Source organism: Scardinius erythrophthalmus (assembly GCF_964197995.2).
Source record: "Scardinius erythrophthalmus genome assembly, chromosome: 3".
NCBI lineage: Eukaryota > Metazoa > Chordata > Actinopteri > Cypriniformes > Leuciscidae > Scardinius > Scardinius erythrophthalmus.
Window position 1 is genome coordinate 43236065 of NC_138223.1, and position 72089 is coordinate 43308153.

Here is a 72089-nt window from a genome sequence, read left to right on the forward strand (position 1 = left end):
TTGAACTTGAACTTGAAATTATATGTAGATTTTGAAAAGCGCTATACAAATAAATGTGAATTGAATTGAAATATGACGATGATATCATGGCAAAGTGCCTCAAGAGAGTACTCTGAAAGAGTACAGGGTATTATATATTCCCTACATGAAGATGTCATTCATTCATTTTTAACCTGAATGTAAGCTTGACAGTAGGATAGCAAATAGAACGTTTGCATCAAATATAGCCTCAAATTTGCGTACTAATTTGGGTTTAAATACAAGGTAATATCTCAAATAACCTGCCTAATTTTTTGAATGAATTGTGAGGATGTGCCACCAGGATCATGTGATCAAAAATTACTTCCGGCTGCATCCGAAATCACATACTCTTTTGAGTAGGTAGTACTTATTTTGAGTAATTACTTCACAACCAATAAAGAAGTACGTTTTATATAAGGTGTGTACTGTGAATGAATCTGGCCGTACTACCTTCGGCATGTTGTCATTATCATGTGACCTACCGGCGCTTACAAATCCTCTCCCGTGGCCTCGTTAGTGTTCATCGTAGGCACACTTAAGAATCTCACCGGAAGTAGGAGGTTATCCGGGTACTTTTTGCTTACTCTTATGAGTAGCCTACTTAATTCGGACATACTTCTTTTGTCACATATCGTTTTTCGCCTATTATATAATATTTCACATGCAGCCATTGCTTTTTGTTTTTGTCCATGGATGGTCCACAATTGCCCACATCTGCATCTGTTTAATTATTTTCATTTAGATAGCCTCAGATGACAATGACAAACATGAACACAGCAGAACTTTATTAGGATAAACACAAAACATGAGTGCTTAAAGGGATAGTTCACCCAAAAATGAAAATTCTGCCATCATTTACTCTCCCTCAAGTTGTTCCAAACCTGTATGATTTCCTTTCTTCTGCTAAACACAAAAGAAGATATTTTAAAGAAGGTTGTTAATTAAAGAGTTGCTGGTCCCCATTGACATCCATAGTATCTTTTTTTTTCCTACCATGGAAGTCAATGGGGACCATCAGTCGTTTGGTTACCGACTTTATTAAAAATATCTTCTTTTGTGTTCAGCAGAAGAAAGAAAGTCATACAGGTTTGGAACAACTTGAGGGAGAGTAAATGATGACAGGATTTTCACTTTTGGGGGAACTATCCCTTTAACTGTAAAATGATACAGACAAGTTTCACATATAAGGGGTCGAGCCTGTTTCTTCAGGTTTCATTTTATCCATGATTAAAAATGTGTGAACATGATTACAACTCATATTGAACATACTGAACTTCTCACTAAATATGACATGGAAATCCCATCCTTAGAGCTCCCAATGGAGTTAACAGAGAATTATACAGTGATGAGATTTGGCTAGACTTTGAACTTCCGAGTCTCATTTAGCTCGTTGTGTGTGTTGTAAGTTGCCCTACAACAATGGCGCAAAGGTCACAACTCACTTGAACAAGCAGCATTCAAATTAAGTAGGCCAATAAAAACATCTAATATTGTGTGTTGTTACACTCCTGCAAGTGTAATTGGTGATCGAACAAACATCAGCTTCCTGAGAGTATGGAGGTTTAATGCGATTGAAGTCAAACAGCTAAGTTCTGCTTTTCCCAAACACAAATACAGGCATAAATAAAAGCAACAACATAAAATTACACAAAATAAACCCATCACTCTCTTTAGCTCATTCTTGATATGAAAATACACCCTGATTTCTCACAATGCATCATATTTTAATCATTGCGAGTAAATTAAGGCAGAAACTGTGTAAATGCAGCACAATCCCTCTTGAGACGTTTAATGTACATGACGTCTTTTTTTAAATACACTTCCTGGTCTCATTGTGAACGATTCACCAGTTCACATTATTCCAATGAAAATTGGACTTTCTTAACAGTCTCCCCGTAGTCAATAATTTTATCCCATAAAACTAATCTTAGATCGCCAAAATTACATACTTAGTTTTTCCTTGAAAAAAAAAATTCTTCATGCATTAAAATAGCTTGAATGTAACTCTACACCCTTGCCTCATTTGGTATACGCGGTATTATGAAAATGTAAATTAGCCCCGCCTCCACTCACTCACTCCAGCTCAGAGATCCACTCGTTGACGATCACACGTTGATCTGATTGGTTACAAGGTAGTTTGTGACATCAGAAACACCAGCGTTTTCACACCGTGTTTTTGAGACTGTCTTTGGTTCACTGCAGTTTTAAGGAGAAAATACTCAGCAATGGTGTCGACTTATGAATGTACACATGGTTTGTCTTAAAGCACATTAAAAACACCACATAGACATATAAACATTAAAAGCTTGATTTTCACCACAGGGGGACTTTTAAATATAACTTGCTCCACCCCTGAAACAACGTCCCTTTCAGGTGGCATCACTGAGCCTTTTCACTTTTAAACCCCATCCTCTTTTTTTTTTTTACTCTGAATACATGGCGTTCTGAAAGTTAGATTTCATGCATTACCGCTGTTGTGTCGCACCTTAACAGTTTGACAGCATCTACACTGAATGTGTCAAAGTGAAAGAATTAGCGTGCGTGGAGTACGTCAGCAATAGAACATTAAGTTTACTGTGGTTGTCTCTTCGGTATAGACAGCATTACTGATTGTAATCAGCTCTTTTTTCTTTTGCCGCGTCGTTTAGTGCCTTTCATGGTCCGAGTAGACTCAGCGGTACAGTTCACTTTAGGGTCATTTATCCAAGACCAGATCTTTATCATGTCCTGTGGGCTCCTGGGATGGACCAGAATTAAACTTTGGTAAGCACATGGATTCTCTCTGTTCTTCTCCTCAATGTCAAAGGTCTTAAATCCCACGTGTTTCTCCGGTACCAGTCCCAGTCTCTGCAGACACATCCCAGTGTACACATCATCAATCGGGTACAACATGACCAGACGAGAGATCTTTCTTAGCCGCAGTCCCAAATTTCCCGAATACAGGTAGCCTCCTCCACCCGCGTACGGAGGGTAGCCCCCCAGAAACACACTCTCTGGGATATAATACTTGAGGTTTCTGCTCCGGTGTGGGCCGGCATTGGTAATTACGTCACCAATAAAAAGATCCTTAGTGCTGGACATCGAAAAGTTGCCTAGGTAGGTCAGAATATGGTGCGTGTTGACGAAAACGTCATCATCGCCTTTGAAGACGAATTGAGCAGAAGCGCAATGTGTCCCAAACCACTCCAAAAAAAGGATTTCTTTCAAGGTGAGATTGAAGAACGTGTCCCGGTAATCCCATTGCACAACGTCGCCGTACAACGCCGCTTCGTGCTTGACCATATCCGACAAGTTCGGGAAGTGGTCCGATGCAGTCGTGTTCCCAAGTAGGAAGACAGTGGCGATGCGCCGGCCGTCGAGGAAACCCGCGCGACCCCATGATTCCCGGATGGCTTGCCGTCGGTCGAAATGTGGCGCAATGGACTTTATCACAAACAAAAGGTACGGCGGTTCAGAACACACTTTGGGTGCGTCTGTTATCAACGGGTACGACCTACATTCCATGTACAATAGGAAATCCTGGAATCGCTGTGGTAGGGAACTGAAGTCCTCAATCTGTGTCAGCACTCTGCCGTTTGCCCGGCACGGACTTGTGCGATTTAGCCAAAGTGGGATTCCCCGAAAGTCACGAGGAGGCTCGCTGCCATTCACAAGGGGCAAGTAGTAGATGTCGTCCAAACGCTCCTGCTCCCGATTCCAGAACGCCTCACTGACTTTCGGCTTCTTCCAGAACACTTTGGGCATCATTTTATGCCGCTTGGAGATGCCCTGCTCCTTCCCGTAGCTTCGGGACACTTCCACCATGATGTAGATGAGGAAATTGGCTAACATCAGCACTCCGAGCATCTTGGTCCTATTCCAGTTGCTATTCATTTTGAAGATGCCCTCGACACCTATAGACACAGAAGGAGATTCATTACCTATTGGGATACAGTCTGGAAACAGAGGTGTGGATGGTCTACAGAAAATGCTGGAGAAAGTGGGATGGGCAAACCTCAATGACATGGAAAGTGGAGGAATATGTTACTTATGTTGGATAAAAAGTCAGTTAGTATGGACTTCATCCCAAACAGAATGTGTTAAAACCTCAACCATGAGAGTACTTTGCAAAACCTTTACTGATACGGTGTATTAAGACTCTGTTTACTGTATGACAGTGTGTTAAAATCATGAATATCAATCAATTTTGATCTGTGACACTTACATACTTGGTAATAAATCTAATTTATTTCCACAAATGTAAGTGACCCAGATCAGAATTGAAATTCATGCATTTATACACCAAGGACGATAATGATAAAGTTTTAATAATCATTATAATTCTCAGAATAGGGAAGTCCTCAACAATTTTTGTCCAGCTGATGAACTATAAAAACATTGAGAGTCAATCAGAATCACATGACTTTAACGAGATTAAGCATTTAAAGCAGCAGTATGCGCTAATAATTAAGAAGACAAAGTTAGAATCTCAAAGGGTTCATATCAGGTGCTTCATATATATAGAACCTAAAGGGGTTCCATCATGGAATCGTTTTATGGGTTAAGTTTTAATTAACATTTTTAGTTTTAATTACATTTTATGAATTAAAATTTGTAAACATACTTTGAAATAACCCGTTAAACATCTCATTATTCCCCAATTCTAAGTCGCTTTGGATAAATGCGTCTTCTAAATAAATAAATGTAAGTGTAAACATGAAATTGACATTTCTCCTTGTATAGAACCTTTTTGGCATAAAGGGTTCTTTGAAATTGAGCCAAGAATCCTAGGGTTCTATATAGAACAGCACTGAACCTTTATTCTAAGAGTCACTTGTCTTTGTAATTATCGTTCTTGGTGTGAACAGACCTTTATTGTCCTAATGCAGGTTCCTGTTTTTATTATGCACAATTCATTACATTGTTGCATGTTATTTCAAATGAAAAACAATGTCACCCTAATAAAACGACTTTCTCCATGCCACAAATTGCTCTTATTTTAATTTATTTTCTTTCTTTTTTTCATTAAAATTACTTTTTTTTAGCTTATTAACAACATATTTAGATAAAAACAGCATCAAAAATGTCTGAAAAATGAATGTCCAATCATGTTGTGGACCACATTTTAAACGTCATCTGAACAAATGTACAAACAAATGGATTCGAGTTGGTAACCAGAATTGAGCACTATAGGTTTATGGTGTTAGTGCAGCACATTATCATACCTCAACTCAAAAAAGAAGCATGCTCATGCAAAAACACACACTAACCACAACCTATTATTAATTTGTCAAAAGGAAGGTGCAAAGAGCAACCTTTCATTGTTAATTTTAGTAGACAAGTAAAAAGAACTTCCTGGAATGGTTCATCCAGAAATTAAACTTGTCATTGTTCACTCACCCATATCATTACAGCTCTTTTCTACATATACGCAAAAGTGCAATAGAACCATTTTGGGTTCCTGCAATTGGAAGGTTCCATGGATGTTAAAGATTCTTAATGGATCCATCAATGCTAATAAAGAACTTTTTTTAAGAGCATATACAAACGGCTAAATTTACAATAAAACTAAATAATTAGGGATGCAACGATATGAACATTTTGGCCGATATCGATAACCGATAATTCGTTATATTTGAAAGCCGATAACCGATATATTGGTCGATAAATCTAAATCCAAATTTTTATATCATTTTTGAGAGCCTGATTACAAAAACTAAAGTCTCACCATTAACAGCCATGTCCCAAGCACACAATTATAATGCTCTCATTATGATTTCATGCAGCCTATATGACAGCACATGTTGCACTGAACTCTATTTTCCTTTTTTGAAGTGATTCTAATCATATTTCAAGCAATTCAAAACCATTATGGCAAACAGGGCGAATCTGAAGTGTCTCAGCTGAAGGAAATAATACATTATTTATCTGCTTTAATATATCGGCCCAATTTTATTATCAGGCAAATTATGATAACATTAAAAATGAACATTGAAATAACATTATGATAACAAATTATGATAACATTAAAAGTGGCCGATATATCGTGCATCCCTAAAAAAAAAAAAAAAAAGACTTTTGAAGTCAAAATCATAGCATTGTGCATGTAAAACCTCAATTTAAGTCTTTCGACACACAAAGCTGAAGGCTTTCAGAAGGCTCAGTATAAAAACTATTCTTCTGTGTACCGTAAAAACAGCAGCAGGTTTGAATGACATAAAGATGAGTAAAACAGGACAGAATTTTAATTTCAGGATGAACTTCTCCTTTAAGAAAGCGTCAGCTAACACATAGATGTCAGTAAAACGTTAAAGTAACGGTTGGTCCGTGACTCACAGCGAGGGCATCTGCAGGGTAAGTCTAGGGTGAGATCCATGAGTGAATCCGGTGGGAAGCGTCCAGGGTTTCTCCTCCTGCGACTGTACCTGAACAGTAAGGGATGAACCTGCTGCATATCAGCCAATGATTCATACCAAAACCAAGGTCTCTCTCTCTATCACACTCTCCACACCATCCAAACATTCCCCTTTCAACCTGTTTTCTTCCTAATATCTGTCTTTCTTTCCTGCTCAAGCTTAGTGTTTAGCATCACCCTGAATTTCATGTAATGTCACATGCTTCCTTCTCTCATTCCTCGAACACATCATGTGTTCCTCATGACACCAATTACAGATGTGCAACGTCAGACTCTCGTGTAGCCAGGCCTTTGACTAAATAGCTCTGGTATTCAGTTTATTTTGTCTCACTAACCCTGGAAGAGACCGTCTGACTGGCATGTTAAGCAATCGATCGATAGTTTAGGGATGGTTTATGTAGCTGCTAAGCAAAATAGAGGCCAAAAGACGAGGCCTCATGATATTCAGCCTCTGAACATTGATGTCAGCTTGTCATATTTTGCATGCAATACAAAACATAACGTGGCGTGCCGAAGACTGAACGAAGACTGAATGGCAACAGGTCCATTTTATGACTGCAATTTAGACCTTTTCCCAGCATGACATTACCTACACTCCCACAGGGAAAACTTTCCACACTGTGACTCAATGCTATCACTTCTCTCGGCTTTTAACAGTTTTTTGGTGCAAAAGTCCATTAGTAGAGTCCAATCCAGACACAATCACAATCCCTCTCTGTCGGTTCAGCCCTCTTCTTTATAGGCCACATGCATGTTTTGTGCAGCATTTAAGAGTGACTAACACAACAGCAACTTCTAGATTGGCAATGGAAATAAGAATGCAACAGAGAAAAAGAAAAAGAATTAAGAAAATCGGTAAATTTTACATCAGAACTAAAATGTTTTTAGGATGCAATCACTTTAAATTTAATGTCATACTAAAGTGTCACGCACCATTACAGTACACACATATTAATCTCCTAAAATACTGTTTTTTTAAACAAACTATTTAAAAGGGTGGTTGATTATGATTTCACTTTTCTAACTTTAGTTAGTGTGTAATGTTGCTGTTTGAGCATAAACGACATCTGCAAAGTTACAACGCTCAAAGTTTAAAGCAAAGGAAGATATTTGCTTTTAAAGAAATTGTTTTTTAAGGACTACAACAAACGGCTGGTAGGGACTACACGACATTCCTCCCGGGTTAGTGACATCAATAACCCTAAAATGTACATAAACCCCGCCCATGGGAAAGCGATTTATAGATTATCATGACAGAATATGCTAATCAATGACTAGAAAATTACTACACACAAGCTACATAAATTCATCAACAAACCATTCAGAAATGTCCTGTTACATTCAACATGTTGTCAATTCTTCTGAGTCTCTCCATCATTGTCTGACTCCGGTTTGAACATAAAATGCTAAAAGTTGTTGACATTTTCAGTGCATGTCTGTGTGAGGTAAAAGGACACTAGCTCTTGAAGCTCCGCCCCCTGTGCCGGGAGCAGCAGCTCATTTGCATTTAAAGGGACAGACACAAAAACAATGCATTTTTGCTCACCCTCAAAAAGTGACAATTTTAATATGCTGTATACAAATATCTGTGGGGTATTTTGAGCTAAAACTTCACATACACACTCTGGGGACATCAAAGACTTATTTTACATCTTGTGAAAAGGGCATTATACACCCCTTTAAGTATTTTGTGACATAGGCTACTTGTGATATCTGTAATAGAATGCGTAATAATTGCAATGTACCAACATTTAATGCTCTTAAAGTTGGCATGCACCTGAAGCTGAGATAGTCTTGTCTTCTTTATTGTGAGTGAAACAACAAACAAATGTAAACAAAGAACAAATGTAGGGCGGGACTTGACCTTGTCCATCGGGAATTGATTGGATCATTGTGATTTGCTATTGGTCAATCACATCTGAGTGACAAGTTGCACCAACAGGTTGTTTGTTCGGACCGTTTATTTGGACTACATTTTTTTTATTTAGAGTGCTTCACGGAATCGTTTAGACCGAATTCGAAGTTAACAACTTGGAACATGACAAAGAAAACCAAAACATTGCTACGTAAAGGCTAAAAAGGAGAAAATGTTGTTTTCCTTTAGACATATTTGTCTCTTTCTGAAAACGGTGATTTTAAAGGTGTAGTCAACATCCTGAAGGCATAGGCTAATGTTTCACTGTACTGTAAACAGCAATGAGTGGTGTGTGTGTGTGTGTGTGTGTGTGTGTGTGTGTGTTCATTAGATCTCGGAGTACACACATGTTGATTCTCCTGTCATTACGAGGACTTTCCACAGGCGTCATCATGGTTTATTCGCTAAAGCTCAGGTAGCCTATTTTTTTAAACAGTGTTGAAACTGTGAACGATCCTTAAAGCAATAGTTCACCTAAAAATGAAAGTTCTGTATTTTTTTCACCCTCGTGACATTTTAGATACATATGGATTTTTTCCCCAACATTTTTATTTTATTTTTAAGATTCAACAGATAGGCCTATAATTTCTTTACCGTGGGAGAAACCAGGAAAAGCCAAAAGCAAAATGAACGTGGTCCATATCTTAACTTTATTCAGCCATATAATAGCTTTATGTGAGAAACAGACTGAAATTTTTACCCAAAATTTCAAATATGGTGAAGGTTGGACATCAATAAAAAATATTATTGGTTCTCAAGTGTGTCATAGCCAAATTTCCTGATGTCCAACGTGCAGCATTTTTTTCCACATATTGGTCATGCAGATTATGTTGTCATAGGCGTAATTTGCGGGTGAGGCGGGAGGGACACGTCCCCCTTTTTGCCAGGGTTGATGTTGTCCCCAACAATTTTTTTAAACATCTTCACAGATTTACCTAATGCAAAACAACATATCCAGATGACGTTCATTTATAGATATAGTAGATGTAAGAATGAAACTATCACATTAAACATGAGTTCTCAATGCACTATTGAAATTGACATTGTAATTTTTTTTTTTTTTTTTTACATATCTGATATAGCATTGTATTAGCAACATTCAGTGGTCACTGTATAGATGTCAAAGGATCTATGTAAAAAAAGTCTTTAATTTTTGTACTTTTGTTTCCCACAAAATAAACAAACAAACTCATACAGCTTCGGAAAGACAAGATGTGAGAAAATAATGATAAAAGTTTCATTTTTGGGGCGAACTAACTATCCCTTTAAGGATTTGGCAGATAGATAGATAGATAGATAGATAGATAGATAGATAGATAGATAGATAGATAGATAGATAGATAGATAGATAGATAGATAGATAGATAGATAGATAGATAGATAGATAGATAGATAATTTGTTGAAATTAATAATAATAAAACGCCTTATAAATATCAGGGTGGTGAAAGTGACTAACAGACCTACCAAAATTAAAACATTCATATCTAGTAGGCTATATACGATCACCATCGTTATTTTTTAATTCAGTAGACACATTCTATCTATTTAGGCATTTCTTTTTTGTCCTAACTCGTTACTCTTATCTAGTCTGATTTACCTGTAGCCTACGTGTAGGTGCGTGGCAGCTGCGACTCTCACCTTTATAACAGCGACTCACAACTGATGTTTCTTTAAAGAAGGGACATTTTCCTCTGTCAGAGATTTTCCTTTGCCCGAAGTCCACCGAACGGAACTTCCCTCTGTTATTTATTTCTTTAATAAACTTGAAAGTCCCGTTTACAGTGAGTCTTCTTCCATGCTAGCGTGCCAGAGAGCGGTAACGCATGTACTCGAGCAGGTCAGAGTCTCTTCACGCGCGAACCCCTCTGACCACGGCCGCGCGCACGGGCACGGGCACGCACGTGCACAGGTTTAGCTCTGCCAATGGCAATTTTGTATAATCATCACAGAGTTAAGCACGGCGAAAACGCCCGTTACTATTTGCAATGTGTACACATTATGTTTTGCTTTACATGTACTGATATCAACAGGTTTAGGGGTGGGGTTAGGGTTGAGCCTATATCATCACCTACTTATAAATACCACTGTGTCTACAAGATGTCCTCTAAATGTTTGTGTGTGTGTGTGTGTGTGTGTGTGTGTGTGTGTGTGTGTGTGTGTGTGTGTGTGTGTGTGAATTCCTGATCACTGCCTAAAACTTGCCTCAGGGTACCAAACCCATTCTTCACATTGAAAGCACATTATGCATATAATATATTCACTTTATATGTATGTTTTATAACCCCATTCAGTTATTTGAACTTATTTCATACCTTTAACTCCAATTGTCGTGACCAGTTTGGGATTTTGAACTCAAGTTTTAAAAAATTAAACAATCTATTTGTGAGTTGAAAAAAATGTTATTTTCAAGTTGAGTTTACTCATGTTTTTAAGGCAGCTTTTGTTTCTAAGTTAAACCAATTGGAAATGTTTTACATGCAAAAAATAGCCAACAATGAAGGAATGACATTTAATTAAACATTACAACACTTTTTCTTTGCCACACTATACGCCCTATAGCAGTCCTTTTAAAATATGTTCTGCATTACGTGGAAGGCTGCAGTCTGAAAAATGTTTTATAGTCTATTGATTTTTCATGATTCACTTAAATGGCTTTGTTACGTAAAAGCAGTGGAAAATGAATGCAGCCACCATAAACAGTTATCATGTCATTTTATTTATTTATATCTTTCCCATTATTAAAGTATCTGTCCTTTTAGTATTTATACCTTTACTTAGTAAAAGTAAAATCAAATTAAGCATAATGTATTCAAATGGTCCTCTGCTGTTTTTAATATTAGTATTCTGACAGCAAATTTGATAGGCACTCAATTTCACTATAAATAAAACTAAGATTCTTTGCTATTTTCATTTTAGTAATGAGAATCATTTAATGTAAGAGAGATCAAATGTTTTTTTTGTTCAAATCAAATATTCTCCTGATATTTGTTAATCCTATCTCAACCTAACAGTATTCTATTCTATTCTATTCTATTCTATTCTATTCTATTCTATTCTATTCTATTCTATTCTATTCTATTCTATTCTATTCTGTTCAGCACAATAAACCCGGAGTGGCAGCATTAACAGTTGGTTCTGTCAGTATCAGGCTTGTAAAACGAACAAATGACTCATTATTCGAATGAAATCATTAGTTAGCAGCACATTCACAGCTTCTGCCTCATTGTTTAAATTTGCGCGCCGTCATGGCTTTCTTCTGAGATGTTTACATTGCTTCATTGCGATCAATCATCACTAGTAAACTCATATGATACTTTTCAAAGGCCACAATTACACCCATTGTCTTCTCATCTGAATAATTAATTGGTTGTCCACCAGCTCTTAGGCTGTTCAAACCCCACATTTGTTGTAAATGAGAGAACGAGGACCATCTGTCTGAGGTCGAGCAGGAACAAAAGCACACTGACGTGTTTGGTCTATGATAAACAACACACAACAGTCTTTGTCTGGTTCACATCCAGATATTCACACCTGCGCGACCTGACACGTCACACGTCTCAACCCGTTCACCTGATGGGTGTTAACTCTTCTTAAATATTTAAACAGAATGGGTGCCATCACAGTTCATTAGTAAAAGCTGAGTCTCGAAACAGACAAAGTAAAAGATAAAGGGGTACAAAGTAGCATCCAAATTTTAACAAAATCAAATTGTCTTTATACCTTTATAAAATAGGACATTTTTATATATTAAAAAAAAAATGTATAAGTTGTTTCATTTCCTATTCATTTCATTTGAAGTTGACAATTTTATTTTCTAACAATATACACTGAATAAAAGCAAAATAATATATATATTTTATACAAACATTCGTGCATTTAAAACGAGCTTTTTTTGTGTGTTAAATTATGTTTTATCTAAAATATATATTTTTTACAACAAACAAATGGCATTTGTTTCATAATAGACACTTATTTTTATCCTAATCATGAACAACATACCATTTATCTTTGTTAAAATATGGGAACAGTGGTCTTATCTATAAATAAGTATAGATTGATGACCTTCGCTCAAAAGCACAGCGGTAATAAAGACGGATCATATTAGTCTACATCTGCTGTTCCTAGAACACTAAATCATTTCACACACATAATAAATATAAACTCGCATACATCAAGAAGATTTACAGGTCCATGTCAGATCATTCAGTCACCTGCCCTGCCACTAGAGGTTATTACTTCATTTAATTATTAAATGACTACGTAAAAGCACCATTATCCCTGTGAAGTGAGTAAGGGAGTGTTCACACTTGGCATGTTTGGTTCAATTTAAGGGTTTGGTTCAATTTAAGGTCACACTTGTAGTTCAGGTTGCTTGGTTCGTTTGGTCCTCCAAAAGTTTTGCGAAGGAACGCCCATCCCAAATTTTTTCCCCCAGCACGTCCCTTCAGGGGCTCCATAGTCAAGTCCATCAAAGTATATTAGTGGAAAACTAACACTGAAATAATACAGAACCTAAAATCCTGTGAGATGAAAACTTTTTTTTTAATAAACTCACAGATATCAAAGTTTGAGGTTTGACAATGATTATTTATGATGAAAATAACAATACAGCACTTAAACACATTCTCTCTCTCTCACACACACACACACACCTATAAACACGCAGATACGCTCTAGCTGCGGTGCACGACGCTGTCGATGCTCTCCTGAAGCTCTGCCATCTTCTTCAGCACCAGATTCACCTTCTGCTCATCAAACTCCAAACACACAAACTCAGAGCTCTGAAGTAGAGAGAGAGAGAGAGAGAGAGAGAGAGAGAGAGAGAGAGAGAGAGAGAGAGAGAGAGAGAGAGAGAGACCGTTTACATTCAGTACGATGAAGAGACCCAAAATCATTTAACAACACATAACGTGTAATATCAGAACTGCTGCTGACTCGGCTGTTAGAGTCCACCCGCATCAACACAGCGGTGTAAGATTCACCGCACGGAAAACACTCTAAAAGTAGTTTCCACATCAATCCTCAGAATTCTGAACTTGTTATTTAGAATCAATAAATAGAATGTTTTTAAGCAATCAGATTAGATTGGCATCTCCAAATGGTTTTCCTGGAATTCTTGATTCTGATTGGTCAGTCAGCATTCTGTGAACAAGTTTGTTTGCACAGTGATGCTAAACTGTTCATAATAATAATAATAATAATAAACTTTATTTTATAAAGCGCCTTTAAAAGCAACTTCTCAAAGCGCTGTTCACAAACTAAGCAATACAAAGCTCTAATAATAAAAGTAACATCAACAATCAAATGCTAATTTAAAAAAATAACTCTTAAGTCTACCTTTAAAAATGTCGTAGCTCTGAGCTTCCCTAAGATCAAGAGGCAGAGAGTTCCAAAGACAGTGTCATCATTGTCTGAACTGGTTTCCTACAGAGTTTCTTATCTCTCATTTCAGTGTGAACCAATTTTTATGTTAATCGCAACGTCCAAAATCGTGTATTGAGTAGGTACTACTATTTGAAACAAAAAAAGTTTGTTCTATATAGTGTGAATATGGGTAGTATGAACGAAATTCTGACGTACTACATACGCCATGTTGTTACGGTCACGTGACCCACCAGTTATGGCTTCACCTCCATTCATAAACCCTCTACTATGTATTCAGATACTATTGGTGTTTTTCACATGCTATATAGCATAGAAGTATTTGTTTCGGACAAATACCATTTATCTTTTTTTTAAATGGGAACAGTGGGCTTATCTATTCTCAACATAATTTTGATCTTTGATTCTGGGAAGTATTTGTTTCGGTTGGAGTGCACTTCCTGGGAAAACCGTGAACTTAAAAGTACATTTAGCCTACAAATCTGGCATGGGTTCTGATCACCCTCATGACTTATTCTGTAACTTATACCTCATTATGCATTAGTTACAGGGCAGCAAAAGAATAGTGTTAAAGCTTTTTTATGGTAAAAATTATCCAGAAGGGCAGAAGAATGGGACTGACAAGAATGGGAGTGTCCGTGTCCGTGTCCGTGTCCAGTGTCCATGCCGATGTCCGTGTCGGTGTCCGCGCCGGTGTCCGGTGTCCATGTCCAGTGTCCGTGCCGGTGTCCAGTGTCCGTGCCGGTGTACGTGTCTGTGCCAGTGTCCAGTGTCCGTGTCTGTGCCGGTGTCCATGTCCAGTGTCTGTACCAGTTTCCATGTCCAGTGTCCGTGCTGCTGTCCGTGTCCATGTCCGTGCCGGTGTCTGCACCGGTGTCTGCGCCGGTGTCCAGTGTCCGTACCAGTGTCCATGTCCGTGCCGGTATCTGTGTCCAGTGTCCGTGCCGGTGTCCATGTCCGGTGTCCGTGTCCATGTCCGTGTCAGTGTCTATGTCCGTGCTGGTGTCCGTGTCCGGTGTCTATGTCCGTGTCCATGTCTGTGCCGGTGTCCAATGTCTGTGTCCAGTGTCCAAGTCCGGTGTCCGTGCCAGTGTCTGTGTCCATGTCCATGTCCGTGCCGGTGTCCAATGTCCGTGCCGGTGTCCATACCGGTGTCTGTGTTCATGTCCGTGCCAGTGTCAATGTCCGGTGTCCGTGTCCAGTGTCCGTGTCCATGTCAGTGTCCAATGTCCGTGTCCAATGTCCATGCCGGTGTCCATGCCGGTGTCCGTGTCCATGTCCATGTCGGTGTCAATGTCCATGTCGGTGTCAATGTCCATGTCCGGTGTTCTGTGTCCATGTCCAGTGTCCATGCCGGTGTCCGTGTCCTTGTCGGTGTCTAGTGTCCATGTCCGCGCCGGTGTCCATGTCCAGGGTCTGTGCCTGTGTCCATGTCCATGCCGGTGTCCGTGTCCTTGTCCAGTGTCCATGTACGTGTCAATGCCGGTGTCCGTGTCCGTGTCCAGTGTCCATGTCCGCGCCGGTGTCCATGTCCAGGGTCTGTGCCTGTATCCATGTCCATGTCGGTGTCCGTTTCCATGTCCGCGCCGGTGTCCGTGTCCAGTGTCCATGTCCATGTCAGTGGCCAATATTGTAGTATCATGCAACAGTGTATTCTATCAGTTCAGTTCTGGCGCCTCCATCTCAACATACTGTACAATGCGACGTACATTCACATCACATGTTAAGGAAGAGGTAGAGATACACTCACGGGACACTGCATTTCACAAAAGTTCATTATTTGAATGTGATTTAAAGCCTTGCCGGTTAAACATTTCATTAGTGTGCTGGTAAGCTGTTCTAACATATGCTTTTCTGAGCACGTACACCTGAAGCACATACATTAGAATCAGTGTATAATTGATACAGTTAAGTCTATGTAGTGTTTTATATTTATATTGCTTCTGTTAAATACACCTCCTGTGTATAAAAAAGCACTGTTTATTTCATTTGTATATTATATGTTGTGTATACGTTATGTCTATCTTTGTTCTTCTCTTTTAATAACAAAGAAAATAATGACAAAGATTTTTATCTTCGCCACTTTGGCCTAAATGTCTGCCATTTTATTTTATTTTATATTTTGTTGCCTTGTAAGGCTTTGTTTTTAAATAGGGACATTAGTTTGGCTGTGATACTCAAGTTACTTGCAAAATAGTAAAACCAACATGAAAAAGAATCATGATATATATATATAGGCTAATCTTTTTTTTTTTTTTTGCCATATCGCCCAACCCCTAATGTCAAGCCCCTTTTGTATAGTCACAATAACCATATCACATAACCTGTAACCAGAGCGACTAAAGTAAATAAAATAACATCGGAAAGCATAATTGACAACGATTTTTAATAAACAAGCTCAATTAAGGTGCAAATTCATCTGTGCAAACTAGTTGCTGGAAAACAGAAACATGATCTGATATCTCACTCTACGGATGTGACAGACAACTAGGCAACAGGTCAGCCCTGAAAAATGAATCAAGTCGTTTAGGTTAGAAAATGCAATTTTCACTCTTTTTAATAACTGAACTATACAGTATATAACCATATTGGACTGTGGATGTGTGAAAATCTCGTTTCCTCCTTGCCACCCTAACAAAAACACGGCACTGAGAATGATTTGAGGTTTTATCATGCAGTAATTGATCTCGTGACCCAGAATGAAGAATCAATCTCCGCTTTTAGCATCTTTGTGGCCGTGATGAGGGACCCTTATGCTCTCCCGCTGCTCGGAAGAGAATTGAATATCCAACAGTCCCCTATTCTCTGAGCATGAATAATACGGCGTGTAATGCAGCTCTCTGCACACGGCACCAATTATACCAAACAATTAGAGCACTCAGACAAACAAACGGTCTGAGAGCCACTTACAGCTGAAAGGAGGCTCCTCTTACAGTGCAGAATGTGCATTTACACAAAAATACTAATCAATTAGGGCTGGGCGGTATGACGTTATCGTGGTGATGGTATAAAATGTCTATCGTTAGAGATTTTGCTATATCATGTTGCCTATATCACAGCATGCAAATATACACGTATCACAAAACTACTGATACTTTAGTGAGATGAAACGCATGAAAGCAACAAAGAGCTGGACTTGCTTGAAAGGAGATATTAAGTGCAATAAGTCGTGAAAAACAACTCGAGTGCTCGCGCTGACTGGCACACTGCCAAGTAGATGTTCAATGGTTCACAAAACTCACGGTTCGGATCATATTATAGTGTTTGGGTCACGGATCAGACAATTTTTTAGATCAGCTAGAAAAAATATATTTTGGGGTTGGGGGGGTTGGGGGGGGGTGGGGTGACTTTGCTTTCCATTTATTACTTAAAGCACACTTTAAGTACTCCTATACCACAGCAAAAACTACTAGCCTAACTAATAAAGCTCAAACACTCTTAAAGGCAAGTGAACAGTCACAAAATAAGAACAAATACACAAGTCACAAGCACAGATAAATACAACACCCACAAAACACCCACCCACCCCTAAAATAAACAAAATAATTAAATAAAAAGTTTTTCCATATTTTCATAATTTATGCTTTCCATGGATTTTCAATGTAGTAGTTTCAGGAAAACCGTCATCATGGAAAGCAGAACTACTTTCCAGCAGTTTATTCAAATTTTCTGAACATCTGTCAGTCAACAAGAATTTAACTGTGCCATGGTATAATTTGAACAAAAATAACTTGCAGGTGAAACTTATCATTTCACCTGCAATTTGGACTATTATACATAAATAAAATAGGCCAGTTTGCATTACACTGACTGAATAAATAGTGCTTGTTCAACACTTGTCTGGCAGGTAGTTAATGCACATGCAACAACATGCCGTGCTGTCGGTTAAACTAATTATTGGTGCAAAAAACAAAAACAATGTAAGCTGTGCAGTTCCCAGAAGATGATTCAAAACCTCTGAACGTCATCTGTCAATCAAGAATGAAAAAATGTACCTGTACCAAGTAATAATTTTTTTTTTTTTTTTTTTATAAAAAAAAATGCCACAACTGGTAAGAAATCTTTTTTGGGGCATAAGATAGACATGATACTTAATATTTTCTATATTAGCTTCTACCTGTACAATAAATCTTGCTCATTCACTAATGCAAATCTTTGAAATCTTTGCTCATTCACTAATGCAAAATAATTTCACTACAGTATAATGCTATTTGTTAATATCTCTTAAATTTTAATATCAATGTAAACTCTTAAATACCCTCAGATTTCAACTTTGAGGCTTTCAGAGATTTTCCACATACTTTTCTCCACACACATCTCTGAACACCCACCCAACATGTCACAACTACTTACCAATGTGCAATCAAACACAGACAGGTGTGACTTAATTTTTTCGGGACATGTCTACACATATTTATGTGTGTGTGTGCGGTTACACCAGACTGAGCACCCACATTTCCCAAGCGATTGGCAGAAATTATCATCATCAATACTCTCAGGCCTTGTCCACACTAATACATTTTCATTTGAAAACATGCTTTTTCTCTCCGTTTTAGCCTTTCGTTTAGTTATGTGACGCATATTGTACTCATAGATGTCTATAGTTAGTTACACCGGCATTGTTGTGCCTGCTATTTACTTTGTGTTGCTAAAGAGAAATGTTCTTTTGTAGACTCTTCATATTAAATTCCTCGCAATTGCTGTCCTGCCGCAAAACATGATGAAAATTCACCCTTCGCAGGGAGTTTGATTGACAGGCGATCTGACCAATCATAATCCGCCATACGCTGAATCCACCATTTTGTCTGACAAAGCAGTCAGGAGAGTTAGTAGATTAACGTTGAAGGACTTGAACTTGAACGGTTATGTTTTTATTACCTTAGAATGAGCCATTTCTGTCTACATACACCGCGGGTCCCCTTACATTGAAATGGCCATTTTGTGCCTCCATGTTTCTACAGTAGCCCTAAACGGACAAACTGCTCTACAAAGCGTGTTTCGTCACTACATTGTTCTTCATGCAAAGATGCTAGCTTAAGTCAGCGAATTAAACACTGACACAATGATGAACAAGTAACAATAATATTCGCAATAACATATCGTTTTACTGAATAATTAAGTAAACCTAATTCCTTAATTTATCTTTGTAAAGAAACCTCATTGCTGAACTGGCTACTCTCTGCTGTCTCATGCTGCGTTCACACCAAACGCGAATATGCATCTAAATTTGCGCCTGCCGCGTCTAGTTATACGCGTGACCACTTTGTTCATTCGCGCGTCAAGAGCGAAATCGACGCGCGTAAAAACAAAAGTTTGAAGCGACACACCTGTCCTGTGATTTTTTTTGTTTTGTTTGTTTTTATACACTAAATTGTGATTGTTGTCTTTACATTATATTAATAATGTTTCATATAATCTAGAATAGATATGGAATAAATAGCATTCAATACAAAATGAGTATCTCTCACATATTGAAATCGACTTTTATGTTTTTATTTGCTTTGTTGTGCATTTTTGTCATATTACAAAATAATTTATTGAGGCCAAACATAAAATAACATTATAAACTGTCACTTCACCACGTTACAGCAGCAAGCAGGCTCCTGATTGGTTAACGTGGTGCGAATTGACGCAGAAGTTCAGATTTTTCAACTCGGGCGGCAGACACGAATTCGCGTCAAACTAGCACAAATAAAATCATTTGCGCGTAACGCACTTAACGCGCCAGATGCTCAATTCGCGCCTCTAGGCAAATTTGCGTCTACCACGCCGCGCTAAACGCCTCATTCGCGCCACAAAACCTCCAGACGCGCGTAAACACGTCTTACCATTGACTTAACATTGAAATCACTCGCGCCAGACGCATATTCGCGTTTGGTGTGAAAACAGCATTAGACAACAATCTTTTCCTGTTGGCCACCGTAACTTCTGTTGGTTGCAATTCGCAACCTCACCACTAGATGCCACTAAAAATTACACACTGTACCTTTAAACTTGCATAAACTGAACCCTCATTTCTCACCTCCCCGGTGCGGCCGAGCTCTAACTCCACCAGTGCCACGGGGCTGTTGGACACCTGCCCCCTGCTGGCGGACGTGTGCAGGTCCACCCTCCACTTCAGGCCCCTGAGGCCGGGCTCCCAGCGGCTCTGAGCCAACAGACTCTCTCGCACCCGCGTCCGGTGGGTCTTCCAGAAGCGTCCCAGAGCGACCGCCTGCTCCGGGCTCACGCCTCCACCACCCTGCCTACGCGTCTGCGCCGTGAGGAACGCCTCCAGCTGCGTCTGATCCATGTCCGCTGATGCCATGGACTGAAGGAGGGAAAGACAGATCAGGTTAAGGGTGTAGTATGGGATAAATTATGATATTTGGCATTTTTAATTATTAGTATCGGCCGACAAGTTTTACTGTTTGGTTGATAGGAGTCAGACGCAGACTTTTATTTTTAACGTTATATGTGATAATGTAAACTGGTTCTTATGTTATTTGTTGCTGCCTTCTTTGACAAGTCACTGTTTAAAAGTGACTTTGTATGGATGCATGGAAAATTAGACTGAATATTAGACAGAACTACTAAATAAAATGAACAGTGTATGAAATGTATAAGAGTTTGCCTTACTGTTAGTAAAAATAACAGTATTGCAACTTTTTTTTAAACTATTTCTTTATTTGAATAAAATATATTAGGATTACAGAATCAAAACGTTTCTAAAGTATAAATCTGTTTATTTGACATATTTTACATTTTATAAGTATTTTAGAATATTTTGTAATTTAGTAATTATGTAAAACAAATAGCCTATAAAACTTATTGCAGCCAGCAACTGTTATGCATGAGTTATTTACTATCTTTAGATTAAATAATGTGATACATCACATTATATAAGCTTTGTAATATCGACCATCAACCACCTGCTCTCTAAGATATCAGCCATCGAAAAATCCATATCGTCGATTACTAAACTGTAGTTTACACTGAATACTACATGCTAAGTAAGGAATGAACGCATTATGAAATGATACACGTCCAGAGAGTGACATCTAACGACCTGGCAAACTAGCATTGGTGCTGCAAGAAATCTGCTGCTCTCTAGCGGTGGACAGACAAGGCAATCCACACCCGCATTTAGTTTTAAACAATGAAAGTTCTCTATGAAATGTTCCCGTTTGTATTTTGATGCAGAAATATCAACAAACGTCCCCGCTATAATGTAAAACTCGTATAGAGAGAGTGTATAGATACCTTGAGAAGCGACCTCATCTTGTCATGCAGCGCGCGGAACTCGTCCTGCGTCGTCTCGGCGTAGAGCTCATTCTTCAGAAACTCCTCTGTGATTTCTGTATTGCCGTAATAAAGTCTCTGTGTGATTCCGTTCAGTAAAGCGCTCACACATCTCTGGCTGTCCGCGTCAGCCATGTTGGATGTTGACAGGGGGTCATGTGATCCACGTCACGCGCAGCGCGCGCTCACTTCCGGTATTTTTCTGTTTAATATGAACCATGCCGTTAAATATTATATAAACATAAACATAATCCTCCTGGGGCCCAGAAATAGACTTTTGTCCACTGTAGTACGACATTATATTTTAGTGAATTTATCTGACACCATACACGTCACAGTTTTAGTTTGGATCTGCTGTAAAGAGTTTCACCATGACAACAACAACAACAGAACTCCTTGGTCTTTAAAAAAAAGACTGACATTAATTTAGTGATCAATGTAGCACTCTTATGGAAATATGATAATATTTCGTAATTATCATTTAAATATGACTTTTTTTATTGTTTGTCATAAATCAACAGCTCAAGAAAATGTTATGGGGTTTCTTATCCAAATATGACTTTCTATTACAAAACAAGGCATTGATTTCATACATGTCACTGTAGAGACCCCTGGGGCCTGTTGCATAAACCGCTTAGACTAGCCTAGTCTTACAAGTTAGTCATTGAATTTATTTCTTTAAGACCGTTCATAAATGTTCTCAAGTCAGTTCCATAAAAACGTACATTGGCCTAATTTTCAAAAATGTTTTTTTTTTTTTTCTACATTTGTTTCTTATGCACTAAACAATGTAATGATAGATGTATGCTTCGCTGCCTTTGATATCCCACAATATCCCGCAGCCATAGTTTTTAACAGTAGGAATTTGATTAAGTAGCCTAATTCTCAGTTCAACCCTTCCAAAAGATCGACCTTAGGAAAATACTTTTAAAAAATGAGTTATATAAATGTAATGGCCCTACTGCAGCATTTTTCTATTTAAAATGGAAATGTTACTGTGAATGTGTGTGTTTCTGTTCATAACTTTCAAAAGCCGAAAAGAGGCGCATACAATCAGACTGTCATCAGTATGGATATAGTGGGATGAATCAACAGCACAAGTGCAGAAAGAAAGGTAATTTTGAGTATTCATTTTTTTTTTACAATTTTAATTGATAAAGTGACTATATAAAATGCAATGAACAGAGATATTTTTATGGAATGCAAGATAAAAAATTTAACTGCCATGTGTAAATAATATTACGGAAATACAATAAAGTGCTTTAATACACAAACATTGTTTTAAGATATGTTTAAAAGTCTTTAGATATATAAACTCACACAGGACACACCACTATTGTCAACCCTTATTTGACCCGATTACCATTCAATCAAAGTTAGCAGATATTCCTCTAAAAACACTCAGCAAAATACAATGAGGGAACAACAAAGCGGCACTCATTCACCAACAACATCTCCAAGCTGTAACACATAGAACATAGTCACATTCAGGCATGATTTGATTTCATAAGCCTATTATGTCTAACATATAATAAATAATTACTCTGCTTTTGTCATATGAAACAAAAACACTAGTAATTACATACATAATTATACATAAAGCTACTAAATAAGCAAAACAAACCCTAAATATAATTTGTTCCATAAAATATTACTAAAATATATTACTATATACTTATGTTTTATATATATTTGTGTATTATTATAATTAGCATGTGTTTCTCAAAAGCATTGTGAGCTAAGTTAAATAGGATTAGGACGGAGAGACCATTAGTGGCAATGGTTTGATCTACTACGGCTTACACGGACACGCAGCATAACTACTACAATCATAAACTCTTACAAAAAATACTTACATCATCTTCAAATCAGAGGGGTTGACTTTGGGTTTAGGTGGCCTGTAACAAAAGAAGGCACAGACTCATGAATGTTATATTTAGTGAAGATACTTCTTACAGTTTCAGTTTCTTTAATTTTCTAACCATTTATTTAGGAGTAAACACATTTGTTAATATACAGAAATAATTTTATCCTATTTTGAATTAAAATTTTAAAACACTTTCTAGCTAAAATAAGAATGTATGCATGTTTTTGTGTTTTGTTAATGTGTTTGTTTGAGCTTGTGTTTTCTTACAAGTAAGTACTTTTGTTCATCAGGGTTTTCAGGCAGGCAATGTCATCTGTGATGTCATCATTCAAAAAAGCTTTGGTAGAAAAAAAGTTAAAAGTTCATATCTAATCATATCTGTATTTAGTTAATTTCCTAAAAAAAAAACATTTAATATGGCTTTTTCCCTCTAACTTACAAGTGCATTTCATGTTGCAAATATTGAGTGATGGCACCAGGCCGGAATCACAGGCCCACTGATCGCTGAGCTGAAACACTCCATACAGGCGCCAGACAGGCCTCTTTGGCTCCTTCTCGAAAATGGGACTGTAGGGTTTGGGTAAAAAGGGAATGTGACGGCGGCGTCTCTCAGGTCTTGAAGAATTTCTTGGAGGGGAGATTGTGACGGGCTTTGATCTTGTACTTGATATGCCTGTGGTGGATCTTGTGGTTGAGCCTGTGCTGAAGCCAGTGGTGGGGCTTGTTTTTAAGCCTGTGGTGAGGCTTGTTGTTGAGCCTTTGGTTGATCCTGTGGTGGGGTTTGTGGTGGGGCTTGTGGTGGGGCTTGAGGTGAAGCCTGTGGCGGGGCTTAAGGTTGATCCTGTGGTGGGGCTTGAAGTGGAGCCAGTGATGGGACTTGCGGTGGGGCCTGTGATGGGGCTTGAGGTGGAGCCTGTGGTGGGACTTGTGGTGGGGGTTAATGTTGATCCTGTGATGGAGTTTGTGGTGGGGCTTGTGATGGGGCTTGAGGTGAGGCCTGAGATGGGGCTTGAGGTGGAGCCTGTGTTGGGACTTGTGGTGGGGCTTGAGGTGGAGTCTGTTGGGGGGCTTGAGGTTGATCCTGTGGTGGGACTTGAGGTGGAGCCTGTGGTGGGGCTTGAGGTGGAGCCTGTGGTGGGGCTTGAGGTGGAGCCTGTGGTGGGGCTTGAGGTGGAGCCTGTGGTGGGACTTGTGATGGGGCTTGAGGTGGAGTCTGTGGTGGGGCTTGTGTTGGGACTTGTGGTGGAGCTTGAGGTTGATCCTGTGGTGGGGCTTGAGGTGGAGCCTGTGGTGGGACTTGTGGCGGGGCTTGAGGTGGAGCCTGTGGTGGGGCTTGAGGTTGATCCTGTGGTGGGACTTGTGGTGGGGCGTGTGTTAGGACTTGTGGTGGAGCCTGTGGTGAGGGTTGAGGTGGAGCCTGTGTTGGGACTTGTGGTGGGGCCTGTGGTGGGGTTTGAGGTGGAGCCTGTGGTGGGACTTGGGGTGGAGCCTGTGGTGGGGCTTGAGGTTGATCCTGTGGTGGGACTTGTGGTGGGGCTTGTGTTGGGACTTGTGGTGGAGCTTGAGGTTGATCCTGTGGTGGGTCTTGAGGTGGAGCCTGTGGTGGGACTTGTGGTGGGGCTTGAGGTGGAGCCTGTGGTGGGGCTTGAGGTTGATCCTGTGGTGGGACTTGTGGTGGGGCTTGTGTTGGGACTTGTGGTGGAGCTTGAGGTGGAGCCTGTGGTGGGACTTGTGGTGGGGCCTGTGGTGGGGCTTGAGGGGGAGCCTGTAGTGGGACTTGTGGTGAGGCTTGAGGTTGATCCTGTGGTGGGACTTGTGGTGGGGCTTGAGGTGGAGCTTGTGGTGGGGCTTGTGTTGGGACTTGTGGTGGGGCTTGAGTTTGAGCCTGTGGTGGGGCTTGAGGTCGAGCCTGTGGTGGGACTTGTGGTTGGGCTTGAGGTTGATCCTGTTGTGGGGCTTGAGGTAGAGCCTGTGGTGGGGCTTGAGGTGGATCCTGTGGTGGGGCTTGAGTTGGAGCCTGTGGTGGGGCTTGTGGTGGGGCCTGTGGTGGGACTTGAGGTTGATCCTGTGGTGGGGCTTGAGGTGGAGCCTGTCCTGGGGCTTGAGGTGGAGCCTGTGGTGGGACTTGTGGTGGGGCCTGTGGTGGGGCTTGAGGTGGAGCCTGTGGTGGGACTTGACGTTGATCCTGTGGTGGGACTTGACGTTGATCCTGTGGTGGGGCTTGAGGTGGAGCCTGTGGTGGGGCTTGAGGTGGAGCCTGTTGTGGGACTTGTGGTGGCGCCTGTGTTGGGGCTTGAGGTGGAGCCTGTGGTGGGACTTGTGGTGGGACTTGACGTTGATCCTGTGGTGGGGCTTGAGGTGGAGCCTGTGGTGGGGCTTGTGGTGGGGCTTGAGGTGGAGCCTGTGGTGAGGCTTGAGGTTGATCCTGTGGTGGGACTTGTGGTGGGGCTTGTGGTGGGGCTTGAGGTGGAGCCTGTGGTGGGGCTTGAGGTTAATCCTGTGGTGGGACTTGAGGTGAAGCCTGTGGTGGGGCTTGAGGTGGAGGCTGTGGTGGGGCTTGAGGTGGGGCCTGTGGTGGGGCTTGAGGTGGAGCCTGTGGTGGGACTTGACGTTGACCCTGTGGTGGGACTTGACGTTGATCCTGTGGTGGGGCTTGAGGTGGAGCCTGTGGTGGGGCTTGAGATGGAGCCTGTTGTGGGACTTGTGGTGGCGCCTGTGTTGGGGCTTGAGGTGGAGCCTGTGGTGGGACTTGTGGTGGGACTTGACGTTGATCCTGTGGTGGGGCTTGAGGTGAAGCCTGTGGTGGGGCTTGAGTTGGAGCCTGTGGTGGGACTTGAGGTGGAGCCTGTGGTGGGACTTGACGTTGATCCTGTGGTGGGACTTGACGTGGATCCTGTGGTGGGGCTTGAGGTGGAGCCTGTGGTGGGGCTTGAGATGGAGCCTGTTGTGGGACTTGTGGTGGCGCCTGTGTTGGGGCTTGAGGTGGAGCCTGTGGTGGGACTTGTGGTGGGGCTTGAGGTTGATCCTGTGGTGGGGCTTGTGGTGGGGCTTGAGGTGGAGCCTGTGGTGAGGCTTGAGGTTGATCCTGTGGTGGGACTTGTGGTGGGGCTTGTGGTGGGGCTTGAGGTGGAGCCTGTGGTTGGGCTTGAGGTTAATCCTGTGGTGGGACTTGAGGTGAAGCCTGTGGTGGGGCTTGAGGTGGAGGCTGTGGTGGGACTTGTGGTGGGGCTTGAGGTGGAGCCTGTGGTGGGGCTTGAGGTTGATCCTGTGGTGGGACTTGAGGTGAAGCTTGTGGTGGGGCTTGAGGTGGAGCCTGTGGTGGGACTTGTGGTGGGGCTTGAGGTTGATCCTGTGGTGGGGCTTGAGGTGGAGCCTGTGGGGGGGCTTGAGTTTGATCCTGTGGTGGGACTTGTGGTGGGGCTTGTGTAGGGACTTGTGGTGGAGCTTGAGGTTGATCCTGTGGTGGGACTTGTGGTGGGGCCTGTGGTGGGGCTTGAGGTTGATCCAGTTGTGGGTCTTGCGGTGGAGCCTGTGGTGGGGCTTGAGGTGGAGCCTGTGGTGGGTCTTGTGGTGAAGCCTGTGGTAGGGCTTGAGGTTGATCTTGCAGTGGGGCTTGCGGTGGGGCCTGTGGTGGGGCTTGAGGTTGATCCAGTGGTGGGTCTTGCGGTGGAGCCTGTGGTGGGGCTTGAGGTGGAGCCTGTGGTGGGTCTTGTGGTTGATCCTGTGGTGGGACTTGAAGTGGAACCTGTGGTGGGTCTTGTGGTGAGACTTGTGGTGGGGTTTGTGGTAGCTCTTGTGGTGGGTCTTGAGGTGGAGCCAGTGGTGGGACTTGTGGTGGGTCTTGTAGTTGATCCTGTGGTGGGGTTTGTGGTGGTGCCAGTGGTGGGACTTAATGTAGGCTTTAAGGTGGAGGTAGATGGCTGAAGAGAGGTGTCATCAGGCTTGTCCTCAGTGATGGTTTTAATAAAGTTGGTGTTGAAGGCTGAGTCTTTGGCCTTGCAGACAACTGCCTCAGATAGAAAGAAACATATGGAAGAAGGTAATGAAGCTTTTAATAATAATAATAATTCATTACATTTATATAGCGCTTTTCTCGACACTCAAAGCGCTTTACATAGAAGGGGGGAATCTCCTCAACCACCACCAATGTGCAGCATCCACCTGGATGATGCGACGGCAGCCATATTGCGCCAGAACGCCCACCACACACCAGCTTACTGGTGGAGAGGAGACAGTGATGAAGCCAATCAGTATATATGGGGAGGATTAGGAGGCCATGATGGACAGAGGCCACTGGGCAAATTTGGCCAGGATGCCGGGGTTACACCCCTACTTTTAGGAGCCATCATGTGACATGGCAATATGGCATCTGAAGACTGAGCAAGAAAAAAAGGGAATTTGAAAGAAAAGTAACTCTATTACTCACGTCTAGCTACAAGATCTTTCGTGTCCAAGTTTTCTCCCTTGACCTTAATCTCCTGAAGCCGAGCTGCCTCCAGCTTGGCCTTCAGCTCACATTTCTTGAAAATCCGTCCATCAATCACACTGGATACCAACAGAACCAGCGCCAACACGGCCAACATCTTCACTGGGTTTATGCTCTTCATCTCTCTCCTCTCTAATATCCGGAGATTTAACAAGGAAAGTGAAAGCAGAGATAAATTTAAACATTTTGTTAGGCCTCACATACCTTTTTGCTGAAGTACATCAATAAGTCGGTTTGTATTTTGCAATATTCACTTATAGTTACTGAGAATTCACCTTAATGTGATTGTATATCAAGCTTCTTTTGATGCTTTTTCTTGTAAATGAAATTAAAAATAGCAGATTTTACATATATATGGTCAAATAGATTAAAAAGTATACATTTTTCAACAATAAATATTGTTTGCTAGTAGACAAAGTACATCTGTAAACAATTTCAGCAAAAAACCTGCAATAATAGAAGGGCAAGAATCATATTTAAATGAGTCTTACCAGACGTTTGTTGGAGATACAGATGAATGAGAGTCTTTAAATGTTCCTCAGTCTTCACTGTCAGTGACCAATCAGACTTATATATGTAAGAGTTGTCCCCAACTACAGCTGCACCTGTGCTTTTGGTTCATCCCACCATTATTAATTTTTTTTACAAATTTATTTCAACATGTTCCAAAAGGATGGGCTCTCCCGTTTTGGTTCCTCCCAAGGTTTCTTCTTCATCCACCCAAACCAACCGTTTGGGTACACTATATTCTGTAGAACCGTTTTGGAACAAAGAAAACAGCGCAGGCAGGTTGTGTTACTTCAGCCTTTGAACTCTGCTTGACTAGATCATGATGTTTGGTTGTGCAAAACACACACACACACTCACACAACCAAAATAATTCCAATTAAAACAAGAAGGTAATTGATCTTTTACAACTGGATATCCAAACTGCACTGCTCATAATGTACTGTGAAAAGCTCTATACAAATAAATGTGAATTGAATTGAATATAATAGAGCACAAGAATAATCAAGAGGAGAAGATACATTTTTTGAGTTTTTAAATCTTTACTGTTTTCTTCTTTGGGTGGATCTGTCTTCAGGGGATCTGTCATCAGGGTGGACCTGACAATTTCATGTCAAGACTGATTAAAAAGTGCAGTAGTGGTTTTGCTCAAGGCACCGTCATTTGAATTAGCCTGGTAATACCAGACTCTGCTACTTCACTTCGCTTCGTAGACAGAGTCTGGAATGGCATAATAGAGAAGTGTTTTCTCTCTTGCTAGGGGGCGCTTGTCTGAAGTTTAAAATCATTGGTTACCCGTAAGCCAATCACATAACGTTTGGTTATGGCGTGTGTTATGCGCATGCTCGACCGCATTTAACTTTCACTGTAAACACATGTATGATGCGAAAACAAAACCATCGAGCGAAATACCGGAGTGAACATGGCTGTGAACGACTTTTGCAGGTTAAGTTAAGTAAATCTACGCATCCACGGTACAATCAGCGTGTACGTCACGGCTCTCAGCCCGCCCTCTGTTCGTTGATTGGCCCGGCTGTTTCCAGACCGGTGGCAAACAGAAAGCTCTGAAGCTGTCTCAGACTGAGAACAGAAGCGAAATGAAATTGAGCGGAAGTACGAAGTCTGACGTAGTCAGGCTACATTTGAATAGCTCTTTCTAGGAATAAACAATGGTTTTGAAAGATTTTAAAATCATAGTAAACATTGATGATGTAAGACTGGAGAAACTGGAACAGAGCTACTCTCTGAGAAAACGAAGGAAATTAATATTTGAACTAAAAATATAAATGCTGGTAGCCTCTTTTACTTCATTTGGTAGGCAATTCCACATTTTTTTTTTCATTGTGGCTGAAAGAAGTACCACCAGATCATTTATTATTTACTATAATGTGTCAAAACAAAAGACCAGCATTAAAGGATCTTAAACTACGATTTGGGATGTATCTCGACAGACAGTCTGAAATGTATAGAGGTGCCAGATTATGCAGTGTTTTATAAACCAATAAAAGATCCTTTTTAAAGGATCTAAATTCTTTGATGAACTGCCAATGCAATTCCATTAAAACTGGTTTAATGTGCACTCTCCTTTTTTAATTTCATTAGTACTCTGCTGCTGCATTTTGTATCAATTGTAACTTCACTATAGGACCCTTTGGCAACATAACATTACAATAATCAAGATGAGTGAAGAGTAAAGCATGAATGAGTTTCTTAGCATCCGAAGATGTGTTCCAAAGATGAACGAAAGTCTTATGGTGTTGGAACAACATGAGGGTGAGTAATTACTGACATAATTTTCATTTTTGGGTGAACTAACGCTTTAAGTGAGCAAAGTGTGATTTTCCTTGATGAAAGAACCATTAAAAAAGATACTTCTTAACACTATTGTCACCTTTATGTTTAGTTATGTTCATGGACTTTCAGTTTGTTCATTGTCACATGTTTCCTTTTTCAGATTCCCGCCACTCATCTGTCTCCTTGGTCATCGTCATTATTAGTTTGTGTCAGCTGTGTGTAATTAATCGTCCTCGTATTTGTTCACTACTTAAGTAGTTCCTTCTCCTGCACTGCTTGTTCGGTCTACGTTGCATTTAGTGTGTGTTGTTCTTCTTTTCCTAGTATTATTTGTATTACTCTCATTGAACTTCGTATTGGAACTTTATGTTTCATCTTCGTCTGCCTTCCTGCAACCACCCGTGAGTGACAGCTATAGTGACTAAACAAACAGTAGCCTATAATTATTAGTGCTGAATAGAAATAAAGGTGTGGTAGTTGGGTAAAAATCATAAAATATGTTTGGAGTTGATCAGGGCTGAACTAGGTTTTGCAACCTCAAGACATCATGCTCATAAAAAAACATTGTTCAACTCATGCAGATTGTAACGAGGTATGTTGTTACGGGAAGAAGGAGGCGGGAACCGGCGAACATTCAACATATTTTAATAAATAAATCCACAAATACAAAAATGAAAATAAAAGCAAGCAGCCCCTCACGGACGACTGCTGGCAACACAAACCAAAAACAAAACATCAACTAAAACACAGGCCTGTCCTCTCTCGCTCTTCACTGTCGTCGCTCCTCCTTTATGCCTCCGCTCCTCCGTGAGAGATGCGAGACCGGTGCGTCTCACAGGTGTAGCTCATCATAATTACGCCACCGGCCTCGCGCCGTCCTCCCACGGCCCTCGGCCTCGTCCTGCTCGCCACATACCCCCATCGCCCCTCGCAGGCCGGGGGGTACCACCGAGGCTGCGCCTACTCCCCCCCCCCCCTCCCCGGGGGGACCGATCACGGCGGCTGCGGTACCCGGGGGTATGGACAGACGAGGCGAGAGTACAGGAGACGGAAGCATGAGGAGCGACAGAGACGAGAGAGGGGAGAGAGAAAAAAAAAAACAACAACAACAACAAAAAAAAAAAAAAAAAAAAAAAAAAAACTTGATCCGGTTCCCACAACGCGCTGCCATCCGGCCCGCCACCCGCTGGGCGATCTTCTCCGCGGTGCCTGGCGGTGACGCTGGATAGACCTCGGTGGACGGCACGACACTCCTCCGCCGCCTGGTTGACGGCGACGGCTCCTCCAGGTTCGGGCAGTCGGCAGGAGTCCCCCGTTCCCTGCTCCTCCCCGTCATGGCGGATGGCAGCAGGCTCCGGCCCACGGCGAACGGCGACGACTCCTCCGCTCCCTACCGGACGGCAGCCGCCCCTCCAGCACCCAGGCGGCCAGCAGCGAGCTCGTCCGTCCCCCCGGCAACTCACTCCAGCGCACCGCCTCGAGCGTCCATGGCGACGGAAACTGCCCGCCATGCTCGATGGCACCGCGGATTCCCAACAGCGGCAAGGGCTCTTTGACAGCGCGTTCCTCCTCCTTCCCGGGTTTCGGCACCAGTGTAACGAGGTATGTTGTTACGGGAAGAAGGAGGCGGGAACCGGCGAACATTCAACATATTTTAATAAATAAATCCACAAATACAAAAATGAAAATAAAAGCCAGCAGCCCCTCACGGACGACTGCTGGCAACACAAACCAAAAACAAAACATCAACTAAAACACAGGCCTGTCCTCTCTCGCTCTTCACTGTCGTCGCTCCTCCTTTATGCCTCCGCTCCTCCGTGAGAGATGCGAGACCGGTGCGTCTCACAGGTGTAGCTCATCATAATTACGCCACCGGCCTCGCGCCGTCCTCCCACGGCCCTCGGCCTCGTCCTGCTCGCCACACAGATATTAAGCCAATCCTGATGAGTAAGAACAACAATAGGTTACTATCTCAACCCCGGTTCTCTGAAACATCCGAGTGGAGAGATCCACCTATGGGAAGGGCATCCGTATCTATGGGAGAGACATGGACAGCTCTCCGATTGCCCAATACACTCAAAGGGCCCTATTTTAACGATCTGAAATGCAAGTATCAAGCGCGAAACGCAAGTAACTTTGTAGGCGGATCTTAGGCACTGTTGCTATTATACCGGCGGGATAAATGACTCTTGCGCCCGACGCAAATCTAAAATGGGTTGGCCTGAAATAGCTTCATTATTCATAGGTGTGGTTTGGGCGTAATGTGAAATAAACCAATCAGAGCGACATCTCACATTCCCTTTAAGAGCAGGCGCGCTTGTTCTATGGCGGATTGCTATTATAACGGCGGATTTGCCAGACGCGGTTCACAGCCGAGGAGACCGACGTTCTCGTCAGGGCCGTAAAACACAGAGAAGTGACATTGAATGGGGATGGGAGAAACCCACCCAAATTAGCTTCGGTTAAACAGGCGTATAAAAATTTGGATAAATGTGTAAGCTAGATTTATGCCTATTTTTTCACAACTTCATGGTTGTGTCCATGAAGATAGGCATAAATCTAGCTTACACATTTACCCAAATTTTGGGCCTGTTTAATGATTTCCCTCATGTGGTAATATTTTTCCTTGTAATAATGTATGGTTTTCTAAAAATGAGAACTGCTGCGTCTCTGTGTAGATGAGATAAGCAAAGTGTATGTGCGTTGTGCACACGCTACATTGATTATGGCCAAGCATGCGCCCTTGAAATAGCATATGAATAACATGCGCAATGCGCCACTGACTTTAGACTAGGTTTTTCCTGGTCAGTGGCGTAATTGTTTTCTAAACCTGCAAAATAGCATCAGGGAACGTTTGCGCCGGAACACGCCTCCTCTTTTCGCTGAACCGCCCCTGGGGGCGCAAGTTCGTTTCGTAATTTACCGACGTGCATCTGTGGAGGGAAAAGTTCGCTGTGCGCGGGTGCAAAATAGGAATGATACATGCGTCGGTGTACAAAGTCAATTGCGCTGGGTGCAAGATAGGGCCCAAAGTGAGGTTCTATAAGCCATAGAAGGACGGTCACCCAAAGGGGCCTGACACGTCCCATAATCATGAACCCGCCATACTGACGCACACACATAACCGCTGTTTACAGGCAGGACATGAAACGTGTGTCACACAGAGGAGAAGGAAGGGTTGAGACAACCCCACCTCCAAAACAGAATGTGTTACTGACGTTCTGGTGACATCCAGCCGGTAGTAACGCACAAACGTATGGGGAGAAGCCCAGCCGGCAGCAGAGCAAATGTCCTGTAGCGATACTCCCCTGAACAGAGCCCAAGAGACTGTTAAGCCCGTCGTGGAATGAGCAAGGACATCCCTTGAGGGCTGCATTCCCTTCGATTATATGCCAAAATTATAGTGTCCACAAGCCAATGTGAGAGGCATTAATTACTTAGATATGGGATTCCCCTTGCGACTGGCAAAGAGTGACGGGCACCCTTCATTAATCTGCAGATTAGAGGATGCTGCCCAACTGTTGAGCCCTCAAAACCCACATGACAAGCAGAAATCTCTGCCAGGTAGACCTTAATCGTGGAAAAGCACCTGCCCTAATCCATAAGGTCTTGAAGGAAACACAAACTATCAGGAACTGCACACTGATATGATGTGAGACCCCGCCCATCACACTACCCTTCGAACACTTGCCACTTACAGCCATATAAGGACCGCATAGAAACGGCCCTGGCATTCTGTATAGTAGCAACCACATGTGGGGGAAGCCCTAGTGTGCATAGGTTCAACCTCTCATGGGCCAGGCCCAAAGAGCCACCCTGCCACACCTGGGTGTGGGTGATAAATATCCCTGTTCGCTTGGGACAATAGGTCTGTACGGAAGGGGAGGCACCATGGCTGGGCATATAACAGAGGGATTATCTCCGCCAGCCATGGTGCTTAGGGCCACCTGGGTGCTATCAGAATGAGAGACAGGCCCTGCTCTCTCACCCTGGCCAGTGTGGGAATTATCAGGCACAGAGGAGGAAAAGCATGCATGAGCACTTTAGGCCATGGGTGGGCCAGTGCATCTACCCCCAGGGGCGCAACCACGTCCTTTAGCTAGAAAAACATAGGATAATTTTCGCGCGAGGCGAATAGATCTACAGTTGCCTGTCCGAATCTTATCCATATCATACCCACTATCTGAGGGTGGAGGCGCTAATCTTCATAAATTGGGTTCCCCCTCGATAGAAGGTCCACGACTCTGTTCAGAATGCCTGGAACATGAGTTGCACGTAACGACAGGAAAAAACGTCTGCTCCACTCCAAAAGTCTAGCTTGTGAGCAAGAGTGTGAAGTTTCGACGAGCGCACACCACCCTGACGGTTGATGTAAGCCACTGCCGTGGTATTGTCGCAGCGTACGAGCACATGATGTCCCTGCAGGCGAGGCAGAAAATGATTCAGAGCTTTCCATATGATCATAAGCTCTAAATAATTTATGTGCGCTGAACGTAGTCTGCTCGGCCACAAACCGTTCACCGTTCTGCACTCCTGGGTGGCACCCCAGCCTGTTAAGGACGCATCTAGAGTATAGGAGCGCGTCTAAAGTATAGGAGTAGGAGCGCGTCATTGTTACAGAGCTGCGAAGATCGTGTATCAGGCATTCTCAGGAGTCCCAGCAGTAAAACCTGAATTGATTAAGCCATAAGACCCTGCAGCCTGAGGCATGTACGATATTGTACTTTCGCCCCCTCTCTGAACTGCGATAGACAGTTCATTAGAGAGAGAACACGCTCGTACTGAAACTGAGTTAAACTCCAAGTAAGGCCGGATTTACCACCGGGGGCCTCTGACCTCTAGGGGGTCTCCAAGACCCCACTAACTGTGTGGCCCCATCCTTTTTTTTATTTATTTCAAATTAAATTAAAATAAAATTAATTTATGAGTATGTGTTTGTGTGTATGTGTGTTAAAAATAATTTATTTGCACACAAAAAAGTATCATGATCAGTTTTTTGGCTGTGTCGGCTATGTCTGATGATGACAATGAGTCAGCTTACCGCGGAAACTATTGATAGCGGCAAGACAGGTGTCCTGCAATACTTTCTCCTTCGATTCGGCTATAATGAGCCAATCGTCTATGTATGTCAAAATCCTCAGACCTGCCATTCTCATGGGTGCTAAGCCCGCCTCCGCACACAGACAAAAACTCCGAGGGCTTAATGAGAGCCCGAAAACACACATTCACGTAAAGCCCAAAATAACTAGCTGAATCAGACTGTAGCCTGTCTAAAGCAAAAGAATGGAGATAATGCATTTGTTAAACAGCACTGTTTTAAATTACATAGCACAATCAGTTTGAGCACAAACCAAAAAGCAGATATTCATCTGCCAAATTATTTAATGAAAAAAACTAAGGAATATTATTTTCTATATATACTCTTTTTATATATTTTTTATTTTCTGCCTGTTGAACATGCTATACATGCAATAAAAGAAAAATATAGCACACTTCTCAACAAGCTGCATGTCATGTGCCTCCACAGTCGTGTGGTAAATCAGAAGAAACCAACACCAAAGTCTATTTGTGTGGAGTGCTGAAGTAGACCGTATTGGTGAAACATTAATGTTTCACTTGCACAAATTGTTTGTTGTATAAAACCATCAAGATAAGATATAATCCCTGTTTATCATCCAGTGGAACCTTTGATTTGTTCGATGATGTTGGTGTTATACATTTATAGTTGGTTCTGATCATTTTCAAGCAGTGATAAGTTAATATTTGACATTTTGATTGTGTTGGCAATAGGAACACGGGACGATAGTTTTTTTTTTTTCTTACAAACCTTTTTTAACCTTTTCTGAGTTATCCAGCAGTGCAGAGTGTGAAATATTCATTGTTGTCATGTATCTTTACAGAAGCCATATTTGAGTTTAGGGCTAGTCTTTGAGAGAATAGTTTTTTTTTTTTTAAATATACATTGAAAATACAAGTCTAAAATGCAATATATATATTTAAAACTGTAGTTAATTGTTTTGAAATACAGTAATTGTTGGTTACACTCTGATTTGAGCTTTTACTGTTGTATTGGTCTATGTAAACTATTGCATGAGAAGGTGTGCAAACTCAAAACAAGGTCAGTAACCAAATCTGGGTTCAAGACATCTCAAATATCTCTGAATAAACTTGTAACATAAACTTCTTTCCAGAAAATCCCTCCCACATTACTCCTGTATTATTGGCATCAATGAAGCACCTTTGATACTTGCACCAGAGAACAACTGTTTATGGCGTACAATAAGGAACAGCTCAGAGGGAGAAATTACTAATTAAAGGAATATTGATTTGCTTCATAATACAGACGGCACTGACAGTGAATTAGGGAAAATATGGATTTATTCTCTATTTTATTTATTTTAACTTGTCTTCATTTCCACAGTGCTAGGAGTGCTATTGGTAAGTGAAAATGCATTCATAACCAGCTGAAGTATCAATTTTAAATTCAAGCATGTGGATGTGAGGCCTAACTTATTAATAAGATATATCTAGTTAATATATATATAATATATATACAGTTTTATCTATTGACTACTTTTACAGGTTGACTGTTTTTACAGGACAACAGTCTTCTAATGAAGTAAAATGCTTGTCAGGATTTAATAGGAAACCACCTTATTCAGTAATATGTGTTTAATATTCAAGTGAAATGATTTTAAGATTAAATGGCATGAGTTTGAACATTGGAGTAGCCTAATATTAATTTTCCAAAATCAAATGAAACCTGTCTGTTCACTTTGTCACAAGCATAGTGAAAATATGCTTTTCATTATCTGTATGCTCGTTTAAAATGTTATACGTAAGGAATAATTGACTTCAGGCGTTGAATTATTAGAAAAAGAATGCACACCCGAGGTGGTAATGCGGTCACGACGCGAAGCGGAGCGCGTTTGGGCATGATCAGTCATAAGTATTAAATTACATATGCAGTTATTAATGCAGTTATTAGAGAGAGATGTTGCAATAATGAGACAGAAAAGCATGTGTGTCAACATTATTATTTATTTATTAATTCAATTCGTTTTAATTAATTCGTTCATTCATTTTTTCTTCATTATTGACAGATGACAGTAGACTATAGCCAAATAAATGAAACAGGCCTATCAATAATTATTTATTTGTTATATTATCTGCAATAAAAATCTGTGCTGCAGGACTGTCCATTTATTTAGCCTATAATTTTCTATTGATTATAGATAGGAGGACTATAAAATGAAACTGCATGTTTGATTGTGAAGCTAGACATTGAAAATTCAGATCAAGATCAAGTGCATGGGGCTAAATGCTTTTTCTTGTTACGAATCCTATTTTCCGTTATTACCGTTAACTACGCGAAGTGATATGGAACTGTAATGCGGTCAAGACCTGCCTGGAACTACTTTAGCTGTGCGTTTCCCTGAAAATAATGCACACCTTAGAACGTTCGTCAACCAATCAGATTCAAGCATTCAACGGCCCTGTAGTAAATCTTGTTTTTACATATTGTGTGATTTAGTGTATTTTGTGCTACCATGTTCAGGCTTTGTTAAGTCCTAAAACCAATGACTTGTTTCTGTTTAAGGTACTTTACCTATAAACTGTGCAACTGGAACCGATAGCCAAGTAGGGAATATCCAAGAGGGATATGAAGGTGAGAAATGTCCACAATATTAGATGCTTATTTTCACATTTGCAAGCATAAAAAAAAAATCAGGAGCAAAAATGTAATTATTTCAATGTAAATGATATTGGTAATGATTTGTATTGAAACAGCTCAAATAAAATAATCAGTGTTGGGAAGGTTACTTTTGAAATGTAATAGGTTACAGATTACAAGTTACCCTATTTAAAATGTATATAACGGATTACCAGAGCCGAACAGTAACGGAGTACATTTACTTGAGTACAGTACTTGAGGGATCTGTACTTTACTCGAGTATCATTTTTGGGGAGTACTCATGACTTTACTCAAGTACATTTGAGAGGCAAATGTTGTACTCTTTACTCCACTACATTTCTATCCATAACCGTGAGTACACGTTACTTCTAAAAAAAAAAAAAAAAAAAAGGGAAAAAGAAAAATCTCGGAAACCCTCAATTTGTTGTTTCCCTCTCAAACGTGATTGGATTGTGCAAGCGCCACTGATTGGGACAGCCTATTAGCCATCACCTTCAGCTTTCCGCCAAAGTCAACTCCATGGTCAGATTTAGATAAGAGACGAAACCATGGACGAAACAATGGATGAAGACGCAGTAGGTCCATCCCGGGAATGTGCCAACCCGTGGCCCCACCTCGCCAGACTATTTCAATTTTCTGAACAAGTTAATGATAGTTTTCGCTTCAAGTGTTTGCTGTGTTTACCAATGTAAGCACTGTGGCAGTAGTAATGCAATATTTAGAAAATGTACTCTTGTACTCTTGATACCCAAGTACTTTTAAAAACAAGTACTTCAGTACTTTTACTTAAGTAGACATCTGACTGTAGAACTTTTACTTGTACTTGCGTAAAATTTAGCAAGGGGTATCTGTACTTTTACTCAAGTAATGAAGCTGTGTACTCTGTGTACTCCTCTGCGGATTACATTTGATTACTTTTATTTTTTCCGGTATGATTTATTTTCATCACTCGCCATGGTGACAGAGCCTAAAGAACCAATAAAAAGCATCAGAATAGCATCGCTTTACTAAATGGCCTTTTGCAGGAGACATCGTGCACATCAAAAACAGGCAATGCAACAAATGAATATAATTCAATATATACTAGCTTTTTACAGAACATATTCAGATGTAACTCCCTTTGAAATCTTTAACATTTTCTTAAGTAACTGCAATTTAATTACATTATTTTTCTCAGTAACTGTATTATTTTGTAATTAAATTACGTAACTCAGTTACATGTAACTAGTTACTCCCCAACACTAAAAATAATTGATATTTGATAAAAACCCTCTGCAGTCATTTAAAATGCCTTTGCTTGTGAATATTAAGAGTAGTAATGCAAGAACAATTCTGGCATTATCTAGCATTAATGTTTAGATTGTGTGTCAGAATATGTATTTGATCTGGCCTTCAGGAGATGTAGAGATTATCACTAATATCGGACCTGATGATCGTCTGGTGCTGGAGGGATATCGCTTTCCCATTGGTGTAACATTTCTGGAGCTGGTTTACTCTAATGGAGACTCAACCGCTACTGTACGAACCATCAAACCACTGGATGCAGATCAACTTAAGGAGGTTTGTCCCTCACTGATCCACATACACTGGAAAAAATATTTTGTTGTCAGTTCAACTTAGAAAATGTACTTCATGTGGTAACATCTACAAAAACAGTTTTTGTTGAAATTAAATAAATTATTTAAGATTAATGATTATTATTGAAAAATAAGGTTTTACTGCAGCATAACTGTCAGCAGAGATATAACCTGATTTTGCCAGCTAAGTAAAATTACTTAAGTTTGATATAATCTTTTTTGTTTTATATGATGAAAGTCCTTTTCCACCTTGATGTAAATACACTCAAAAAATGTATTCATTACGTTTTCTTTACATACAATTTAATTTAGTTTAATTTACATTATTTATTACATTTTTGTTTGTCCAGCCTAATTTAAAAATTAATTTACTGAGGCTTAAAAGGGTGGTTCAGGATTTTGGACATCGGACCTCATTTCCAAGTTAGCCTGGGTGTTATTTATCAGTGGAGACAGTTTTCAAAAAAATTCATCCAGTCCTTCCAGTTGCATAGTTCGCTGGTGCTATACATTAGTTCACACTACACGGAACTGCAAACCTCTTAAGGCCCGTTCACACCAAGGACGATAACTATAAAGATAACGATAAAGATATAATTCTAAAAATCGTTCTCCATATTAAAGAATAACAGAGTTCACACCACAACTATAACGATAAAGACAAGAGGAACGATATCGTTGGGATCACTTTCAGAACGATTTTTTTCCAGCTGTCGAACGATAAAACACTGACAGCCAATCAGAATCCATTCTAATTTAAAGGTCTCGCGCATTTAAAATGGATCTGGATCATCCGGGCGCGCGCGTGCTTAGAATAAAAAGACCGTTATCGGTCGTTGGTGTGGACGCATATATAGTTATCTTTATCGTTATCTTTATAGTTATCGTGCTTGGTGTGAACGGGCCTTTAGAGAGAGACAAAAGAAAAAAAAAGAAAAAAAAAACACTTTCCAGTGAAGTCTCTTGCACTACCCTGGCTCCGCCAACACAGAGGCTGGTTACAAAAACAAACAAAAAAGGAATTGGGAATAAAGGAAATAATACAAATACAACACAACCACACAATCACACAATTTATGGAGAACAGCAGCTAGCAACTCGTCGTAGCGTTAACAGTGAATGGGGGCACTGCTGCGGTCACAGTATCCAGCCGATGCTTGTTAAACACGGAAGTAGTTTGGCATTACTTTGCAGTAGTTCGCTCGCCCATATAGAGCTGGTAAGTCCCGCCCCTTCCGCTAACCCCACTGGACCTCTAGGTTGAAAAATCGTCAATGCAAGTGAATGGGAGAAAATAATTATTTTCTGGTCCCATTTGAATTGTGCCATGAATGTGAACATATGTTGTTTTAGCGGGTAGAAGTTTGATACGGTTAGACTTTGTGTGAGAGCACTTTGTGGCCTACAACTCTTCGCTGCTTTCGACGTGTTTGAAACGTCAACACCACTCGCACACGGACACTAGCTCACGGATCCCGCTAAACATGGCTGTCTTTGGTGCACTTCACCGCCTTCTTTCAGGGAGAGGACAAAATCGTTGATGTTGGTGAAAACCACGGGTAAGTCAACTTTATGGGGTGACGTCACATAGGCGACATGTAGTCTTTCTCGTTATGTCTTTTCCACAACTGCTAGCTGAAGAATCATACCATATACTGTCAAACTCATAACAAGGAGAGTTATATAAAAAATTCACAGACAACATATGTTCACATTCATGGCACAATTCAAACGGGACCAGAAAATAATTATTTTCTCCCATTCACTTGCATTGACGATTTTTCAACCTAGAGGTCCACTTGGGGTTTTACGGATGGGCGGGACTTACCAGCTCTATAGATGAATATCAGATGATGTCACGAACGACGTCACTCACTTCTAAAACTTGTCTGCCGCCATCTTGAGTACCTGATTCACGTCAGTCGCAAAGGAACTAGCTAGCTATGCAGACAATATGTTGTGCGGTGGGGTGCAACAACAAAAAAGAAGACCCCAAAATATCCTTTTACAGGCTAACGTTACCTCAGGACGAAAAAAGACGCCGTAATTTGCGCCGTAATTTGACATGTCCCCACCACTTTTGAAGCATCTCGCGGCCCGAATGTACCAATACAAATAAACAAAAGATCTCCAGGTAACTAGCAGAGCATTAATTTCGTTCGTTTGTTAAATAAGAGGCGATCTAGCGCTGAAATGTGTTGTGTTGTGGAAATAATTCTATTCGAAAAGTGAGGAGGAAGGAGACAAATACAAAAACCTTTGAAAAGTCAAAGTATCAAAATCTTTTATTTCTTGCAAGAAATTGGCAGTTCACATACAGAAAGCATCTGATATGAGAAGGGCACCAGTCAGTCCCTCTGCTCAGCTTATATACCCTTAACACATCCTGAATATGCTGCATCTGTCTCAAAAGATTGCTTTGTTTACCTTAAAAGGAGATCTTTCTGTTAAAGACCTCTTGTAGAGCATAAATTCTATCTAGACAGGACAATACCATGTCTGCAAAAGTTTCCTGTTATTAGCTGCAGCTTTTCACACATTTTGCTTATCTCTATCTCTACCAAAGCTGCACACATATATTTTTCACACTTGAAGAACACAATAGGTCACTTGAAGTGCACATTGTCTCTTTGTTACTTAGTCTTCTAACCCAGAACATTTTGTTCCCGCAAGCTTGTCTTCACTTATGCATTTCTAAAAACTTGGTTACATATCTTCAATAATGTACTTTTAGCTTATATGATTACATTCCTTTAAATGCTTATGATTGAAAATAAGTGTTCAACGTTAATACAAGTTGTACACACACATCTAGAAATAAAAACACATCTAAAAGTAAAAGAACACTTCTAAGAGTAAAAAACACATCTAAAAGTCACACACATATCTAAATGTAAAATTTCCCTTACAATCCACCCCATGTTCATTTTCAAAGAACATACACACAAAATTTGACATTTACTTCTCCATAATCATAGTAATTTACATCAAGTAAATTTTTCCCATGGCTACTTCATTTCTTAGTCAAACGCATGTTCGCTCTCATTCTCATATTCTTCAGTCTCGGGCACTGTGGCATCCGCCTCAGGTTCCCTACGTATCATTGTGACGTACTCCCCTGTAGTCATCCTAACCATAGTGGTAGACACTGTTCTAGCAGTGATCGTAGAGATACAATTAATCAAACATGGGATCATCAAAATCAAAATCAAAATCAAACATGCTATCGGCATAACAGTACTTATCACCCATTTAGTCCACCCCTGGAGGCCAGAAAACCAAGCATCCAGAGAAGATGACATTTCTGGTGGAGTGGCCACAGCCAGTTTCATGTGCTCTATTATGTCTGTTACATTTTGATAGACGTCAGGCAGATTGAAGCAACAGGAAGTCCCTAACATTTTGCACACGCCCCCTCGCTCTGACGTGAGGATGTCGAGCACGATACGATGTTGTACGACTGCCTGTCTGACGCCTCTAAGTTCATAATTCAGTTGTCCTAAAGCATCTTCAGTTTCGTTAGCTAAGCGTAATACCTGCCAGGCTAAGCCATTTATTTTTAACAAGCTGGCAGCAGTACCTGCCCCACCAAGGAAAGACCATCCGGTCATCGATATTCTACTTGTCCAAGGATTCCAAAGTTTGGTACCTTGAAACATTATCGGTATCTTTTCATCAGCTAAGCTTCTCTTTGATCTCATAGAAGTTTGCTTATAGTCGTCATTTTCTTTATTTACATAAACGTCCGTTCCTATATCTAAAAGTCCTGGATAACAGCACCCCATCCAGTTCTTAGGAAGGGAATGGAAAGCAGTTTGACCGCAGACCCATACTGTTCCAGCCGTAGTTTCTCTTAGATCATCGTCGTTACCTGGACACGCAATAAACACACCATCTGATGTTATACATTTGTTATTATGCATTGTTATCGTAGTTTTGCAATGGGATGTCCCTGTCATTACTGCCCCTCTTTGGAACTCTAATTTGCATAAACATACGTCGCCTAATTGCGGTTTTACTGCCCATACATTGTCAAAGTCTTTGGTACTGTGTTCTGATGGATTCTGACACGCAACCCCCTTTCGAGACATTGATTCGTTTTCGTCAGTGTTTACTCCATTCAGTAATTTCCACATAGCACACGGAATTAATCCTTTTAATTCTCCTAGATTAGTTGATCTTAATGGATGAACCCTCCAGGTCCTATCCATTCTCAGACACCACCAACATGATTGATTAATTTCCAAAGCTTGTCGTTGAAGTAAACTTAACATGCATGCTCTGTTGCCCCCACATTGTATTCTGCTATGTGTAATAGTCGTGTCTTCATGATGTAAATTAAACTGTCTTTCTAATTCAGCATTTTCTTCTTCAGGTATGCTAGAATGAGTTATCAGTTCAGACAGGCTATGGGTTTTCGTGGGTGGATCTACCATTGTAATGTCTATTGGAACATAAGTGTCAGTACCTGCTGTCCACCATGCACAGAAAAATTTTCCTTCCCACTGAGCTGCACCATCATTTCCTGTTGACAGAGTGACTTTCAATTTAATTTTACGGTTTTCAGTGATTTCTTCGAATTCAATAAGACCTGAAATCATCTTTCTGATTTGACTATTAGGTGATTTATAGTCTGCTTTCGTCATTAAACCATCAAGCATAGCATCTTTATTACCCCCGTATACATCTAGCCATTCACATGGATCTTTACAAAAATACATGGCTTTGCCCCATTTGCTCAAGCTGGTGGGATTATACCCAGGTCCTGCTGCTGAAATAGGATCACATATTATAATCAGTTTACTTTCTTTCCCCTTTGTCATTTGTACCTGTATACTACCATCCTGTGCTAGACCTATGGTCAGACTAGTTAAGAGGATAAGATTTAGTAGCATATTCCCACAATTTACAACCTCGCCAGGCAAGAAAATGTTGTTGTGAAAAAGATATGAGTCCCTTTTCTCTATCTATTGTTGGTCTCAGGGCAGGTCTGGTGGCTATTATTAGACAAGTCACTCCAATGCCCTCACCATCAAAACTCCACAAAGTTCTTGACTCAGTTCTAATGATTCCTAGAATGGCTGAATCGTCTTCAATTAAAGATTCGTCCTCCCTCCAGAGATGATAGTGTTTGAATTGGAAACTTACAGGATGACAAGCCGCACCCTTTAGTCTGTAACCTGTTAGGTACTCGTTGGCTGTATATGGAATTCTTCTTCCGTTGCAGCTACCGCATGAGCTGATGCCTGGGACTCGTCCTCCGTTGCAGCTACCGCAGGAGCTGGCACTTTCCGACAGTGCGTCCCGTGAATCCACGGAGCCCTCTCCTCGACTTTCACTGCAGTGTGAGTTGTCAGCAAAACTTGAAATGGTCCCTGCCACCGTTTTGCTCTCCAGTGTTTCCGCCTCAGATCCTTTATCAGCACGAAATCACCTGGTCTGATGCTGTGCAGGGCTGTCTCAGCCGGTTCTGGAGCCGCTGCCTGTACCTGTTTTGAGATATCACAGAACACCTTATCCAGTTCAACACAATATTGCAACATGTCATGTTCACAAAGAGTGGTGTCAGGCAGTGGTCTAGGTTTGTGTGGTTCCCAGCCCATGTGAGGTGGACGAGCAAACAGAATCTCGAATGGTGAGAGTTGTGCTCGCCCCCTCTTTCTCATTCTCATATAAGTCAAAGCAATGGGCAGAGCCTTAGGCCATGAGAGCCCTGTCTCATCGCAAATTTTTACCAGCTTGTTTTTCAGAACCTGGTTCTGTCTCTCTACCGCTCCAGCTGATTCTGGATGATAGGAACAAAAGTGTTTCCAGGGTGTACCCAGAAACGCTTCAACTGCTGAAATTGCACTGTTCACAAAATGCGAGCCATTATCACTTGATAATCTCTCAGGAATTCCCCATCGTGGGATTATCTCCTGTAGGAGTAATTTTGCCACCCCTTGTGCATCTGCTTTTGCTGTTGGTAAAACTTCAACCCATCCTGAAAAAAGATCTACAGCAACTATGCAGTATTTCTTCTTATCTGATTGTGTCAACTCAATATAATCAAGCATTACATGTGAGAATGGTCTTGGCGGCCTGGGATGCCCCGCCTGTCTCATTGCCTGACCCCTGGCCACATTGTTCGTTCCGCAAATCAGACATCTGCTGCAAAAATCTGCTGCCACTGTGGAAAAACCTTTGGTAAACCAGTTATTTTTCATAATGGAAAACATTCCCGTCTTGGAAGCGTGGTCCAAACCGTGTGTCAGTTTCGCATATGCCTGAAAGAAATGAGAAGGTAAACATGGTTTTTCATTGGGGCCCCACCACTGATTATTTTTATACACACAGCCTGCATCTCTCCATTTTCTCTTGTCATCAGCAGATGCATGCTGCTGCATAGCATGTCCCCTAGTTCCTCATCCAGCCGTGCTGCTGTGGTTATCTGAACAGGAAGCAGAGCCGCAGCCTTTGCAGCTAAATCAGCTTGTCTGTTTCCTTTAGAAACATCATCACTGCCTGAAGTATGGGCCAGACATTTGCACACTGCCACTTCTTTTGGTAACATCAAAGCATCCAATAATTGACCCACTAGCTGGTGATTCAATATTGGCTTACCATCCGCTTTCAAAAACTTTCGATGTCTCCACAACGAGCCAAAGTCATGTACAACACCAAAAGCATACCTTGAGTCAGTGTAAATTGTAACACGTTGGCCACTTGCCAATTTGCATGCTGCAGTCAGAGCAACCAATTCAGCAGCTTGTGCAGAAAAATGTGATGGCAGTGGTTGTTGTTCCAGAACCTCAGTTAATGAAACAACTGCATAACCTGCTCTGTTCTTGCCAAAAGCATCTTTGCTGGATGATCCATCCACAAAAAGAATCATGTCACTGTTGGGTAAAGCCTCGTCTGTCAAGTCTGGTCGTGGACTACATATCTGTTCCAAAGCTGAAACACAACAGTGTGGTTCTCCGTCTTCCTCTGTGGGGAGCAGATTTGCGGGATTCAAAACATTACATCGTTTTACAGTAATGTTAGGCATTTCTAGCAGCACAAAATTATATCTCAGCCAGCGAGCTGCAGATAAGTGAGAAGTCTTTTGTTCTAACAAAATCAGAGACACAGCATGTGGTACAAGCAGTGTTAAATCACTGAAACCCACAAAATCTCTGGAAGCCATCACAGCTCTCTCCGCTGCCGCCACAGCTCTCAGACAAGCAGGAAGTCCCCTTGCAACTGCGTCTAACCTGGTGGAAAAGTACGCTACAGGTCTCTGTCTCCCAGCATGTTCTTGTAACAAGACAGAAGACATATAACCATCTTTTTCAGCTACTGTCTGCGTAAACTTTTTCTCTGGATTCGGAATTCCGAGGGTAGGAGAACTCTGCAAAGCTTGTTTCATTTCGCCAAAAGCCCTTTCTGCCTCTTCGGTCCATGTCAGTTTGTCAGAGGCTGCCATTTCCTGCCCGTATATTAATGCTGACAGAGGCCCTTCCTTTTCACTGTAGCTAGGAATGAATGTTCTGCAATACGAAGTCATTCCCAAAAACGACATCATTTGCTTTTTCGTGATCGGTTTAGGAATGTTTTGTATTGCAGTGACCCTTTTGTCAGATAATGACTTCCCATTTGCTGTCAACACGTGACCTAAAAAGGTAACTTTGGATTGATTGATAGCTATTTTACTCGGGTTGACCTTGTGGCCCCGTTCTGCCAAGTAGGTTAACAATGTGATTGTAGCCTGCTTACAGACCTGTTCGTTTGGACAGCAAAGTAACAAGTCATCAACATACTGCAACAGAGCCACGCCAGGTGGAAGTATCAAATCTTCTAAACTGCGTTTTAAAGCTTCGTTGAATATTGTTGGACTTTCACAAAAACCCTGACATAATCGTGTAAAGGTGTATGCTTTACCATTGAAATTAAAAGCAAACCAAAATTGTGAGTCAGGATGCACTGGAACGCTGAAAAAAGCATTTGAAATGTCAACAAGTGTGTAACACTTAGTGTCAGCCGGAATTTGAGCGAGGATCGTATAAGCGTTCGGTACGTTTGGAGCGCGAGCCTCCACGGCGTCATTAACCGCTTTAAGATCCTGGACAAATCTATATTCAACAGCTTGATTTGCGTCCCTAATTTTCTTTACCGGAAAAATGGGAGTACGGACAGGTGAGTCCGGACACTCAACAATGACCCCTTTTTCCAACAAAGAATTAAACACTGGCGTAATGCCTTCAATCGCTTCCTTTTTCAATGGATACTGCATTTTCTTTGGTCTGTAATCAGATTTAGGTTTGATTCGAACAGGCTCACAACCTGCAATCAGACCCACATCATACTTATCTTTAGCCCACAGACAACTCGGAACTCCCTCCAACCCCTCAGGGATGATAGGGAGATGCAATAAAGTCAGACCGTCAAAGTTCACTTCCTCCTCCAAGACTGTGACTGATCTCAAACCTCTCAATGTTTTATGACACGGTTGTTTAAACCATCCGGTACTTTCACTTTGGCAGATCATTCTTTGTTGATCTATTATGACCCAGTCGGTCAGTTCATGGCACTTGGTCATGAAGGGACCTGCGTCACGCCATTCAGCCTTCACTGGTTTAGCCAGTGAGATATGAGGCTGTGCATCTTCCACGTCATAAAACATTGCCTGTTTGTCAGTCAGTTTCACCCCCAAAACACACCAGTGGTTTGTCCAATACAAGTAATCTGTCTTTATATTTTCCACCTCAACATTAAACCAACGCTGCTCAAATTCATCATCAGGTTCAATGCTGACATGTGAAGTACAGTGCAGATCTGAGTCATTCATAAAATCAGATGATGACAACACTCTGTCATGAGCCTTTGTGGTCAGACACGTGTTAGAAACTTGCCATTCATAAACAAACAGATGGGTTTCCTCTGCTTCTAAATGCAGCATTCTCATGTCAGCCTGAAGCCCCTTAGCAGTACAGTGAACAGAAATACCCAGTTTGCACATTAAATCTCTTCCCATCAGATTAACTGGACATGACTGAGAAATCAGAAAACTGTGCTTAAATTTTCTCTCATTAATTGAACACCCAAACGGCGTTGAGAATGGTTCAACAACCACATGACCAGTAGCACTTCTGGAAGAAGTCATTTTCCCAGAATATGAAATAGGTTGTGTTAATTCTGTTTCTTGAATAATGGAGTTACTCGCGCCTGTATCTAACAAAAATAATAATGTTTTGTCCAAAACATTTACTTCTATCAAAGGTAAGGAATTTTTAGCCCTATAGAAAACATTAGCAAGCATGTCTTCATTGCAGAGAGCAGAGTCAGAAACGAAAGGAGAATGATACTTATCTGATGGAGAGTCAGGAAACCCGTTGCTCGCACCCCCCTCCTCTCAGTCTGCCTGCCCCGTGTTGAACGCCGCTTGCGGGCAAGTGTCACGCCAATGTCCCTTTTGTCCGCAGATAAAGCAAGTGTCCCGATCTGGACGCTGCTGGTTTTGTGAAAAATGTCTATCTTTTCCACGACCCCGTCCTCTGCCTCTTCCCCCACTACTACTTTGGTTGCGTAGATAGTGGTTTTGCTTGAGATTGTTGTTATGCAGCGCTATCAGAGCTAGAGTAAGATCTTTGTCTTGTTTGGTGATTTTGGCTGTTTTCTGCTTCTTGATGATTGTTTCGTGATGTTTTGCATGTCGTCTGATTTCAACTGTGGAGGCCAGTTGCCATCCAACACAGCTTCTTTCAATTTCTTTTGAAATTTCTCTGTCCAGTCCATCCATGAACAAAGTTCTCAAATAGTCATCATAAGGATCAGACCCCATAGCTTCTGCATTCTGGCCTGTTGGTGGTGGTCTTTTTTCGATACCACCATGGCGATCAAAGCACTCTTTCAGCCGAAGAAAATATGCTTCAGTGGTTTCATCTTTCCCTTGAATGCATTGACGAACTTGGTTAATGTCCATCGTGCGTGGAAATACTTTCTGTAAAGCGTTGATGATTCCCTCGACTTTAATTTTATAGTCACCGTTTGTCTGATGGTTGTAGTCGACATGTATCATTCGGGCATCTTCTGGCCAGAGCTCAGACATTTTTGCCATCTGCACTGCTCCATATCTCAAAACCAGTAGTCTCCACAGTTCACCGAGAGTCGGTCTGAATTCTCTGCAGAAAAGAGCTAAATCAACACCCAGTCTTGCCCCACCTGCTTCGATGTTTGGCAGGTGTTCAGAAGCTTGCTTCAGTTCCTCTTGGGTCCATGGTCGCATCACCAGAACCGATCCGTTTGGTCCCGCCACTTCGAGCATCGGTGCCTGAAAATTCTGGAGACTTTCGTCGTCATCATCGCTTTCACTTTTTATCTCTGTCTCTGAGTCATCAGTCTGATAACGTTGGTTTCGCAGGGTCTGTTGCCGCCTTAACGTGGCTCTGGTCGAATCTTGATCAACTTTTCTTTTTCGCTGCGTTCGTGAGTGCAAAGTCAAGTTTCTCATGTTTGTGCTTAGCAGGTCTTCTAAGTCTTTGTTGCATTTCTGCGACTTGGCTTCTCTGAACAGTGCACCAGAGCGCGTTGTCGATGCGTCACTTCTTCCTTCCTCTGTTGGAGTGTATTCGGGCGGCGGTGCAGTTGGTGCGCTGGCTTGCACCTCTCCCGCAACTTGAGCAACATCCCCCGGGGCAGGAAAGAGAGCAGGTGGTGGATGTCGAGCCGGATATCCCTCGTCCTCCACCGTCATTCTCGCGTAGTGACCGAAAAAGGGAGAAGAAGAGTCAGCAATAGCACTACAGTCATTTTTAAGATTCACTAGTGCTTTCTTTGAAGCCTCCTGTCTTTCCTCATCAGAGTATAATGGTGCGATAGCCCGACAGACTTGTTTTTGTTGTCTGCGTGTTGCTTCATCCAACCATTTTACTATGATTTCACCACATTTATCATATTGCTCTTTGTCCTTCTTTTTTACAATATGAGTCGCCCAATTTATTTTAGTTTGAGTTAAATGTGACACACTTAAACCCCCGTTAAATCCATATTGACTTATCAAAAACGGCACAAAAGCATGATACCAAGTTCCCATTACCTTATCCATAACTTTATATGAGCCCTTAGAGAAATTATCCTGTTCCTCCACGCTTTTCGAATTTTCATTACCCATTGGGTTTATCTACAGTATTTATATTTGCGTATTTGAATCCTCTCTCCCACGTGGTCACCACGTTACTTTATTTACTGTGTTAATTCTTCTCCCGCAGCGTGGCCACCACGCCCTGCCTAAATTCGTCAATTTAGGACTTTCAAAATGCCCACATCCGTCGATGTTAGGTCTTTTTCCCAAACAAGTGCTTTCTTAAAATGTCCGAAAATTACTATCAGGCTTATTTCGAACAGCCCCTTGTTTGGACGCTTGAGAAACCCTCTTTCTCAAACTCTGGCCCTTCTGGGAAAACAATTAACACCTGGCATTTGAGAAATTACTATCAGGCTTATTCTCAAACCCTGTTTGGAAGTTACTTTCAGGCTTATTCCAAAACTCCTGACCCTTTCAGGAAAGCATTCAATACGCAAATAATTTTTCTTATATCTTATTTACCACGTAAATAATTTTCTCTCACCGTCTTTTGATGACCTCGTGAGTTCAGTTCTGGGAGTACGTTCACCTCCGTTCGTCGTGATGAGTAGAACAATTCTCTCTCCTTAAACTTGAGGATTTTGAGCCGCAGAGCTGGTCTCTCGGGATGATCAATTCAATTGTCCCTCTATCACGGCGATCGGTTGGTTCACGGTTATCCCATCATCCTCGTCGCCATTTGTTGTGGAAATAATTCTATTCGAAAAGTGAGGAGGAAGGAGACAAATACAAAAACCTTTGAAAAGTCAAAGTATCAAAATCTTTTATTTCTTGCAAGAAATTGGCAGTTCACATACAGAAAGCATCTGATATGAGAAGGGCACCAGTCAGTCCCTCTGCTCAGCTTATATACCCTTAACACATCCTGAATATGCTGCATCTGTCTCAAAAGATTGCTTTGTTTACCTTAAAAGGAGATCTTTCTGTTAAAGACCTCTTGTAGAGCATAAATTCTATCTAGACAGGACAATACCATGTCTGCAAAAGTTTCCTGTTATTAGCTGCAGCTTTTCACACATTTTGCTTATCTCTATCTCTACCAAAGCTGCACACATATATTTTTCACACTTGAAGAACACAATAGGTCACTTGAAGTGCACATTGTCTCTTTGTTACTTAGTCTTCTAACCCAGAACATTTTGTTCCCGCAAGCTTGTCTTCACTTATGCATTTCTAAAAACTTGGTTACATATCTTCAATAATGTACTTTTAGCTTATATGATTACATTCCTTTAAATGCTTATGATTGAAAATAAGTGTTCAACGTTAATACAAGTTGTACACACACATCTAGAAATAAAAACACATCTAAAAGTAAAAGAACACTTCTAAGAGTAAAAAACACATCTAAAAGTCACACACATATCTAAATGTAAAATTTCCCTTACAGTTGTTTCTGAAATCAAGTGATCGAAGTGCTCATTGCTGCTGCGATCAGTGGCGCGGATACTGTGTTTGTTTGTGGCTCGCGCATAGTCTTCATCCGGATGCGCGCTTCAATGTGGAGAGACTCTCTATACGTTCAATTCGGTGGTTTCCATCTTAAGTGACCTTCATCCCTCATCACTGGAGGAGAGAGTTTTGCATCTAAATTCCACTCTTGCTACTAATTTTGACACTTATGCTCCTCTATTGTCACGAAAAGTCACATATGTCCGATCTGCCCCTTGGTACAATGACAATCTACGTTCTAAAAAGGCCGCTTGTCGGAAAAAGGAACGCAAATGGCGTCTTACTGGGCAGAGTGTCTACTATCAAGAGTGGAAAGATCTTCTGCAGGAATATCGAGTTCTTTTGGAGATTGAAAGATCCTCTTTTTTCTCTCAGACTATTGAAAATAATCAAAATAACCCCAGACACTTGTTCCAAACCATAAACAGACTGCTTCAAGTTAATCAGTCTGCCACGCCTGCTTCCCAACAGCTCTGTGTCTCTTTTTTAATTTTTTTTAATTCAAAAATTGACAATGTCTGCAAAGACATTCATGCTAACTTTGACTGTGCCACTCCACCCTTTTGTGCACCTGGGTTCACTGGTGTTCCTTTCACTGACTTTACATTACTGGATTCTGAGGTTCTTTCAAGGGAGGTATCCAGCATGAAATCAACTACTTGCTTGCTGGACCCAATTCCTACGGATTTATTAAAATCTTGCTTCCCTGTGTGGTGCCAAATTATCCTTAGAATTATAAATGAATCATTGGAAACTGGGATCGTTCCAGCAGTGTTAAAGACTGCTGCTATAACGCCAGAACCAAAGAAAGAAAATGTTCCTAGGGATGATTTTAACAACTTTCGTCCCATTTCTAAATTCCCTGGTTGGCAAAAATACTTGAGCGTGTTGTTGCCTCTCAACTTTGTAATCATCTCACAACCAATAACCTCTTTGAACCCCTTCAGTCAGGTTTTCGTAAATTTCACAGCACTGAAACAGCGTTGGTCAAAGTTACCAATGACTTGTTAATGGCCTCGGATTCTGGTTCTACCTCACTTCTCATTCTTCTTGACCTTAAAGCTGCCTTCGATACTGTGGATCACGGTCTTTTACTTTCCCGTTTAAAAACTGCCTTTGGTGTATCTGGTACAGTTTTGGACTGGTTTAAATCCTATTTTACCGACCGTATCCCATTTTGTCTCGATGGGTGGCTTTAGGTCTGACACTCGTCCGGTGTTCACAGGTGTTCCTCAGGGATCAGTTCTGGGCCCACTACTTTTTAATATTTATCTGTCTCCGCTTGGACATCTGTTGCAATCTCTCGGTCTTAATTACCACTTATATGCAGACGACACTCAAATTTACATCCATTCTAAACCTGGCGAAGACATTGATGCTCTTTATCTTTCTGGCTGTATTTCTGAGATTAAGGCATGGATGAATAATAACTTTCTTTGCCTGAACAGTGGGAAAATTGAGGTCATGCTTATAGGTTCCCGTCATCAAATTCGCAAAGCAGCTCCACTATCTCTGTCTGTCGATGGCTCTGTCTTAGAGACCCAAAGTAAGATGAGGAACCTTGGTGTAATTTTTGACACCAGCCTCACTTTTGATCATTTTGTACAGAACACTGTGAAGGCATCTTTTTTCCACCTTAGAAATATAGCCTGACTGCGTCCCATCCTAAATCTATCTGTTGCCGAGAAACTGATTAATTCATTTGTGGTCACGAGACTGGATTATTGTAATGCAGTTCTAGCTGGAGTTTCCAAATCTACAATTAACAAATTGCAATATGTCCAGAATTCAGCAGCCCGGATTCTGACGGGAACCGGAAAATTCGAACATATTACTCCAGTCTTGAAGTCTTTACACTGGTTACCGGTTAAGTTCCGCGTTGACTTTAAGGTCATGATGTTAACATATAAGGCTTTACATGGCTTAGCACCGCAATACTTGTCTGGTTTACTAAACAGCTACACTCCAACACGTAGACTACGCTCTTCACAGTCTTACTTATTAACTGTTCCACAAACGCACCTAAAATTTATGGGTGACAGGGCCTTTTCTGTTTATGCTCCAAACCTTTGGAACTCTTTACCGTGTGAACTCAGGGAAGCACAGACTTTGGGTATTTTTAAAGTTCTTCTCAAAACTTATTTTTTTAAGCATGCATTTGATTGCTGATGCCTTTGTGGTTGGTGTTTTGTTGCTTTTATTATTAATTTTTGCTGTTTATGTTATTATTAATTTCCGCTTTTTGGTGGATTGTGACTTTATGTTCAGCGCTTTGAGAAGCCACTTTTAAAGGCGCTTTATAAAATAAAGCTTATTATTATTATTATAAAGAAATGAAGTGCCACATGTCTCTTTGTGTTTTATGTCTTCTAGACAGGAGGGATTTTGTATTATTCACTCACTTGCCAAAACCCGTCGGTAAGTTTAAACATTAACGTTATCAAATTATTTAATAAGACAAAGTATTCAGCACATAAACCTTCACTATATAGTCATTCTCCATTTCAGCTGAAAAACATCAGGAGGTTAGAAGTTCAGGATATCAATGACAATCCTCCGATCTTCCAGAGTAAAACATACAGCGCCACAGTGTCCGAGGTGTGTGTAATGTCACATCTTTATTCAGCAGAAGTGTGTTTGGTCACTCAGAGACTCACATCTCTTTGTAAACTGTGTCTTTTGCTCCAGGCGACAGCTGTGGGTTCAGATGTGCTCAGGGTTATAGCTGAAGATGCAGATGTTTCTCCAGAAAACAGGAATATTATATATTCTATACTGGTAAGTCATGAATGATTCTCATATTTTTTATACCAAACTAGGCTTCCACAAAACTGCATTACTGGTATCAGGCACTATAGTTTCTTTTTCAACATAACTGCTCAATTAGTATTTAATCAAACCTAATCTCAGTTTTTTTAATAGTTTTTTATTCATGCAGATTATTTTAAAGGAAAGGAAACTAAATAATATATCTAATTAGTCAGTAGCACAGCTTGTGTCCATGAATTTCATTTTAATCCCTCTTTAAACAGCCTCCAGCACCAGATGAATTTGAAGCGAGAGGTGACGGAAACATCAGGTTGAAACAACGTCTGAACTACAACAGTGCTCAACAGTACATCTTCACTGTGCAAGCTAAAGTAAAGACAAACTCTCTGACATCCTACTAACCTCCAGATTACTTTGATCACTAAACGTCAATGAATTGCTTTGTTATTTAGTAGAATGTCCAAGGTACTTTTTCCATGAAAGTAGATGAGGACCAAAAACAAATTACACAATTTTATTTTTTTGAATAAACAATTGTAATATATATATATATATATATATATATATATATATATATATATATATATATATATATATATATATATATATATATATATTTTTTTTTTTTTTTTTTTTTTTTTTTTTTTTTTTTTTTTTGCAGGATATAGGAGATCTCAGTGACACCACAACAGTTACAATAACAGTTGAAGATTTTGACAATCTAAACCCTGATTTTGATCACAGTCTCTACAAGGCATCCATTGTGGAAAATCAGGTAAATAACATCATGATCAATATTTAAACGCATGTCTGATCAAACAAATGATGTCTTCATGTCTTTTCTGTCCATGCACAGGTAGGACAGTTTTCAGACATCACTCCTGAGGCCATAAAAGCTCAAGATGGCGACACGGGCATCAACGAGCCTGTACTTTACAGCATAACAGCAGGTGCTGTTAACAGAAGATTTACAACACACTGACATGACATGAGTCCTAATCTAAATAACCTCCTACTGTTTCAAATGAAGTTTCTCTGTAGATGTGTGAGAGCTAGAGGTGAAACACTGATTTAAAATCTGATAATACACTGCTAATAACACACTTCTTTTTGAATAAAGAAATGTACTCATATTCTACATCAGTTTCTGATAATAACACAGCATATATTCACTTTTCTGTTCCAGTCTTTCCAAATGAATATCAGAGCAACTTTGAAATGAATCAAAACAGTGGAGTCATTTCTGTGACAACAGCACTAGACAGAGAGAAAGTCAACGAGATAACTGTTCACATACAGGTATCAGACATTTCTGAAGACATTCATGAAAATCATTAGGCTAATGTTATGAATCGGAAGAGGTTTCAGGGTTGTTATAGTTTACGTTTTTTATTCATGATTTCCTTATAAATAGGCAAGTCAGAAGGATGATGCCAGTAAAACGGATAAAGCTGTGGTGTCCGTCACCATTGAGGATGTGAATAACAACCCTCCAAAATTTGACCAGGATGAGTACACCGTATCTATTCTGGAAAATTCACCACCGGATCAGTTAGTGCTTCAGATTAGAGTCACTGATCCAGACCTGGTACAGTTCCTGAAAACATCACTGTCTGTTTGTAAAGTAGATCAAATAAACATAAAAATAAAAAATACAGACTTGCAAACACTAAAATTGTGAACCATTTTAAAACACCAAAAATGATGATCCAATCACCCAGACCTCCCAACAACTTAAAAACACTGAGCAACCATTTAGCAAAATTCGAGCAACCACCTATTAACAAATTTGAACACCTTAAAGGTTTAGTTCACCCAAAAATGAAAATTCTTATGCGAGTTCACGAGAGCGCCTCGACGCATGAGCGAGAACTGAGTAGATGACGCAGATGGGTCTCGATGTAGTGTTTAAAATGGTTCTAAAATGTGCATTTCTTGGATGTCCGAATCGTGAGAAACCAACGAGAAAACGTAAAAGTGACTTACCAATGCCACAAAATGTACACTTCACACTTTCCCATCAAATGATCGCGAGCTTCTTAGTTCTCGCGCGTGTGTTGTGGCGCTCTCGTGAACTCACTCAGAGGCCCACACGCAAGAAAATGAATAGTTGAATAAAGTTGTTATTTTTGTTTGTTTTTGCACACAAAAAGTATTCTCGTCGCTTGATAAACTTAAGGTTGAGCCACTGTAGTCACTTGGACTATTTTAACGATATCGTTACTAACTTTTCTGGGCTGGCAGATGAGATTACCTACTGTAGCAGCCTATGAAGGATCTCGGATCCTTCCTATGAAAGCTCTCAGATATCATCAAAAATATCTTAATTTGTGTTCCGAAGATGAACGAAAGTCTTACGCGGTTGGAACAACATGAGGGTGAGTAATTACCGACAGAATTTTCATTTTTGGGCGAACTAAACCTTTAACAAGTAATTCCCCAACTGCTCAGAACACTTTAGCAATGGTTAAGAAATGCAAGTATTCAAGGCATAACACTTGAAGTGTGTAACTTTTTGACTGTACAAAAGCACTAAAATTTCATAATATGCTTGCAGAGAAAAATGTTAAGTTCACATACTTGTGTCTTGTAAAAACATTGCTACGGCCAGTTATTCTACTTTGAAATGTGCGTTCCACATCAGAGCTGTTTTTGTTTTGGTCTGAGAGTGTTTCCGCTGCCGATTTACCCAATAGTATTTCGACACCCTGGGTTTATCAGTTAGCAGAAAACACAGCGTATTAGAGCTATGGAAGTCAGCAAACAAACTAGGTCAGAAATAGCAGATTTTACCCGACCTAAAAAGCCTCGACATCCATCTAAAAAGCTCCAGAGGCATAATAAAACATGGATAAATCAACTCATCAACTCACACTGTAAGGCTCGTCGCCTTCCATTGTCAGTTGTGCTCATTTCTGTTGTGTGTCCTCTTCAATCTGGCAACCCGTGAGCTTCAAGTCTGAGGAGTGGACGAGAGAAACAACCCTCTACAATATTTTGAATTTGGACTACAGTACCCATTAGCTGGGTCAATACTAGCTGTCAATACTACATACTGCACCTTCAAAACTCTACATTCAAAGTTTGTTTTGATGTACTTACCTTTTCTAATTTTCTCTCTGATCAGGCTGGGTTCTCTAAAGGTCACTTTATCATGGATAGCGATACCTTCGTTATCAACAGTGAAGGAGTAATATCACTCCGGAGCGACGCCACCTTGGATAGAGAAACTGTAGACAATTACAATATACAGGTACAAAGCATTCACATTAATTTCTTAAATCCAACTAGTTACAAAATGTCCAGGATGACTATTCATTCTGAATGGGATGCTTGTATTGTCTTTCTCAGGTTGTAGCTGTAGACCTGCCTGTCGATGGTTTAAGCTCCACAGCTCAGGTCATCATCACTGTTCTGGACGTCAACGACAACAACCCACAATTCCTTCCTCTCCCAGAGCCCATTGAGATTCAGGAAGGTGTGTACACACCCTCATCACCTGGAGAGGTGTGCAAAATCTCAGCCACAGACGCTGACATTGGAGACAACGGTCGTGTCACCATCACTGCTTCCTCACACAGTAAAATATTCAGATTCAGAGAGGTGAGGGGACTTAACCAGTACATGATATCTACAGTATATGATATCATATTTTTATAAACATGAAATTGTAATGTTCAGATCTTATAAAAAACATGTTTATTTCCTTCACTTGTAGGATGGGACTCTACTATCTATTGAGGAACTGGATCGGGAGACACAGGATGTGTATGATGTGATCACTGTTGCTGTGGACCATGCAATCCCACAGAGAAATGTACATTTGTATTCACTTTTATTATTGCATGATGTTAATATGTGTTGTTATACAAATTGTGATTGTATTGATGGTGAAGTGTAGTGTGTTCAAACCTAAATACTGTAAATATGTCCACAAAGAGGCAGAAAAAATGCTAGTTCGAATGTAGTTCTAGTGTTAATGCAGTTAATTTGGAGTTAGTTAGTTTAGTTAGTTAGCTAACTAAAGCTAACTTTTGTGTTAGTTAGCACAAAACATTTATAGGGCCCTATTTTAACGATCTGAAACGCAAGTGTCAAGCACAAAGCGCAAGTAACTTTGTGGGCGGGTCTTGGGCGCTGTTGCTATTATACCGGCGGGATAAATGACTCTTGCGCCCGGTGCAAATCTAAAAGGGGTTGGTCTGAAGTAGCTTCATTATTCATAGGTGTGGTTTGGGCGTATCGTGAAATAAACCAATCAGAGCGTCATCTCACATTCCCTTTAAGAGCAGGCGCGCTTGTTCTATAGCAGATTCCTATTATAACGGCGGATTTGCCAGGCGCACGCCAGGAGCGGTTCACAGCTGAGGAGACCGACGTTCTCGTCAGGGACGTTGAGGATGGAGAAACACACCCAAATTAACTTTGGATAAACAGGCGTATGATAATTTGGGTAAATGTGTAAGCTAGATGTATGCTTTTATAATAAACTCTATCTTTATGCATTAACTAATATTTACTAACAATGAGCAACTGTTACGGACTGCTCTGAGACTTGGGTTGAAAATCCAAATAAGCAACAGCCCAGACGCTCCAGTATTCCAGTATCCCAGGCGCTCCTCAAACAGATGCAGCGTCCATGATGGCTGGAGGCTCTGGCGTTGCGGCCATGTCATGGAGAGGCTCTGGACTTGGTACCCATGGACTGGGAAGCACTGAGGGCACTGGACTATCGATCATCAGGCTTGGAAGTACTGGACTCCTGGATGGGCCAATGGTGCACAAAAAAGGGGAAGCGTCTTCCTCTTCCTCTACCTCCCTACCACAGTGAATGGAGAACCACTTAATTGGAGGGCGTAGTCCAGGAACTTACCCAGCGATCCTCAAGGACCATCACGGATTAGCGTGGATTGAAATGGGTTGTTGAGTCTATAGCAGAAGAAATCAATGAGAGAGAAGTGTAGGAGATCAGTGAAATTAGCAATGTCCAGAAAGTCCTTAATGTGGTCCTCGAGTGAGCGAGCTACTTGGCGAAGACGGACTAGAGTGTCTACTGGATCCATATTGGCCCTGTCCCAAATGGCACACTTCATATGCACTTTCGGTCTTGTGGACTTGTCCAAGATCCAAATGCAGCTTTATTGCGACAATCCAGAATCATAATCCATATAACAGGCAAAAGGTCAAACATGGGGCACATGATGGGTCCATATTGGGCTCTAAGAGGGGCCCATTTAGATGATCATTATATGGGCACACTTGAGTAGCAAATGGGTGCTAATAATGGGTTCAAATTGGGCAAAACACAAAAACCTTATGGGACCCTCATGGGTGATCTCACTGGACACACAAATGGCCCCGTTTGTGTGTGTGTGTGTGGGACCACAGTTGGTGTAAATTGGGACACATTTATTAATTTCTATAAGGATTCCAGTGGGACAAATAAAATATTGTAAAAACCTTATTAGCACCCATTTGCAACCCAAGTGAGCCCATATAATGAACATAAAAATGGGCCCCTCTTAGAGCCTACTGGACCCATCATGTGCCTCTATGGCCAAACATACATGGGGCCCACATGGAGCTGATGGACGAATTTATTTTGGGCCCCATTTGGATTGCCCATACAGGGCCCAAGTGACAGCCCAACAAAAAACCCAGATGGGGCCCACATGGAAACATTGGCTGGGGCATTCATTTTGTCCTTAAATTTATATCTAATTTGAAGTTGGGACCTAAATGACACACACACATGCAATAAGAAACTGCACTATGTACTAAATTTTATGTGAATATAAATATCTGTCTATAAAGACTAAAAGACATCTCAAATATGAACTTTTGGTCTGCACTACAAAGGTTTGCTTGGGTTCATTTTCTGCAGAACATCACCACAGTGAGGGTTAATATCAAAGATGTCAATGACAACGCTCCAGTTTTCAGCTCCGACACCTACAGCAAAAGCATTCTGGTTAAAGACGCCAAAGTTGGAGATGTTCTGCTGACGCTCTCGGCCACAGATAAAGATGCTGGAAGCAACGCGGTTATTAGCTACAGGTAAGCTTAAGCTAACTAAACTTCCATTTCATTAGGATCAATAACATGAAGGCAAAACCATGAACACACTTACCTACATCACTCCTTTAAGACAGATGCATGAATGTTGTCTTTCTGTAGTTTCTCTGAAGACTCCTCAATGGTCGCATTGGATGCTGAAACAGGAGTCATCACTTTGACCTCTGACCTTAGCGAGGTCACAGAAGACACGCTGCTAACCCTCACTGCTACAGCGACAGATCATGGAACACCACCAGAATCTGTTGAAGGTTTGGGCTTCATAACAGCATTGTTGTTCTTCCATAGGAGCTCTATCTATCTCTCTAGTGCAGTGTGTTCTCACCTAAATACTGTAAATATGTCCACAAAGAGGCAGAAAAATGCTAGTTCTAATGTAGTACTACTAGTGTTAATGCAGTTTATGCCAGCAGAAAACATTTATTGAGTTAAAACTGGGGGGCAATTTCACATATTTGGAAATAACATATAGGGCCCTATCTTGCACCCAGCGCAATTGACTTTGTACACCGACGCATGTATCATTCCTATTTTGCACCCGCGCAAAGCGCGCTTTTCCCTCCACAGAAGCACGTCGCTAAACTAGGGAATGAACTTGCGCTCCCTGGGCGGTTCAGCGCAAAAAAGGAGGCGTGTTCTGGCGCAAACGTTCCTTCATGCTATTTTGCAGGTTTAGAAAACAATTGCACCACTAACCAGGAAAAAATACTTTAAAGTCAGAGGCACGTTGCGCATGTTATTCATATGCTATTTTAAGGGCGCATGCTTGGCCATAATCAATGTAGCATGTGCACAACGCGCACTTTGATTCTCTCATCTACACAGAAGCAGCAGTTTTCATTTTTGAAATCATACATTATTACGATAAATAGATAGATAGATAGATAGATAGATAGATAGATAGATAGATAGATAGATAGATAGATAGATAGATAGATAGATAGATAGATAGATAGATAGATAGATAGATAGATAGATAGATAGATAGATAGATAGATAGATAGACAATTTATTATAAAAGCATACATCTAGCTTACACATTTACCCACATTATCATACGCCTTTTTAACCGAAGTTAATTTGGGTGGGTTTCTCCATCCCCAACGTCCCTGACGAGAGCGTTGCTCTCCTTGGCTGTGAACCGCTCCTGGCGCGCACCTGGCAAATCCGCCGTTATAATAGGAATCCGCTTTAGAAAAAGCGCGTCTGCTCTTAAAGGGAATGTGAGATGACGCTCTGATTGGTTTATTTCACGTTACGCCCAAACCACAGCTATGAATAATGAAGCTCTTCAGACCAACCCATTTTAGATTTGTGCCTGGCGCAAGAGTCATTTATCCCGCCGGGAAAATAGCAACAGCGCCAAGACCCGCACACAAAGTTACTTGCACTTTGCGCTTTGACACTTGCGTTTCAGATTCACAAATGCGTAAGCAAATATATATTATATATTTACAAACGTTTATTCTAATTCACAAAACATGATATGTAAATGCACAACAAAATTTACAAATAAGAAAAACGCAATTCATAATTACAAGTATATTATGTTTTTATGTGTACAAATTGATTGTTGAATCTGCATTTGCAAATAGTGTGGATAACTGTGGATTTGTATGTGAATTTTGTGCGTGTGAATTCTCTTTTTTACATCATATTTTACAAATTAATACATTTTGAGACTATTTCTCCATATCAAACAGCTGTGGCACTTAAATTTATTCACTTTAGGGCTTTTGATCTATTTTGTTTAGATTTCAGCACAAATTGTTCTGTAATCTGCTAAAACACTGCCAGCACAGTCATTCAAATCTAAAGTGAACTCGTCATATTGTGCACGTTATGGTACATTTGTGACCAAAACGCATGCTCTTGATTAAATCAACCTGACCTCAATAGAACTAACTTGTCAAAACTAACATCTTTCTTCTCTCTGTAGCCGAAGTCTTGATCTATATCGAAATTGCTCCTTTCACTGAGAGTGTGATTTTTGAAAGCTCCTCTTACAAATTCACAATAAAGGAGAATGAACCTGAGGCCTCAATAGTGGGCAAGGTCAAGGCATTAACAGGAAGTCCACTGGTTATGGTCAGCTATAACATCAAGTCACATGAGGATGTCTTCTCTGTGGATGATGAAGGAACCATAAAAGCTCTCAGACCGCTGGACAAGGAGGAAGAGGAGTGGTTCATCCTCACAGTAGAAGCCATAGACTCCAGAACTCCTGCAAACACTGCAGAGACAACGGTACCATCCTTACTTTAAACTAAGGCCAGAAACAAACTCTACACAAGTGCACAATTTATATTAATGCATAGTGTTCTTTGTTAAAATGTATGTTAATTCCCCATTTCAGAATGCAATGACACAAGTTGTGCAGTTATAAGTGTTTGCGTTCTCATACGTACCTAGAGTATGTTTTTACTCTTAAAGTCTTACTCTTCAAGCACGTCAAAGTCAAAAGTTTCTCTTCTTAAAAGAAAGCTGCCACAGGGCTCACTTATATTTGTATTTGACTTTCTTTTTCTCACACAATCTTCAGGTCAGCGTTCAGGTTGAGAATGTGAATGAGGCTCCTGTGTTTGATGCTGAAATATATAAAGCAGAAATTTTCAGTAACTCTCCATACAAATTCACTATAGAGAAGGTGCAGGTGAGTGTGGCATAGACATCAGATATAAATGCAGTGGATGTAGTCAGATCTATTTTGTAATAAGTGATGTTCGCTAAGGCAAACTTCACTGTTTCTGTTGTTATTACTTATACTAAAGGGCCAGTGATTTGTTCAAACCCTTAACCCTAAGTAATACATTTCGACATGCAACTCATCCCATGCCATCTGAGGAGAGATGTGTGCTGGTATTTTTCAAAGTGATCAGACTTACTTTTTTCTCCTGGCATATAAAATGTTGATGCCTGAAATCTTTACCCCAAAGCAGTCGAGCCACTCTTCACAAAAAGTTCTATACAGAACCCTTGACTCAATTTAAAGAACCCTCTATGCTAAAAAAGTTTTATATATTTTAATTATTTCAAATGATTGAATAATACTTTCATGTTTAATGGGTTATTAAAAAATGTTTCTAGTGGTAATATACACACTCACCTAAAGGATTATTAGGAACACCATACTAATACTGTGTTTGCCCCCCTTTCGCCTTCAGAACTGCCTTAATTCTACGTGGCATTGATTCAACAAGGTGCTGAAAGCATTCAATATTGATAGGATAGCATCTGCAGTTGATGGAGATTTGTGGGATGCACATCCAGGGCACGAAGCTCCCGTTCCACCACATCCCAAAGATGCTCTATTGGGTTGAGATCTGGTGACTGTGGGGGCCATTTTAGTACAGTGAACTCATTGTCATGTTCAAGAAACCAATTTGAAATGATTCGAGCTTTGTGACATGGTGCATTATCCTGCTGGAAGTAGCCATCAGAGGATGGGTACATGGTGGTCATAAAGGGATGGACATGGTCAGAAACAATGCTCAGGTAGGCCGTGACATTTAAACGATGCCCAATTGGCACTAATGCCTGGCTCACACTACAGGAGTTTTAGGCCGATTTATGCCCGATTTACCCCTCCCGAGAATCAGAGAAAAAATCTTGTCGAGGACCTTGATCGGTTCCGATGTTCGGCGCAGATTATCTGGTAATGTGAGGTGTTCACAGATCGAATCTTGCACCTCCTGATCTGCTCTCACACAAATCGAGCTCGCCCCGATCACATCAAACATGTTTGATATTTAAGATTTTAAATCGGGATGAGCAAGACTGTGATTATGTCAGTGCTGTCAAAATAGCCAAGAAGCAAGTAGGGCTTATGTGGTGAAGGAATTTCCCTTGAGGTAATTTTGTGTGACTTTTAATTTTATGCATTTTAATATCATCATGCTAATTTTGTGTTGCATTAATGTTGCATTCTTTATCATTAAAACATTAAAAATATAAAGGATCCATTTGCGATCCATTCCATTCTGAAGAAACAAACAACGCAGTTTACATTTCGTCGTTGTTGCATTATTCATTAAGATAATAATGAATAAATGCACGCACAATTATCCGTGAACTTGATAAATGCTGATAAATGTTTTACTATGAACAAACAAATGCCTTTCAACTTATGTGTGCAAAATTCAGAATTAAATTAATGTGCAGCAATTTGTACAAATAGATAGTCTGTAGGCCTACTATACTAGCCTGGTTCTACCAGACTCTAGTACATTTCATTTGTACAGAGAGTCTGGCCTCGCTCCATTGAGAAACGTTTACTTCCTTGTAGGCGGGTTCTCTGTTAAAGTTCAAAACTGCCCAGAGTCACTCAGGATCTGCCATAGCCAATCGCTAACGTGTGGTTGACTGTGACGTATGTCATGCGCCGAAACCGGCCGGCGGAAACAAGAAGTCAAATGATCAGAGGATTATGTTTAGAATAAGATGTCTGTCAACGAGAGCTGCTGGTTTTGTTAATCGAATTTAAGAGTTCAAGGAACAATTGTAAATTCTAAATGTATATTTGACACTAAGGACAGTGATGTATTCAGTCAACTGTCGAAGCTGGGTCTAATCATTAACAATACGCCGCTGCGGTCGTTTCGGATCTGCCGCAAATGCTGTACAGTGATCACCAGGCTACTGCGCGATATGGAAACAACTTTTCTGCCTCCTTCACTTGGTCCTCCATTAGTGCAACAAGAGGGGAGAAGACAACAACTATCGGCTTTGCATCCCTATCGTTCGCCTTAGCTAACTCATTCACCACTAGAACTGCCAGTCATTTTTACCGTTTTGAATTTTATATCTGCAATAACTTTGTTGAAAAAATAAATACAATCCTTCTGGTACCTGACTTTTCCTAAAAGTGTCTGTATTTTCATTTAAAATGTTTTTCATATAAATTACACATAAGGCAAAAAAAACAAACAAATGAACATAGCCTATTATTTACCTATTTCGGTCATAAATGGTCATATTGACCGCACTGAATTTCGCGGTATTATTATACCAATATACGCAACAATAAAATGTGGTAAAAAATACACTAAACATATTCAACACAAATCATTTAAATGTAATGATATTCAGAACAGAACAAGAATGTAAAAATAACTAAAACCTTTAGTTATTTTTTCATTCTTGTTCTGTTCTGAATATCATTACATTTAAAGCCAAAATGAAATGCTTTATAAGCGAAAGTGAAAGTAAGCGGCGTTGGGCTCACGTAACTCTCTAATTAGAATCCAAATGTTTCAACATTTGCGATGTATTTAAACGCTAAACTATTCTTTATCATAAGATTTTGAACTTCACTCACGGTCCAATATCGACGGAAAAAATCATCACACGCATAAAATGGTACGAATTGTAGCCTACTAGTACTGAGAAGCAGTTGAATTTATATGTTAGGTTGATTATTTTATTATTATATTTTATTATGGCTATAATGAACAGGCTGCAATGCTGGAATATGGTGTGTGTGTGTGTGTGTGTCGGCGGGCGCGATCAAACATTGGAAACATGAAAACATAGGCTATAGGCTATTTTGTTCAGGGCATCTACGAATATTATTTATTTATAAATTATAATTAAACTTGTTTAAATGTACAGTATGGTGTTGTTTTGTTTTTAAAAGACATCTTAGTACAATAAATGTATTAATCTCTCAATTGGGGATTTATCATTAAAGATAGCCCAGAGCTTTGAATAGCGATCAAAATGACTGCTTGCGGCAGTTTAGTAGTTATGGAATTCTGGCACGAATTCTAGTGCTACCGGAGTGAGCTGGAAATCAAACTTTTCCCGAACCCGGTGGGGAGGAGGGCCACAACATCATTGCCACCAATAAAACTTAGCAAACATTGTTCTTGCTCCGGCTTTAACTTCTGTATAATCGGCCGTTTTGCAACAAAGGACCGAATAGCTTTTCTCACGTCTTTCTCCGCTGCCATTATTCCAACTCAAACTGACGCACTACATCAACGTCATCGTTCTCAGCCACTCCCTCTGTTCGCTGATTGGTCCTACAAAAAATTTGGTTCTGGAAACCTAAGAATATACAGCAGTCCCAGACGTAGTACTGAAGGAAAATGAAATTGAGCCAGGCTACTACTGTACATGTTGTAGCCATTAAATAAGCGTATTTAGTTTCATATTTGTTAAAATATTATAATGGATTTTTTTTCCATCTATGTTGATTATGAAAAGTGAACAGCACAAGTAAGATAGGATGTGCAATGCATCGGGAGACACAGAGTGGGTCAGACATGATTTTGACCACTTCATTAAGTTTTGTTTTGTAGAAAGCCTTTCTTTAAAGTGAATTTCGTTTTGTATAAATTGTTTCTTAATTTATATAATTTTTTTAATCAACCAATTGCCTGGATTTAATAAATAAGTAGCAAATGCGCTGGCGCGGTCACTTGCATTGCACGTGAACTGGAGCGCATCTCATCATAAATTAACCGAAACTCAGTGTATGCCTCACAGATGTGAGAAATACATCTAAAGAAAGCTTGAAATGTCTTTAAACGAAACAATTCAAACGTGCACGAGCTCGGGTAGGATCGGGCTTGATTTTTTGGGCCCGATCTAAGCTCTACCTCAAAGTAGCGGTAGGTTCAAAGTCTCTGTGCGTGTGTATGTGCGTGCGTGTGTGTGTCTCATGATGATTACGTGCTGCGCGAATAGAGTATACGATTATTATAAATATATGTACTGTAGGCTAATAATTGTGCCCTCCCATGCATTTAATATACGACTGAGGTCTGGCGACGGCACTGTATGAAGGACAGATATTGTGTTTACATGCTTTTCCGCTTCAGATCTGCTGCGTGAGATCACGAGAGGCGCTTCCTCTGGCACAATAATCTTAATAACATTTTGTAGTGTGTGGTGCGCCGCGATTTTCAAAACATGTAGTGTGAGCATGTTTAAGATTTGAGGGAAGAAAATCTGCAAAGATTCTCCTTAAGTGTGTGTTGCAACCAGATTTCAAAATCGGTTAGGATTGTAAAACTCCTGTAGTGTGAGCCAAGCATAAGGGGCCTAAAGTGTGCCAAGAAAACATCCCCCACACCATTACACCACCACCACCAGCCTGCACAGTGGTAACAAGGCATGATGGATCCATGTTCTCATTCTGTTTACGCCAAATTCTGAATCTACCATCTGAATGTCTCAACAGAAATCGAGACTCATCAGACCAGGCAACATTTTTCCAGTTTTCAACTGTCCAATTTTGGTGAGCTCGTGCAAATTGTAGCCTCTTTTTCCTATTTGTAGTGGAGATGAGTGGTACCCGGTGGGGTCTTCTGCTGTTGTAGCCCATCCGCCTCAAGGTTGTGCGTGTTGTGGCTTCACAAATGCTTTGCTGCATACCTCGGTTGTAACGAGTGGTTATTTCAGTCAAAGTTGCTCTTCTATCAGCTTGAATCAGTCGGCCCATTCTCCTCTGACCTCTAGCATCAACAAGGCATTTTCGCCCACAGGACTGCCGCATACTGGATGTTTTTCCCTCTTCACACTATTCTTTGTAAACCCTAGAAATGGTTGTGTGTGAAAATCCCAGTAACTGAGCAGATTGTGAAATACTCAGACCGGCCCGTCTGGCACCAACAACCATGCAGTTCTGACATTCAGTTTGGAGATCAGGAGATTGTCTTGACCAGGACCACACCCCTAAATGCATTGAAGCAACTGCCATGTGATTGGTTGATTAGATAATTGCATTAATGAGAAATTGAACAGGTGTTCCTAATAATCCTTTAGGTGAGTGTATGTTTATGAGCTGTTTAATTCATCAAATCTAATTAAGGTTAATAATAAATGTAAATTAAATCCATAAAATGACCCCATGATGGGAACGCCTAAAAATCTATGAAGTGCCTTGCAGAAATTTTTAAGGTTCTATATAGAAGAGTGCTATCCGTAAAAATATTACTAAACAGTCAACTTACTAAATGAAAGTACATTACCAAGCGCAGAACTGTATTTTTCATAGTGGCCAATAAACTTTATTTTTTAATCACAAATGATTTCATGATTTTTTGTTGTTGTATTTACGTAACTGGTTGAAATGTGGTGGTGTGTCCCTCAGGCATCAGACCCTGATGTGTGCGAGAGCTCAGAACTGCAGTATTCCCTGCTGGAGTCCACAACTCTGCTGGATGTGGAGGCAAGCACTGGTCAGATCTACGTACTGGATGCATCTAGTTTTAGAGACAATTTTTTCACCTTTCATGCTAAAGCCACTGATAAACATGGGCTGTTCACGACTACAACAGTACAGGTGAGCAGAAACAGAGGGACAAAAAAAAGAACGCTTTTGTAAGACTATTTCAAATGACCAATGACATTTTGATTGAGAAGAGAACACCTTTACAAAGATGGACTTCTTGTGTTTGCCACCTGTAGATCGAAGTAAAACAAAGTGTACATCATGACAGTGTCTCAGTAATCTCCTTAAACCGGCCCATATACATAGTGGAGAAGATGATACCAGAGATGGAAGAGTGAGTAATCTCTATTTGATATTGAAACATGTCATTGAGACAAAATAAGAGCATTTCCATTTGTGAAGTGCTAATGTGTTTTGAGCTAAGAGTGTAATTGGAAACATGTTTGAAGGATTAATTAACTCAAAAATAAATTTAAAAATGAATTATTTTACTCACCCTCATGGGATTCCTAACCTGTGTGTCCTGCCATGTTTTCAAAGAAAATATTCATACAGTTCTTTCCCATAAAAAAAGCATAGTAAAAAAAACTGTCCATATGACATTTCCAAGTCAAAGTCAGAACAAACAGAATTGTAGAACAGACTGACATTTACTGAAAAACTTCCCCTCTTGTAAGCTGTTATGTCATGGTATCAAATTAATGAACTGGATCGATCATGAGCAAAACGTTGTTTTTTCTGTTGTTCTGTTGTGTTTTCTGTTTTACATCAGATCCATGGGGAAAGTTTTAGGTTGGACTGTGAAAATCCTCAGTGTGAGATCTGAGGATGGGAATGAGATGCGCACCATTCTTAGAGAATCTACAGCCAAAACGTACGTCAGTTTAATCGCCATGGACTCCAGTGGTGCTGTCATCCAAGCCACAGAGGTCAAAGAGTAAGTTAAACTAGTTTCAGTTTATTCAGACTAATCTAATGTGGAAGCTGATGTGGAAATGTGCAAGTAACATGTTTTACTATAAATAGAGTGATAATTGTTGTAGCCTTGTGGTCAGTGCTCTGACATTAAATTGGTTATAATTTTAATCAGTTATAAAATTCCTCTGAGATCTGAATACATAAATATTTATTTTAACTCTTGACTGTCCACAAGGCTTTTGGTTTGCCAACCATGTTTGTGTAAGAATACCATTAAGGGATTTGAATTATGTGACAAGTGCGAGGGCTACAATTGCATGATTGCACAGACTTGTAACATCACAATACGCAGATATGTATCCAGCTTGAAAAGTATTCCTCCTCAGAATTATGATTTATAAAGGTTTACAAATCATAAATATGCATATTTATGAATACTTTATGTAAGTGCTAACAAAAATATAAGCTATTTATGTGAAAAAATAATGTATGTGCATTAAAGGAGAACTCCGGTCAATTTTAACATTGAACTCATTTTTTTGTAAATTTGGAGTGCTGTCAATACAGAGAAAAACGACAAAAATCGGTGTTGTCTACACCGTGTTATCCTCTTTTTAAAATCTGCACCCTGTTGACTTCAATGGGGCAAGTTTTAAACCTGCTTTTAGCCTCTTAACATCCTTGATGTGTCATTACAAGTGCACAGGTCATGTGAGTGATTCCTTCAGAGTGAACACGAGTGAATCTGACTGCAGTAGATGTGAAAGATATGAATAAAAATGATGTTATTTCAGCCAGCGCACATACCAACCTGTCTTTCACATATCTTTCATATCTTTCACATCTACTGCAGTCAGATTCACTCGTGTTCACTCTGAAGGAATCACTCACATTTTCTGTGCACTTGTAATGACACATCAAGGATGTTAAGAGGCTAAAAGCAGGTTTAAAACTTGCCCCATGGAAGTCAACAGGGTGCAAATTTTAAAAAGAGGATAACATGGGTGTAGGCAACACCGATTTTTGTCGTTGTTCTCTGTATTGACAGCACTCCAAATGTACAAAAAAATGAGCTCAATGTTAAAATTGACTGGAGTTCTCCTTTAACAAAAAGATATACTCTTCACAATTTCCTCTGGCCTGCTAGCCTGAATAACATCTATTCTATGTAATCATAATTAGGATGAGACTGTAATGGGCAGCATCTGAAATATCTTCACTCCCACAGAAAACTGAACAGTCAGAACAAAGTTTTAACATCTGAACTGGAGAAGGTTTTTGGTCCTGGTTTGGTAATCAAAGTGGAGGACAGTTCGGGAGACTCTGGAGAATCCAGTCAAGCCGTCACAATCGCTCTAGGTGTTCTGTTGGCTGTAATCAGTGTGACTTTAGCATCGACGATTAGCTATCTTGTCAAGTAAGTTATTGACTGACCATGTAACTGCAGTCTGTGTGTGTGTGTGTGTGTGTGTGTGTGTGTGTGTGTACAGGTTTATATTACATTGTGGGGACCAAATGTCCTCATAAGGATAGTAAAACCTGAAATCACCTACATTGTGGAGACCAGCCAGCAGGGACCACTAGGGAAATGGGTTAATGTAATGAAAATGTAAAAATGCAGAAAGTTTTGTGTGATGGGTAGGTTTAGGCGTATAGGGTTAGTGTAAGGAGAATATAGAGTTTGCACAGTATAAAAACCATTAGGTCTATGGAGAGTCCCCACAATGATGTGTGTGTGTGTGTGTGTGTGTGTGTGTGTGTGTGTGTGTGTGTGTGTGTGTGTGTGTGTGTGTGTGTGTGTGTGTGTGTGTGTGTGTGTGTGTGTGTGTGTGTGTGTGTGTGTGTGTGTGTGTGTGTGCGTGTGTTATGGTCAACTAACCTGTCTACTAATCCTAATTGAAAAATATACTTAAAGTCATCATGAATTCAGAATTGATTTTTTAATTTGACTGATTTAAATGGTCTGTTCTGTTTCACCTGGACTGCCAGTAATTAGTACTACAGCTTTCATAAACTGCCGTAATGTGATGCCAGTTGTTTTTATAGTGATAAAATGATGTTTCATGCTGAACATTGCTCATGTTTTAGGGGAAATTTTATCACTGTGAAGAAAATCTATATGTTTGGTCAATTAGTTATAATACATATGTTTGCTGCCTCAGGAAAAAGGGCACGGATTCTGAGAGACAGAGTTCAGATACTGACATTGATTTACCTGAGAGGAAACTCAGTATTGATAGACTTGCAGACTTTAACAAGTAAGTGTAAACAATATTGTTAAAGATCTGATACAAATAGTTTGAAAATATTGTTCTCAAATACAAAATATGCATCAGTTACCATGTTTTTATCTGCATTGATTTGTTCTGAGATGTTTGACTAAACATGTTTCTTCTTTTGTTAACAGAGACCCAGAACCCGGAGAGGTAAAGCCCCTTATACTGTAACAACAAACTAATAGAGTATCATTTTGTCATTAGACATGAAATCTAAATTCTTATTTGTAATTTTGTCCCATGTGTTTTGTGTGTTTCCCAGGAAGAGGTTAAATTGAAATTTTGACAGAGAATCAGAGAATTGAAGTGATACCAGTGGAAACAGCATCTCTGCCCTCTGAAAACACCCTGATGGATCAAAGCTCCTCACTTCTTCTCAGTGCTGTACAAGACCT

General features: G+C 40.5%; 2 protein-coding genes across 4 annotated transcripts; both read right to left on the reverse strand.

Moving 5' to 3' along the window:
- Positions 1 to 939: 939 nt before the first annotated feature.
- Positions 940 to 10249, reverse strand: b3gnt2a (UDP-GlcNAc:betaGal beta-1,3-N-acetylglucosaminyltransferase 2a). Of its 3 annotated transcripts, XM_081361383.1 has the most exons (3): positions 9970 to 10249; positions 6337 to 6419; positions 940 to 3914 (listed from the first exon to the last, which is right to left on the reverse strand). In XM_081361383.1, the coding sequence occupies exons 2-3, from the start codon at positions 6374 to 6376 to the stop codon at positions 2638 to 2640; spliced, it is 1317 nt and encodes a 438-aa protein (XP_081217509.1). In that variant the 5' UTR covers positions 6377 to 6419; positions 9970 to 10249; the 3' UTR covers positions 940 to 2637. The 3 variants fall into 3 exon arrangements, with proteins under 3 accessions (XP_081217509.1, XP_081217511.1, XP_081217510.1); XM_081361385.1 differs by lacking the exon at positions 6337 to 6419; XM_081361384.1 differs by lacking the exon at positions 9970 to 10249 and having other exon boundaries at positions 6337 to 6434.
- A 1855-nt stretch (positions 10250 to 12104) lies between these two features.
- commd1 (copper metabolism (Murr1) domain containing 1) lies at positions 12105 to 21170 on the reverse strand. The gene is made up of 3 exons (XM_081361122.1): positions 20956 to 21170; positions 19736 to 20023; positions 12105 to 13112 (listed from the first exon to the last, which is right to left on the reverse strand). The coding sequence occupies exons 1-3, from the start codon at positions 21127 to 21129 to the stop codon at positions 13005 to 13007; spliced, it is 570 nt and encodes a 189-aa protein (XP_081217248.1). The 5' UTR covers positions 21130 to 21170; the 3' UTR covers positions 12105 to 13004.
- Between the last annotated feature and the right edge of the window lie 50919 nt (positions 21171 to 72089).

Excerpts from the sequence above, each read along its gene's own strand:
- b3gnt2a (XM_081361383.1), bottom strand. The coding sequence starts at position 6,376 with ATGGATCTCACCCTAGACTTACCCTGCAGATGCCCTCGCT. Across the intron at positions 3,915-6,336 it reads ACCCTGCAGATGCCCTCGCT|GTGTCGAGGGCATCTTCAAA; the intron begins GTGAGTCACGGA and ends CTGTGTCTATAG.
- commd1 (XM_081361122.1), bottom strand. The coding sequence starts at position 21,129 with ATGGCTGACGCGGACAGCCAGAGATGTGTGAGCGCTTTACTGAACGGA. Across the intron at positions 20,024-20,955 it reads AGATGAGGTCGCTTCTCAAG|TCCATGGCATCAGCGGACAT; the intron begins GTATCTATACAC and ends TCCCTCCTTCAG. Across the intron at positions 13,113-19,735 it reads AGCTCGGCCGCACCGGGGAG|AGCTCTGAGTTTGTGTGTTT; the intron begins GTGAGAAATGAG and ends TCTCTACTTCAG.